At 37.1% G+C, this 72,089-nt stretch overlaps 1 protein-coding gene and 1 pseudogene across 1 annotated transcript; both read right to left on the minus strand.

Annotated features, from left to right (window-relative positions):
- Positions 1 to 6,754: 6,754 nt before the first annotated feature.
- LOC134367628 (large ribosomal subunit protein uL23-like) lies at positions 6,755 to 7,217 on the minus strand (annotated as a pseudogene).
- An 18,449-nt stretch (positions 7,218 to 25,666) lies between these two features.
- CUL4B (cullin 4B) lies at positions 25,667 to 56,566 on the minus strand. Its single transcript, XM_063083116.1, has 21 exons — positions 56,465 to 56,566; positions 55,194 to 55,730; positions 53,175 to 53,290; positions 45,324 to 45,427; positions 44,744 to 44,813; positions 43,870 to 43,943; positions 42,900 to 43,062; positions 42,663 to 42,752; positions 42,096 to 42,178; positions 41,408 to 41,475; positions 39,504 to 39,622; positions 38,700 to 38,892; positions 37,438 to 37,542; positions 36,769 to 36,879; positions 36,089 to 36,174; positions 34,871 to 34,978; positions 33,771 to 33,884; positions 32,927 to 33,032; positions 31,615 to 31,787; positions 29,765 to 29,917; positions 25,667 to 27,845 (listed from the first exon to the last, which is right to left on the minus strand). The coding sequence occupies exons 1-21, from the start codon at positions 56,490 to 56,492 to the stop codon at positions 27,750 to 27,752; spliced, it is 2,697 nt and encodes an 898-aa protein (XP_062939186.1). The 5' UTR covers positions 56,493 to 56,566; the 3' UTR covers positions 25,667 to 27,749.
- Between the last annotated feature and the right edge of the window lie 15,523 nt (positions 56,567 to 72,089).

A 72,089-nucleotide genomic window follows, 5' to 3' on the forward strand; every position in this document is an offset into this window, starting at 1 on the left:
CTTTCCATTTCTGAGAAAAATGTCTTTGGAATTTTGATGGGGATTGCATTGAATTTGTATATCACTTTGGGTAGTATGGACATTTTCACTATGTTGATTATTCCAATCCAAGAGCATGGGATATCTTTCCATCTTCTTGTATCCTCTCTAATTTCTCTCATCAGTTGTCTGTAGTTCTCATTATAGAGATTTTTCACCTCCTTGGTTAACTCAATTCCTAAGTATTTTATTTATTTGGTGGCTATTGTAAATGGGCAGGCTTTCTTGATTTCTCGTTCTGCATGTTCACTATTGGAGAAAAGAAATGCTACTGATTTTTGTGTGTTGATTTTGTATCCTGCTACTGTGCTGAAATCATTTATCAATTCCAGCAGTTTTTTTGTAGAGGTTTTAGGCTGTTCGATATATAGGATCATGTCATCTGCAAACAGGGACAGTTTGACTTCATCTTTTCCAATCTGGATGCCCTTTATTTCCTTCTCTTCTCTGATTGCTCTGGCTAGTACTTCCAACACTATGTTGAATAGGAGTGGTGAGAGTGGGCATCCACTAGTCTAGTTCCTGTTCTTAAAGGAAAAGCTTTCAGCTCTTCCCCATTCAGGATGATATTGGCAGTGGGTTAGGCATATATGGCTTTAATTATGTTGGGATACTTTCCCTCTATACCTAACTTATAGAGGGTCTTTGTCATGAATGAGTGCTGAACTTTATCAAATGCTTTTTCAGCATCTATAGAGATGATCATATGGGCCTTGTGTTTGACTTTAGTAATATGGTGTATCACATTTATTGATTTGCATATGTTGAACCAACCTTGCATCCCTGAGATAAATCCCACTTGATCGTGATGAATAATTTTACATATGTGTTGCTGTATTCTGTTTGCTAGTATTTTAGTGAGGATTTTTGCATCTATATTCATCAAGGATATCGGCCTGTAGTTTTCTTTTTTGGTTATATCTTTACCTGGTTTTGGTATCAGGATGATGTTTGCTTCATAGAATGAGTTTGGGAGATTTGCGTCGGTTTCAATCTTTTGGAATAGTTTGTAAAGAATCGGTGTCAATTCCTCTTTGAATGTTTGGGAAAATTCTGCTGTGAATCCATCTGGTCCTGGGCTTTTCTTTGTTGGGAGCCTTCTGATAACAGCTTCAATCTCCTTTATTGTTATTGGTCTGTTCAAATTTTCTACATCTTCAGGGTTCAGTTTTGCGAGCTTGTGTGTGTCCACAAATTTATCAATTTCCTCCAGATTTTCAAATTTGTTGGCTTATAGTTGTTTATAGTAGTCTCGAATGATTCCTTGTATTTCAGATGAATCAGCTTTAATATCGCCTTTTTCATTTATAATTTCTGTTATTTGAGTCTTCTCTCTTCTTTTTTTTTGTTAGCCATGCTAATAGTTTGTCTATTTTATTTATCTTTTCAAAAAAACAATTTTTTGATTCATTGATCTTTTGAATTGTTTTTTGGTTTTCAATTTCATTCAGTTCTGCTCTGATCTTAATGATTTCTTTCCGTCTGCTAACTTTAGGTTTGGATTGTTCTTGTTTTTCTAGTTCTTTAAGATGAAGTGTTAGGTTGTTCACTTGCCATCTTTCCATTCTTCTGAGGTGAGCATTTAATGGAATAAATTTCCCCCTCAATACTGCTTTTGCAGTATCCCACAGGTTTTGGTATGATGTATCATTGTTTTCATTAGTTTCAATAAATTTTTTGATTTCCTGCTTGATTTCTTCTTGGACCCATATGTCATTAAGTAGAATGCTGTTTAATTTCCATGTGTTTGTATAGTTTCCAGAGTTTCGTTTGTTATTAATTTCTAGTTTTAATCCATTGTGGTCTGAGAAGATACATGGGATAATTCCAATTTTTTTGAATTTATCAAGACTTGATTTGTGACCTAATATGTGATCTATCCTGGAGAATGATCCATGTGCTGATGAGAAGAATGAATATTCTGAGGTTGTTGGGTGGAATGTTCTGTAGATATCTGCCAATTCCAATTGGTCTAGAGTCTTGTTTAGATCTTGTGTTTCTCTACTGATTCTTTGCCTAGATGATCTGTCTAATATTGACAGTGGGGTGTTCAGGTCCCCTGCTATTATGGTATTAGTGTCTATTTCCTTTTTTAGGTCCAATAGATTTTGTTTTATAAATCTGGCTGCTCCAACATTGGGTGCGCACATATTTATGATTATGTCTTCTTGATGGATCAGTCCTTTTATCATTAAGTAGTGTCCCTCATTGTCTCTTTTTATGGTTTTTAGTTTAAAGACTATTTTGTCAGATATAAGAATAGCTACTCCAGCTCATTTTTCTTTTCTGTTTGCATGGTAAATCTTTTTCCATCCTTTCACTCTTAGTCTGTGTGAATCTTTATGGGTGAGGTGGGTCTCTTGTAGGCAGCATATAGTTGGGTCCTCCTTTTTGATCCAGTCAACCAGTCTATGTCTTTTGATTGGGGAATTTAAGCCTTTTACATTAAGAGTTGTTATTGAAAGGTGTTGATTTATTCCTAGCATTTTATTGGTTGCTTGGTTGTCTTAGGTTTCTTTTGTTCCTTGCTTTCTGATTTACTGTTTGGTTTCTGTGTTCATTGGTTCCTTAGGTTGTAGATAGTGTTTTTGTTTGCTTGTTTTCCCTTCATGAATGCCATTTTTATTGTACTGGTGGGTATTGATTTTTCTTCGGTTTTCTATGGCAGTGGTATTTATTTTTCAGGAACCAAACCCAGTACTCCCTTGAGGATTTCTTGTAAGGGTGGTTGTGTGGTAGTGAACTCCCGCAGTTTTTGTTTGTCTGAGAAATATACTATTTGCCCTTCATTTCGGAAGGATAGCCTTGCAGGGTAGAGTATTCTTGGCTGGCAATCTTTGTCTTTTAGTATTTTGAAGGTATCATCCCATTCCTTTCTAGCTTTTAGGGTTTGTGATGAAAAGTCTGATGTTAGCCTGATTGGGGCTCCCTTATAGGTGATTTGACGCTTCTCTCTTGCAGCTTTTAAGATTCTCTCTTTGTATCTGAGTTTTACCAATTTGACTATAACATGTCTTGGAGAAGGCCTTTTTGGGTTGAATACATTTGAAGATCGTTGAGCTTCCTGGATCTGAAAATCTGTGATTTTTCCTATACCTGGGAAGTTTTCTGCCACTATTTTGTTGAATATATTTTCAATGGAATCTCCATTTTCCTCCCCTTCTGGAATACCCATGACTCGGATATTTGATCGCTTAAGGTTGTCCGATATCTTTCTCAGATTTTCTTCAATGTCCTTGATTCTTTTTTCTTCCTTTGGTCTGCTTGTGTTATTTCAAACAGCCCATCTTCAAGTTCAGAGGTTCTCTCTTCAACTTCGACAAGCCTGCTGGTTAAACTCTCCATTGTGTTTTTTATTTCGCTGAATAACTTCTTCGGTTCAGCAAGTTTTGCTACATTTTTTTTCAGGACATTGATTTCCTTGTACATTTCCTCTTTCAGATCCTGTATACTTTTCCTCATTTCATCATGATGTCTAGCTGAGTTTTCTTGTATCTCATTCAGTTTCCTTAGAATTATCACTCGAAATTCCTTGTCAGTCATTACAAGAGCTTCTTGTTCTATAGGATCTAGAGTTTGAGATTTATTAACTTTTGGTGGTGTACTTTCTTGATTTTGTGTATTTCTGGTATCTTTTTTTTGATGTTTATTCATTGTGGCAGGGGGTTTCACAGTCCACTGGTTTGAGACTAATGACTAACTAGGATGTGGCTGTGGTTGCCAATTTCGTATGGCTCCCTCCGTGACTGCTCAGTTGGCCTCTAGTGCCTTGTGTATCTGGTTGCCTCGGGTCTTGGGCTTCTCCGGGGAGCTGCCTTTCTGGTCAGCTTGGACTCTGCTGGGCTGGTGGATCACGTACCACAGGGTGTATGATCTCTGTTGAGCTTTCACTTCCTGTGCAGGACTTCTCCCTGTTCCGAGTGCTCTGGCCCAGGCTGTTGGATCGTGCAGTAGTGACCCCACAGGGTGTGTGGTTTCTGTCAAGTCTCCGCCTCCCTGGCCGCACATCTCCCCACTCTGTGCGCACTGTGCTGGGCTGGGACATGTCTTCTGCCACCCTCGTCTATCAGCTGGGCCTTCAAGACCCTGCTCGGCACTGCCTCGCACAGGAAGTCTACCAGGTTTCTGGTAGGCACAGATGACCGGTCTCTCTGGGTGCCTTTGTAGCACTGTGTAGATCTTTCTCAGGACTTGTTCACCTTTGTATCCCCCCACCATAGACCGAATCTAGCGCCCACCTGCAGCCAGCTCTCCGGCAGGTTCAAGCGGACCTGGGAACTTTCCTACCATGCTATTCCCAACCAGAAATTGGTTAGGCGTTTTTCCGAACTGGTGGCCGCAGAGATGGTATCTGCCTCCCAGTAACAGGAAGTTTACTGGGGGCAGAGTCCAGGGTGTGTTGGAGTGACAGTCGGCCCGCCCATACTTCCTTACCCTCCTGACACTGGCCGGGGACGCCCCATGCCACCAGCCCTGGCAGAGAACCACGGAGGGAGTGGGAGGGGAGGCCGGCCCGCAGGCTCCGGAAAGCCCCGCGCCGGGCCAAGCAGGTGGGAAGGCTCAGTGAGGGGCTGAGCTGGGCCAGGCGGAGTTGCCGGCACCTGGGAAAATGGAGGCAGCCCCGGGGCGGTGAGTGAACTGGTGATGCAGGTGGTAGCTGGGTGGGCGTCAGCCCCCCGAACAGGGCTGGGCCAGGGGTCACTCACAGGGCTTTGCCAGGTCGGGCGCTCACTCTCTGCCTCTGGTTTGTCGCCTTCCCCCTTCTCGGCTGCTGCCGCCTCGGGCTGTTCAGTCGTGGCACGGCTCGGGCCCTCCCACGAATCTTCTTTAATGCCGGCCTGAAACCTCGAATCCTGAATAGGGCAGCTGGCCTCCTTCAGCATGGCCCCAGCCTCCGGGGTCCTGTCTGCATCCACAGCAGCCCTGGCGCCGTGTTCCCTGTTTCGAGACTCGCTTTTGCAGCTAAGAAACAGTTCTTTTCCTGCTCCACACTTCAAAGCTATTGCCTGTAAATAAGGCAGCCTCTCCTGCCGGGGGCAAAGTGGCAGTCAGCCCCCACGACCGGCCAGCAGCAGCAGTCCTCCCTTAAGAGATGGCAAGAGGAAGGTCCACAAGTTTCCTGGCTGCCTGAGGCCCATTGGCCGCCTTTTCCACTTCAGCTACTCCGCGCCAACCACCGCAGCCACCGCCATCTTGAAATGCTCTGTTTCTCATAATTCTGGAGGCTGAGAAGTCCAGGATCAAGGTGCCAACCACTTCAGTTCCTGGTAACGGTCCTGTTCTTTGCTTGTATATGGCCACCTTCTTGCTGTGTTATTACACGGCAGAGAGAGAGAGAACAAGCTCTGTGGTGTCTCTCATTATAAGGGCAATAATCCCCTCATGAGGACCCTACCCTCATTATCTCATCCAAACCTAATTATTTCCCAAAGGCCCCATTTCCAAATATCATCATATTGGAGATTAAGGCTCCAACATATAAGTTTTGAGGGACACAAAAAGTCAGTCAGTAACAATATTCAGGTGAGAAATCCACTTTCATTTGAATCGATGTTCTTCCATAGGCAATGTATTATTTCTTCCTGGATACTTTTGAGATTTTTCTTTTCCTTTAATTTTGAGAAGTGTAATTATGACGTATTTTGGTATGGAATTTTTTTTTCAATTTGTACTATATGGGATTCCCTCAGCCTCTCAAATCTGTAGGTTTGTGTCTTTGGCCAGATGTGGGACACTGTCAGCCATTATTTCTTCAACTATGATTTAGCCCCACTATTTCTTTTTTTAGCCTCTTATGATCTGAATGTTGGGTCTTTTCAAATTGTCCCACAGGTCTCAGAGAGTCTGTTCAATTTTTAAAAATCTGTTTTCTTTCTAGTGTTCAGATCGAGTAAATTCTATGGTTATATTCTTTTTTTTTTTTTTAAAGATGACCAGAAAAGGGATCTTAACCCTTGACTTCATGTTGCCAGCACCACGCTCACCCAGTGAGCTAACCAGCCATCCCCATATAGGATCTGAACCTGGGGCCTTGGTGTTCTCAGCACCACACTCTCCCGAGTGAGCCACAGGCCGGCCCTTCTATGGTTATATTCTAAAGTTCACTGACTGCATGCCTTTTCATCTCCACTCAAGCCAGTCCAGTGAGTTTTTTCTTTCTGATTTACTTTTCAGTTGTAAAGTTTCCATTTGGCTATTTTTTTCTTAATTACTATAGCTATATGGTAAATATTGACGTTGGGCAGGAATATCCTTTCATATATAAATGTCCTTAAACATTATAAAGTATTATGTCTTTAAATTTTAAAGAATTTTATTTACTTTTAATAAATCATACTGGATTTGTCCTCCTGTGCCCTTTGCACACCATCATTTTAGAGATTCATCTGTGTTGATACATATAGTACTAATTCATTTTAACTGTCATACACCATTGTAATTTATAAATGTATCACAATTCATGCATTCTCCGTTGAACACACATAACTTTTTTTTTTTTTTTTTTTTTTACTAATTTCAGATGACACAGAAATGAACATTCTTGTAGATTTCTCTTCATACATAGTGTGAAAATTCCTCTAGGATATATATCTATCTAAGACTATAATTGCTTGGCCATAAGATGTGGCCATCTTTGACTTTACAAAATATCATTATAGCCTTTCTTTTTAATGGTGAAAAAATGTATATTTAGAATTAACCAGCTGGGCTCAGTTTAAATGATCCCAATTTTGTTGGCAACATCCCAAGCATCATAATCAGGAGCCAGTCAAACATAGACCTTCTTCTCTCCATCAGACCTAGTCAGGGTGTTGACCTTGGCTACAACAATGTCATAGAGCTTCTTCACAGTGTGTTTGATCCGGTGCTTATTGGCCTTGGCATCCACAATGAACACAAGTGTGTTGCTGTCTCCTATCTTCTTCATGGCAGACTCAGTGGTCAGGAGGAACTTGATGATGGCATAGTGGTCAAGCTTGTTCCTTCTGGGGGCGCTCTTCCAAGGATATTTGGGTTGCCTCAGGAGCCGCAGTGTCTTGGGCTGCCGGAAGGTTGGTGCAGATCTTCTTTTTTTTGTGGCTTTGGACACTTTTCGGCACTGCCCTCTTCGCATTATAAGCCTTTGCTTCGGCTTTGGCTTTGGCAGGGGCAGGAGCTTCCTTCGCCTTTGGTGCCATCTTGTGGAAAGCTCACTACAGCTTTTCAAAGTAGTTGTGCCAATTTATATTCCTACCATGGATGAGTTTACATTGTTCGGTATCATTTATTTTTTTATTGAATCACAATTGATTATACATTTTGGGGGCGTTCAACATTGAGATAGATTGATCAAATCAATTTTACTAGCATATATATATTGTTACAAATCGTAATTATTCTTTATGCCCCTTGTCCAATCTCTCCCCATCCTCTACCTCCCCCCTCCCCCCTCTAATTACCCTAGCTTTCTTCTTTCCTTCTGAAAGAATAATGGTTACTCTGTTGATTTGTTACCTAGATGATCTGTCCTGTGCTGCAAGGTGTGATCAGGGCCCCGAACATTATTAGGGTCCATAGGAACCCTATTAGTGGTCTTGCTGTCTTGGGACCCATCAAGGCCCTCTTTTCCCCTGCCACCTCCAAGTAACTCCATCTGAAGGGCACAGCTGCCGCTTCTGCAGGCTGCTGCTTCATGGGCTCATCAGCTCCAGCCTTAAAGGGGCCACCACCTGAAACCCTCAGAGCAGTTTTTTCTTTCTCCCATCATGGTTTCTCCCACCTTCATGAACTCTGTAGGTCTCTCCTCCACTTCCCCTGAGCTCCAGCCTGCTCCTTATCATTTAGTGCTGAGGCTTTTCCAATTTTGCCAATCTGACGCAGGTGATATGCTACCTATTTTGTTTTGCATTTTCCTGATTAGTAATCAGCCATAAATTTTTGGCCATTTGGGTCTCCTCTTTTGTGAATTGCCTATTCATATTTGCTCATTTTTTAGTTACCTATGCTTTTCTTATTGACTTATGAACCTTATTTACATTTTCTGAATATTAATCCTGTGATGGTTATATGGCCTATGAATATCTTCTCCCTCTCTGTGAACTGCCTTTCTGATTTTATGGGGCCTTTTGATTAGTTATATGGTAACTATCTCTACCATATTATTTTTCTGCTTTGCATTAACTGTTTTTTTCATGTTTTTTCTTTTGGCAGCTGACCAGTACGGTAACTTTGCTTTTTCTAAGCCTCTTTTTCTTCCTTCTTTCCCTGACTATTCCACTGATCACAGTTTTCTGTTGCTTGTAACAGAACACCTAATGCTGGGTAATTTATAAAGAAATGAAATTTATTTCTTACAATTCTGGAGGCTGGGAAGTCAAAAGTCTGGGAGGCGCATCTGGTAAGGGCCTTCTTCCTGATGGGAACTTTCTGTAGAGTCTGGAGGCAGTGCGGGGCATCACATGATGAGTTGGGGAAAGAGTGTCCATGTGCTCTCTTCCTTTCTTTACAAAGCCACCGGTCAAATCCATTAATCCATGAATGAATTGAAGGCACAGCCCTCATGATCCAATCACCTCTTAAAAGGCCCCATCTTTTAAATACCATAGGTTACCCTCTTAAAACTATTACAATGGGGATTAAGTTTTAACATGAGTTTTATTTATTTTTTGTTCTTTTTTATTTATTGATTACTTTAATTTTTTATTGGTTGTGAATATTCATGGGATACAAAGCGGATTATTACCACTTGTGCCCAAGATGTGATGGCCCAATCCATACTGGCAGCATGCCCATCACCACAAATCGTGATTATACCCCATGTCGCCCACCCAATTATCCCTGACCTCCCTCCCCATCCCCCTTTCCCCCACTCCAGTTTGTATCCCTAGGTATGTTCTTTCCCTCTGCAAGTCCAACACGCCACTGCCGTCTTTCTTTCCTTCCTTCTTTTTCTCTTAGCTCCCACTTGAGTGAGTACATGAGGTATTTATACTTCTGTGCTTTACTTATTTCACTCAGTAAGTTTCTCCAAGCTCATCCATTTAACATGAGTTTTAGATAGAACAAACCTTCAAGCCATACCACCTTCTCTACTGGTCTGGATGTTACATGTTCTGTTTCTATTCTTTTAGGGTCACCCTTAAGATATTTTTAAAAATTTAATTACAGAGAACTGCATGGCTAGGGGTGGCCCTTCCCCTCTCTTTGGACCCAGAGGGGAGTGCCAGCTCGTGTGCCATGACCTGCACCAAGGGGAGCCCAGCAGGAGAACCACGTGTCTAGATGTGGCCTTTCCTCCCTCCTTTAATCCGAAGTGCAGCACCAGCCTGCAGGATCAGACCCACTGAGGTGAGGCCTGCAGCACCATGCAGTGCTAGAGGCTCATTCTAGGACTCCAGATCTGGAACAGGACCCAAGGTGGTTTAACATAACCAACAGCACACCCACAGTCAAGCAAGGACAATTCACCAGCACAGTAGCAACCAGGGCCATTCCACAGCCAACCTCAGTATAACAGAAGAAGCAAACCCTCTACCAAATTACCAAACATCAACAAAAAATATTAGAAATACAAACAAACAAGAAGAAATACACCGAAGGAATACAGGAATGCTCCAAAGTCAGACTCCATGGAACACGGAATCCTTGAAATGTCTGAAAAAGAATTCCGTGCAATGATCTTAAGAAAACTTGAAGAAATAAAGGAACACTTAATTAGAGAACACAATGAAACAAACAAACAAAAAATCCAAAATATGAAGAAGGAAATCTACAAAGAGATTAATACCTTAATAAAGAGTGTACCAGAACTTCTAGAAATGAAAGATTCACTCAGTGAAATAAAAGCACAACTGAGAGCTTTAGCAGCAGGGTAGAGCAAGCAGAAGAAAGAATTTCAGAGCCCGAAGATGGTCTTTTTGAAATAACTCAGGCAGACAAAACAGGAAAAAAGAATTAAAAATAAAGAGGAAAATCTAAGAGAGATAGCAGACAACTTCAAGCGCTCTAACATCCAAATCGTGGGTATTCCTGAAAGGGAGGAGAAAGGAAACGGTATTGACAACCTACTCAAGGAAATAGTAATAGGAAACTTCCCAGGTGAAGGACGAGACAGACCTTCAGATCCAGGAAGCTCAAAGGTCCCCAAACAGATTCAATCCAAAAAGATCCTCCTCAAGATACATTATACTTAAATTTTCAAAGCTCAAAAACAAATGGAGAATTCTACAAGCAGCATGAGAAAAGTGTCAGGTCACTTATAGTGGAGCCCCCATCAAACTAACAGCAGACTTCTCAACCAAAACCCTAGAGGCCACAAGAAAGTGGAATGATATAATCAAAATACTAAAAGAAAAATATTGCCAACCAAGAATTGTTTACCCGCCAAGGCTCTCCTTCAGAAATGAGGGAGAAATTGTGTATTTCCCAGACAAACAAAAGTTGTGGGAGTTCACCACCATACAACCAGCCCTGCAAGAAATTCTCAAGGGAGTCATTCATCTGGAATCTGAACAATGGTGACCACTATCACAAATACACAAGAAAGAGCAAAACACACCGTTAAAACAAAAATGCCAGCAAGAAAGAGAAAGAAGCTAAATCATCCCACCTTAAATTCCCAACTAACACAGAAGAAGAGAAATAAAAGGGGAAATAATGATCAAAAGATATTTAAACCATCTAAAGAAGCAGCAATTAAATGACAGGAATTAAGCAACACTTGTCAATAACTTCCCTAAATGTGAATGGACTAAACTCCCCATTCGAAAGACACAGACTGACTGACTGGATTAAAAAGCTAGACCCAAGTATATGCTGTCTTCAAGAGACCCACCTCACCTGTAGAGACACACACAGACTAAAAGTGAAGGGATGGAAAAAGATATACCAAGCAAATGGAAACACGAATCAAGCAGCAGTAGCTATTATTCTATTGGACAAAATAGACTTTAGTCTGAAAAACACAGAAAGAGACAAAGAGGGCCACTATATAACAATAAAGTGATCTACCTAGCTAGAATACATAACAATCATAAACATATATGCACCCAATACCGGAGCATCCAGATATATAAAGCAAACACTCTTAGACCTAAAGAAAGAAATAGGACTTAATACATTAATAGTGGGTGATCTGAACATCCCTCTCTCATTATAGGACAGATCTTCCAGGCAACAAGTCAACAAAGAGTCACAGGATTTAATCCACACCCTAGACCAACTGGACTTGGCAGATATATACAAAACATTTCACCCAACAACTAAAGAATACACTTTCTTCTCATCAGCTCATGTTACATTCTCCAGGATAGACCACATATTAGGTCAGCAAATTTTTAAAAACTGAAATCTTTCCAACTATCTTTTCAGACCACAGTGGACTAAAATTGGAAACTAACAATAAGCAAAACTCTGGAAGCTATACAAATACAAGGAAATTAAATAAGCTCCTGAATGACCTCCAGGTCCAAGAAGAAATTAAACAGGAAATCCAAAAGTTTCTAGAAACTAATGAAAGTAAAGATATATCATACCAAAACCTGTGGGATACTGCAGAAGCAGTACTAAGAGGCAATTTATTGCAATAAATGCTTATATCAAAAGAATGAATGGGCCAGCCAGTGGCTCACTTGGGAGAGTGTCATGCTGAGAACACCAAGGTCCTGGGTTTGGATCCTATATAGGGATGGTCGGTTACCTCACTGGCTGAGAGTGGTGCTGACAACACCAAGCCAAGGGTTGAAATCCCACTTACCAGTCATCTCTAAAAAAAAAAAAATGAAAATACTTTAAATAAATCACATAACAGTATGCCTCAAAGAACTTCAAAAACAACAAAAATCCAAACCTATAGGTAGTAGATGGAAAGAAATAATTAAGATCAGAACAGAACTAAATGAAATACAGACCCCCACAAAACAGAAAAGATAAAAAAAACAGAAGTTGGTTTTTTGAGAAGATCAGTAAAATAGACAAACCATTAGTTAGGTTAACGAAAAAAAAAAAAAAAAAAGATGGGAGAAGACCAAAATAACAAAAATCAGAATTGAAAAGGGAGACATTACAACCAATACCACAGAAATACCGAGAACCATTAGAGACTATTATAAACAACTGTATGAGGTACTAGCCAGAGCAATCAGGCAAGAGAAAGAAATAAATGGAATCCAGATTGGAAAAGATGAAGTCAAACTTTCTCTATGTGCAGATGACATGATACTATATATACAAAAACCTAAAGACTCTATCAAAAAAATCCTACAGCTGGTTAATAACTTCAGTAATGTTGCAGGATACAAAATAAATGCCCAAGAATCAGTAGCATTTATATACTCAAATAGTGAATTAACAGAAAGAGAAATAAAGTATGCCCATTTACAATTATCACCCCCAAAATAAGATACTTAGAGATCAATTTAAACAAGGAGGTGAAAGGCCTCTACAATGAGAAGTACAAACCACTTCTGAAAGAAATTAAAGACAACATGAAAATATGGAAATATATTGCATGCTCTTGGAATGGAAGAATTAACATTGTGAAAATGTGTATACTACTCAAAGCCATCTACAGATTCAATGCAATCTCATCAAAATACCAATGACATTCTTCACAGAAAAAACAATTTTAGCTTTCATGTGGAACAACAAAAGACCCCAAATAGCCAAAGCAATCCTGAGCAAATAAATAAATAAATAAATAAACAAATAAATAAATAAAATAAAGCTGGAGGCATAACACTACCTGACTTCAAATTAAACTACAAAGCTATTATAACCAAAACAGCACAGTATTGGTATAAATACACACATTCAGACCAGTGGAGTAGAATTGAGAACCTAGAAATCACCTCAGGCTTATAGCCATCTGATATTGGACAAATGCATCAAAAACCTACACTAGGGATAAGACTGCCTCTTCAACAAGTGGTGCTAGAAAAACTTGATATCAATATGCAAAAGAATGAACCTAGATATGTACCTCTCACCATACACTAAAATCAACTCTAAATGGATTTTTTTTTTTTTTTTTAAAGATGACCGGTAAGGGGATCTTAACCCTTGACTTGGTGTTGTCAGCACCACGCTCACCCGGCGAGTAAACCGGCCATCCCTACATGGGATCCGAACCTGCAGCCTTGGTGTTATCAGCACCGCACACTCCCGAGTGAGCCACAGGCAGGCCCAACTCTAAATGGATTAAAGACTTAAGTATAAGACCTGAAACTATAAAATTCCTAAGGGAAAATATAGGTGAAATGCTTTAGCAATTTGGTGTGGGCACAGCTTTTATGAACATGAGCCCAAAAGCACAAGCAGCAAAGAAAGAATAAACAAATGGGACTATATCAAACTAAAAAGCTTCTGCACAGCAATGGAGACAATCAACAGTAAAACGACAACATACAGAGTGGGAGAAAAGTTACTCTAACTATGCATCCAACAACGGATTAGTATCCAGAACATACATAGAGCTCAAGCAATTACACAGTTAGAAAAAGCAAATGACCCAATTAAAAAATGGGCAAAAGGGCCGGCCTGTGGCTTACTCGGGAGAGTGCGGTGCTGATAACACCAAGGCCATGAGTTTGGATCCCACATAGGGATGGCTGGTTAGCTCACTGGTTGAGCGTGGTGCTGACAACACCAAGTCAAGGGTTAAGATCCCCTTACTGGTCATCTTTAAAAAAAAAAAAGGGCAAAGGAGCTGAATAGACAATTTTCAAAAAAAGACATACTAATGGCCAACAGATACATGAAAAAATGCTCAACATCACTAGTCATCAAGGAAATGCAAATCAAACTACATTGAGATATCACCTCACCCCCATTAGACTGGCTATAATCAAAAAGATGGTGCATAACCTGCTGGAGACCAGCTCCAGTCGAGTTGTGGGTACCCGAAAAGGGAGAGGGAGGGTCGGCAAAAATAACAAACACAGACGGAGACCTCAATGCATCAATATGCACGTTCTCTCTCTGCGGGCTGTCAGCCTGTTGCAGCTGGAGCCCAGTAGAGCATGAGACAATGCCTTTTATTTAGATTTTTCTCTGCAGGGGGGTTTGGGGGTACTATTTTTATTGTATCAGCAAGCTTAAATCAATAGTCCAAAAAGCAGGGAGGAAACTTTTTTAGAGGTCAGCACATCTTACGTGATCAACTCGTGCTTCTTTTTCCTGGAATCAGGTTATCAGATTCAAACCATCCCTTCATTGTCTTGAAGTTATCTTGTGACCTTTTTCTGTTAGCAAGCTGTGGTTAATATCCACCCTTCTAACAGGGTGGGAGCCAAATGTAAAAAGAACAGTGGATATTTGAGCAGCATTATCATGCACATTTTAAGGTTATGCATTGGCTGTGGCCCTGTAATCTTGATCTAAATGTTAAAGTGTCCTTGTGCACAGCACCATCCCTCACAAAACTAGGTGTACTCTTTTATTTTTCTAAGATCTAGTTTTGCAGGTTTAATAATTTTACAGCATATATATTTATCCCAATACCTGATTTTTAATGATTTATTAAAACTGGACACCACCAAGTAAAGAGGGTTCTACACTTTCATTCCCATATACTTAATTTATCCCAATCATATAATTTCTCATTAATACCAACCATTCTCTTGCCACTAATATAATTTCCAGTAAATGATGTTTGCCAACTTACATTAGGCTGCAGCTCATATTTAGTCATGAGTGGTGCTTTTGGAATATATGTTGGTGTGGTCAATTTATCATAAGGGGATAATTTTAAATTGTCCAATTTACTCGGATCCTCTGTGGGAATGTTTAGTTCAATGACCGCATAATCATTTGTGTTATTTTTATAATCTTTTGGGAATTCAGAGAACTGCCACACTAACCAAAATATCAAAAGAGAGTAAAAGCAGTACCATGAAGCTGAGGCAGGCAGCCCTTCCGGTTGCAGCAAGTGCTCATAGCTGTGGCCCTGCCGACAGCTCTCCCTCCAGCGGTCCTGCCAACTCAGAGAGGGCAGCCTAAGCTGACTCCTTTAGGATCCTGCCATGGCATAGACCGTGCTAATAACCAATGCTGGCGAGGGTGTGGAGAGAAGGGAACACTCCTACACTGTTGGTGGGACTGTAAATTAGTACAACCACTATGGAAAACAGTATGGAGGTTTCTCAAACAACTACAGATAGATCTTCCATATGATCCAGGAATCCCTCTTCTGGGTATATACCCAGAGGCGTGGAAATCATCATGTCAAAGGGATACCTGCACTCCCATTTTCATTGCAGCTCTGTTTACAATAGCAAAGATATGGAACCAACCAAAATGTCCATTGATGGATGACTGGATAAGGAAACTCTGGTATATATACACCATGGAATACTATTCTGCCATTAAGAAGAACACGGATGAACCTGGAGAAACTTATGTTGAGTGAAATGTGGGAGCTAAGAGAGAAAGAAGGAAGGAAAGACCACAGTAGTGCGTTGTTCATACAGAGGGAGGGAGCATTCCTAGGGCTGCAGAGTGGACTGTGGGGGAAAGCGGGAGAGGGAAGGTGATTGGGGGATGATTGAGTGGGGGACATGGTGTACGAAAGTAATTTCTGGTAATGGGTATGCTGCCAGTAGTAATCTGGCCCTCATATCATAGGCACGAGGGGTGACAATTAGCTTTGTATCTCATGAATATGCATAATAAAAAATATAAATAAAAAAATTTAATTTCATACAGTAAAATTCATGTTTTTGGTGTACAGTTATGAACTTTGACAAATGCAGGGTTGTGTAACCACCACCACAGTTAAGATACAGAGCAGTTCCTTCTCCCCCTAGAATTCTCTCTTACTATCCCTTCGTAGTGAGCTCCTTACTCCACCCCAACCTCTGCTAATCATTTCTGTTTTCCACACCTAATTTTGCGGTTTGTGGAATGTAATGCAAATGGATTTTTACCATATGCAGTCTTTTGATCCCAGCTTCTTTCACTTAGCATAATGAATTGGAGATTTATTCCTGTTGTTGAATACAACAATAGTTTACTCCTTTATATTGCTCAGTAGTAGTATTTCATTGCATAGACGTATCATTGCTTACCCATTCATAGTTGAAGGACATTTGGGTTGTTTCAGGTTTTTGGCAATTAGAAATAAAACTACCATAAACATTTACATACAGGCGCTTTTGTGGATTTAAGGTTTTATGCCTCTTGGGTAAATAACTAGGAGTGGGATTTCTGGGTACCCTTTAATTTTTATATGCATACTTAGAGTCCAAAGTTAATATCTTTATTCCCCTTCTGAACAAAACAAAGACCTTATTACATTTTAGTGCCAAACTCCCCTTCCATCTTCCATGTTAGCTTTTCTAGTATTTTAGTGCCACTCTTATTTTCATCTTCCCCAACAAAATTAGTCACTTTTACTTTTAGTCAGTGTTTACTTAAATATGTGAACATGTTTCATCAATTACTTTGGTCACCATTTTTTCTGGCATCCCTCTCCTTTCTTCTAAAGACCACATTTTAATGACTTGCTTTGGAACAACAAATTAGAAATTAAATGCACAGAATGTTCTAGTGTTTTAATAGAACCTGATATCCCCAAAATACCCATTCTTGGATGATACAACCTGATGATCTGATTTATGTAGGAATTGTGTGTGCGTGTGTCTGTGTGGCTGGCAGGTACAGGGATCAAACCCTGGATCTTGGTGTTATCAGCACCACACTCTAACCAACTGAGCAAACCAGACAGCCCTATGTAGTAATTATATATATACTGTTCTGGAACAATCAACTTTTCCAGTTCTCTTCAAAATTGTGAAGGAAGTGACGTTCTATTTATTACTTCCTACATATAGGGTGAGGCGGATAATATTAGACTCCATGCATTTAAAGAGACTTGAGGCTTTCATGCTACTCTTGTCTTTGATTAAACCATTTGACCTGTTTATATCTAATTTCCTCTTAATGCAATCAAATGCAAAAACCATACTGATTAAGTAGAATACTCGAGATTCCTAAACATTTTATGAATTACAAAGTATATTAAGAATTTAATAGTTTTAAAAGATAAAGGGGAAAAGATTGCATAGTACCTTTCTGCCTCATAGTCAGAACTCCTTAATTCAAAGAAAAATTAGAAACAAACCTTTGAAAGATGCCAGCTCCATAGCCTGAACTGCTGCTCTTATTTAAGGACAGAAGGCTAGTTCATTATGTAGGTCTGATTCTAAGAAAACTTGCATTTGCTTCTCTCTTGTGATATCTTCTAAAAATCCAGCAAATTCCACCCTATACTTTTATGTACAATGTTAACCATTATAAAGAACTTTCTGACAACTAATTACCTTTTAAAAAATGCTTTCATCACAAGATATTCACACACCAATGACTTAAATAAATCAACAACCAAAAGAATAGATGTCTTTGTATGTAATGAAAATTTTGTCTGTGAAATGTTGAAAAAATAATTCTTTGACATATAGTAACCAACAAGAAACTAGGTTTATACACATAAGGGGTTTCTAATCAACACAAAACAGTTGAATACCTAACAGCAACTCACTCTGATATTTATATTACTTTCAACTTAATGCCTCATTAGCTATTTCAGACTGATTAGGAAACACGAAAAATATTTCATCTCTGTTAATGGGCACACAATGTACAAAGATGTAGTTTGTGACAATAACTACATAAGAGGAAGGGTGGAGCTATACAGGAACGGAGTTTTTGTATACCATTGAAGCTACGTCACTCTTAATTCATACCAGTTTGTTGTAAATTTAAGATGCCAATTGTAATCCCCAGGGCACTCACTAAGAAAATAACTAAAAGATATACAGAAAACAAAATGAAAAGAAAATCTAAACAGTATACTAAAAAAAAAAAATCAATTAAACATAATACAAAAGATTTACGTATCTTCACCTGGGTTTCTTTTATGTATATATGAGGTACACAAGCCTTTAAACTTGTTTTTCTCTTGTTAACTTGTCTTTTGTTATAGGGGTCCATCTCAACTAAGAACTACGAAGTGTAGACAGAAAATTATTTTTCCTCCCTTAGAATTTCTGGTGACAAGGATGGGATCTTTGGGGTACCCCACACACTCTGGAGCCTACTGATGGGATCCTGGGAAAATTGGCAGAAGCTGGTAAAGGGTAAGAATTCTTACCAAAGTCAGCTCTCTTGGGTCTCTATCTATAGGGCCCGGTTGAGAGAGGAAGGCAAAAACTTCCTGTCCCTTCCTTTCCAACTTCAGATTAGCAGGAGAAACATTTGTAAAAATTTATTCTTTAGATTATGAGTCAGGTTTGGGGGTACCCATTAGAACTGGCTACTTCCCTTCCAGAGACAGCTATTGCTTTCCTTTTTGTTTCATTTTGTGTCCTGAGAGCTTGTCTTGGCTTTCAGCCTGTCAGGGCACACTGGCTACCAGGCCCGCACATGCAGGCAGCCAACCAAAAGATTGGGGGCCCCTGAGATATATGGTCAGACAGAAATATGGGTTGCACCTCATTTGCATTTAATATCCTACCAACTGTTCCAGCTCTCAGGGGACTTCTCTAAGTTTTTATTTTGGCTATCTTTGGGAGCGACTCCAGATCTTAGGAGAGCTGTTATCTTTGCACTTTCTTTAGAGGTACCTCTTGTGTCTTGCATCCACAATTAAGCCATAAAGGGCTTATTGATTTAAGTCATAAAAGGCTTACTGGTTTTGGCTTAAAACCATACAAGGTATACAGATATACCTTTGGTTTAAAAGAAAAAGAGAAAAAAAAAAGCTCAGTACTGCAAGGAATATTCTTTTCTTTTTGATTTTGCTCCTCCCATGAGAACCTCCCAGTTGACTGAAACTACTTTCTTGGACCAGTGCAGACTGTATGTTCTGCCAACTTTGTCCACCTTGTTGCAAAGGTTTTGCAAATTTAATAATCTGAAACTTCATCGGCTTCTTTAGAAAACTTAAGATCTCCTAAAACTGGCTCCTCTAAGACCTCTTCCTTCCCCTTGCTTCTGCTCCTTTTTCCTTCTGCCACCTTCGATCTTCAATTCAGTTGCTTTGAATCCCTGATATGTTGCCCTCCAAACCCCTACCTCCTCCATCCCTGTCTAAACTTGCTAGATCTTTTTCCTTCCCACTCCAGCCCCTCAGTTACTTGAACTGTAGGCCTCCTGCTCTCAGGGGACTCAGGGATCCCCAGAAGCAACTATCTAATGCTGAAAAGAAAAAAAAGAAAAAGACTAGTTGGAAATAGATGATATTTTATCCACTCAGATGGGCTCTGGAAACATTCAGACAGCCACTGGTTATCACCTCAACCACTCACCTAAAATTTAATCCACAGTCGCCATAAAATTGACCTCTGGGGCTGGCTGGTTAGCTCACTTGGGAGAGCATGGTACAGACACCACCAAGGTCAAGGGTTCAGATGCCTATACTGGCCAGCTGCCAAAACAAAACAAAACAAAAAAGATTGACTTCTGATAATAGGCAAACATGACCCCAAACTCCTTCAAGAAGAGAACTTTCATCCTTTCTTTGTGCCCCGAAATGTAAATTTTATACTGTCTCCCCTATGGCCTGAGGGCTCTTTTAAAATGAGATGACTCTCATCAGAAATAAGTAAAAAAACCAAATAGATCCTGCTATTCTTTTACAAGCTACTGAATTTGTATTATTGTACCTGACACATGGCTAAAATTTTTAAATGAAAGCTGTGAGAGTTGTTTGGATCTGCATGTTTATGTATGTCTGTACACATATGTTATATATGTGATATTTTCCTACCTCCAGATGGTATTGCCAAAATTAATTTGTAAAAGAGCTCTATTTAATTGTCTTAGAGAAAAATAAACTTATGTAAATGAGATATTCTCTCAGAAAATATAGGAACTAACCTAAATGCTTTTCAAGTTCATGTGAGTTGTATAGTTTTTGGTAAATAAGAATAATGTTGGTTTAGTTTTTTTTAAAAAAGGAAGTGCCTTTTGAGTTGTCAGCATTAAATATAATGCACATACAACTTTTATTTTACCTGGGTTTACTAGTCAAATAAGCTTATGTTATCTCTCCTAGATGTTTAAGATTATAAAGTTATAAATTCAACCTAAGAACAAATTCATGTAGAAATGCAGTATTCATTACTTCAGGTATATTAAGCACAGCAATAAAACAAAAAATCCATGTATTTGGAAAAAACATACACAGAAGAAGTCAGTAATAAAGGTATTAAGGAACAAAAAGACATAAGATATATAGAAAACAAATAGCAAAGTGGCATAAGTCCTTCCTTATCAGAAATTATTTTAAATATAAAAAAATTAAACTCTTCAATTTCAAAAGGCAGAGACTGGCAGAATGTATTAAAAACATAGTCTAACCATAGACTGTCTACAAGAGACTTACCTTTAGATTCTAAAGCACAAGTAGGTTGAAAGAGAAAGGATGGAAAAAGACATTGCATGCAAACAGTTACCAAAAGAGACCTGGGTGGCTCTACTAACATCAGATAAAACAGACTTTTTAAAGTAAAAATTTATATTATTTGCAAGAGACCAAGAACAATAGTATATATTGATAGAAGGGTCAACCCATCTAAAAGGTATAATAATCATAATATATACACACCTAATAGAGTCCCAAAATATATGAAACAAAAATTGGCAGAATTAAACGAAGAAATATGCAGTTCTACAATAATAGTTGAAGACTTCAATGCCTTACTTTCAATAATGGATAGAACAACTAGACAGAAGAACAATAAGGAAACAGAGAACTTAAAAAAGACTACACACCTACTTGACTAAGCAGACATATATAAAACAGACTCTACCCAAAACAGCAGAATACAGAATTCTTCTCAAGTCTACATGGAACATTCTCTAGGATGGACCGTATGTTAGGCCACACCAGTCTCAATGAATTTAAAAAGAATGAAATCATACACTGTCTCTTCTCTGATCACAACGGAATGAAATTAGAAATAAATAACAAGGAAAAGTGGAAAATTCACAAAATGTGAAAACTAACACATTCTTAAACAACCAATGGGTCAAAAAAATTACAAGAGAAATTATGAAGTACCTGTACTTTGAGATGAATGAAAATGAAAACAACATACCAAAACTTACGGAATGTAGCAAAAACAGTGCTCAGAGGGAACAGCTGTGAATTACCTACACTAAAAAAGAAAGATCTCATTATCAGTGAGGTTACTTTCCACGCTAAGAACAAAAACAAATAAATAAAAAGAACAAGCTAAACCCAAAACTAGCAGAGGTAAGTAAATAATAAAGATTAGAGCAGATATAAAGGAAATAGACAATAGAAAAACAACAAAATCACAAGTAAGTTCTTTGTAAAGATCAACAAAATTGACAAACCTTTAGCTAGACTAAGAACAAAAAAGACTCAAATTACTAAAATCAGATATAAAAGTGGGACATTATTATTGACCTTACAGAAGTAAAAAGGATTATAAAAGACTACAACAAACACTTGTACAGCAACAAATTAGATAACCAAGATGAAACTGACAAATTCCTGAAATTACACAAACTACTGAAAATGACTCAAGAAGAAACAGAAAATCTGAAAAGACCTATAAGAGACTGAATTAATAATCAAAAACCTCCCGCAGAAGAAAAGCCCATATGGCTTCACTGGTGAATTCTATTAATATTTAAAGAAGAATGAACACCAATTCTTCTCAAAGTCTTCCAAAAACTAGAGGAAGAAACAGTCCTTAACTCATTCTGAGAGGCTAGTATATCCTGATACCAAAGCTGGACAAAGACACCACAAGAATACTACAGGCCAATATTCCTTGTGAATACAGATGCAAAAATCCTTAACAAAATACTAGCAAACTAAATCCGACAACGTATCAAAAGGATTACACACTGTGATCAAGTGGGATTTATGCCAAGAATGCAAAAGTGGTTCAATATATGAAAACAAATCAATGTAATACACATTAATAGAATGAAGGATAAACCCACATGATCATTTCAATTGATGCAGAAAAAGTATTTAACAAAATTCAATACCCTTTCATAATAAAAACACTCAGAAAACTAGGAGTAAAAGGAAACTTTCCCAATAGTCACAGCTAACATCAAACTCAATGGTGAAAGACTAAAAGCTTCTTCCCCCCAAAACCAGGAACAAGACAAGGATGCTCACTTTAGCCACTTTTATTCAACAATGTTTTGGAAGCTCTAGCCAGAGAAATTATGCAATTAAAACAAATAAAACACACCCAAATTGGAAAGGAAGAAGTAAACCATTTCTGTTTATAGATGGCAAAGATGCTACATATAGAAAATCCTTAAAAATCCATAAAAATATATTAGAGCTAATGAATCCAGCAAAAATGCTAGGTACAAGATCAATATGCAAAATCAGTTGTATACAGTTGTATACACTGGCAATGAACAATCTGAAAAGTAAACTAAAAAACAATTCCATGATTAATAGCATCAAAAATAAAATATTTAGAAATATATTTAAATAGGGAGACACAAGACTTGTAAACTGAAAAACATAAAACTTTATTGAAAAAAATTTTAGAAGAACAAAAAAATAGAAAAACATCTTTTGTTCATGGATTACAAGACTTAATATTGTTAATATGACAATATTCCTCAAAGCGATCTACAGATTCAATGCAATCCCTATCAAAATCCCAATGGCCTTTTTTGCAGAAATGGAAAAGTTGATCCTAAAATTCATATGGAAAATGGTAAGGGAACTGAATAGTTAAAACAATCTTGAAAAGGAAGAACAAAGAGTACTCACTTTCTGATTTCAAAATTAACCAAAAAGCTATAGTAATCAAAACAGTGTAGTACTAGGGCTGGCCCATAGCTCACTTAGGAGAGTGTGGTGCTGATGACACCAAGTCTGCGGGTTCGGATCTCTATATAGGGATAGCCGGTTTGCTCACTTAGGAGAGCGTGGTACTGACAACACTGAGTCAAGGGTTAAGATCCCTTTACCGGTCATCTTTAAAAAAACAAAAAAACAGTGTAGTGCTAACATAACAACCGATTGACATACAGATGAATGAAAACAAAATTTAGAGTCCAGAAATAAACCCACATAGCTATGGGCAATTGATTTTCGACAAGGGTGAAAAGACCGTTCAAGGGGGAACAAATAGTCTCTTTGACAAATGGTGCTGGAATAACTGGATATCCTCATGCAAAAAAGTAGAGTTGGACCCTTACCTCATACCATATATAAAAATTAACTCAAATGAGATCAAAGACTTAAATGTAAGAAATAAAACTCTTAACAAGAAAACATAGGGGTAAGCCATAATGAGCTTGGATTTGACAATGGTTTCTTAAATGTAACACCAAAAGCACAAGCAATAAAAGAAAAAATAGATTAACTGGACTTCATTAAAATTAAAAACTTTTCTACAAAAGACACTATTAAATGAATAAAAAAGACAACTCACAAAACTGGAGAAAATATTAACAAATCACTCTATCTGATAAGGGTCTAATATCCCGAATATATAAAGAACTCATATAACTCAACAACAAAAAGACAAACAACCAATTTAAAAAATAGCAAAAAGAATGTGAATAGACATTTCTCCAAAGAACATGTACAAATGGACAACAAATACATGAAAGGATGGTCAACATCATCAGCCATTAAAGGAAATGAAATTCAAAACCACAATGAACTACCACTTCACACCCACTAAGACGGCTGTAATAATTTTTAAAAAACCAAAACATGCACACAAAAAACACAAAACAAACCAGAAAACAGCAAGTATTGATGAGTGTGTGAAGAAACTGGAACCTTCATACAGTACTGGTGAGAATGTAAAATGGTGCAGATGCTGTGGAAAAATTGGTGGTTCTTTGTTAAGCATAGAATTACCATATAACCCAGCAAATTTACTCCTGGATATATCCCCCAAAGAATTTAAAACAGGGATTCAAACAAATATTTATACACAAATCTTCATAGCAGCACCATTCACAATAGCCCAAAGGTGGAAACAACCCAAATGTCCACCAACTGATGAACAAAATATAGTATATACATACTGTTATTCAGCCATAAAAAGGAATAAAATACTGATACATACAACAAAACGGATGAACTTTGAAAACATCATGTTAAGCGAAAGAAATCAGACACAAAAGGTCACATAATGATTCTACTAATATAAAATATCCAAAATAGGCAAATCCATAGAGACAGAAAGCAGATTACTGGTTTCCAGAGGCTGGGTGAAAGGGGTAATGGGGAGAGATTGTTTAATGGATTTCCTTTTGGATTGATGAAAATTTCTGGAACTATGTAATGGCAATGGTTGCAGAATATTGTGAATGTACTAAATGTCTGAATTGTATACTTTAAAATGGTTAGAATAGTAAATTTAGTGTTATATGTATTTTATCACAATAAAAAAAATTTAAAGAAAGTTTTAGAAGATCTTACTACAAGAAATAGAGGAAAAATGAGAATCTGGTTTTTTTTGTAGCTTGCAAAACAAGTCCTAACATGTCAACATAATACATTCTTATATTCTATATCAAATAAAAATGGTTCTACAAAAGAAAAGTTTTTGTTTTATCATGCTAGATATAACTTTTAAAGATTATTAAATATAAAAGTATATGAAGTGTCCATCCAAAAGAATAAATACCCTTTTTTTAATAGCAAGGGAAATAGAAAAATAATTGAACAAAGTGTTATATTCAAACCAAGTGTTTCCAGGTGAACAAATCTGTTCATTATTCAAATGTAAAGCAAGATTTTTTTGGAGGGAACTAAAAAATATTCATTAATGAAGTATTAGCAAGGACACCATTTTATAAAGCACAATTATACAAATTCCTATTAATCTTCCTCTTTTCTCTTTAATGAACATTTTGGCAAATTTTGTGTAAATGAGAACTTGTTTATAATGCACCTGCCATTCACAGAATTAAAGAGTGGTCATTAAAATAAACAAAAAAAATCAGCTAATTAAAAAAGATTTATGGATACTAACAAACTTCTCAAACCGTTAGACACAGATGCCTAAATAGAATAAACTAATTTCCTGAACTGTGCACCCACACTATGAATTTCAATAGACTCAGGAACTTTGTTCAAAAAACTTCAAGGAACATCTTACTGTGAGAGTATTTGGCCCAGAATTCCAAGTATTAACAGAAAAGGCAGATCAAGTGGCACTGAAATAAAAGTAGCTAATCTTTCATTCTCCCTGTAACTCAAATGCAGACTAGTTTCCTATTGACTTTATAAAACTCTTAGACTTTGAGGATTTGAATGAAACAATGTTTATAGTTGATTTTTCTAAAATAACATTTAAGAATTACACCTCTCCCCCCAACAACAACAAAAACAAAAAAGAATAAATACCTGCCTTCAGAAGAGGATTCCTGGGAATTTTACTCACCCTTTTTACCATACCCTCCCCCACACACCTATAGCATTATCACAAAACCACCACAAAAATAAAAAAAGAAATTTAAAAAATAAAATTGACAAATGTGAATTCATTAAAAGAAATCATTAGAAAGATTTTAAGACCTGTGGTTTTATAACTTTCTAACAAAATCTGAATTTTAAAGATCTTCTCCAGAAACTTTTTTTAAATAAAAGTTTTATTGGAGAAAAATAGAACCACCATGTACACAGGGAAAAGAGCACAAAAATTCAACTGATACAGAACAACTGAAAGTCACAGTTATCCATTGTAGTTTGCAATTACTTCTCAATTTCATAAACAGCTCCCCTCAACTTGTTTTTTAATAGTCTTGCTAATTTTTAAGCTGAAACAGCATCAAGTTCTTAAAAAACTAAGAGCCTCAGGGAAGGGACCCGCTTTCAAGATAATAAAGGTGACTTCAAAAGTCTCCTAACAGGGCCAACTCTACCCAAAAATTGCTTAAGAGTAACTATTGAGTCTTGTGCAATAGTCTACAGACCTCAGAAACCATCATGGATGAGTTAGAACACTGATATAGATGGTCCAGTATAGAGAAAGGGAAAACAAAAAGCTTCATTTCCTTGTCAGATGAGCTCGTGTAAGGAAAAGAGAGATGAGCTCAGAAAATCCAGGCAATGGCTGCACAAAAAGAATTAAAAAGTAATTCTAAATACCACATATAGTTAGACAACAGTGTGCAAGTTGATGCAATTAGAGAGAAACAGGCAACTTTTTAAAATAGCTGGCCACAGGTCTTTGAGAACTCAAGAAAACAATCAATAGTAGACACAAGAGCCAAAGGTCTGCTCAGTTGAAGGTTAGGACCTAAGTATTCCGAATGGAAACAGGCAAGGAAATATGCTGTTGCAAAAAGCATTAAAGTAGTTCTGATTTTTAAAATACAAAATTTTCTGTTTCTCCTCCATGATCAATTCTCTTCAAAGCTTCAAGGAAAAACAAATAAGGAAGCAAAACAAAAACAAAAAAACCACTGATGTTAAAGGGAAATTCATGAACAGTACTTTTGCCATTTTCTATGTATGAACAATCCTGGGACAGTCCCCTGAAAAGTAGGTATCCAGTGGCTATGAGAACTTAAAGCAATTTTGATTAGGAAGATGATCAGCATGAAACAGAATCTCAAATTCCCAAATAGGGGGATATATGTGGAAAACGAGGAAGGATCTTTATATCTAAGGTTTTAGGAAGTTAGAATGAGGATGATAGGAAAGCCTTATTTATCAACGAGTTGGGATGCTTCCAAAAACACTTTGGTAGAGAAAATAGGAATGCTAAATCCTAGGACTGTAACAACCTACAATTGGTCCAAGTTAAAGACAAAAGTGTCCAAACAACATTTAAAGTCTAAAGTACGTTGAATACTAGTTGACGAATTTTTGCTCCTGTAGTAATTTACAAAACACATTTTGGTCTCTTCTGCAATTTTCATATTGTATTCATTTTTAGTACAAAGAAAGAGTTGGATTTTTCTCTCCTATGATGTTCCTCTAGTACAACTGATCAGCAATTTTCTATTTTAGCTAATTTTATAAGTACCTGTTAATCAGCACAGTAAGCTTGGGACTAAGCCATATACACACACATCCCATATTCATAAATGGAAAATTTTAGGATGTGAATATATAAGATATTACATAAGCAACTGCCCCCCTACTTGAAAACTTATTTCCAAATAAGTTTTTTTTTTTTTTAAAAAAACATCCCTATCCCTTTCAGTGTAACAGAATATTACCTAGTAAAATAGCAATGGCTATGACAACTTATTTTTCTTTTCATGGGAAATCACAAAACAGGGGAACAACCAAGTCAAGGGTGGTTTTTCTATTTGATAAATACATCCAGAACTCTGTACAGTAAATAAAGTTTGCATGCAGTTTAAGTATCTTTAAATGACATTTTAAGCAAATAAACCTTTTGCTTCATAATTAATGGTGTATAAGAACCCCTGCCCCCTTTCTAATAGCCACAGGGACCTCTTCTCCAGGTCCAAAGAGGAATCACGAAGACCAGGTACTTTCTTAAGAGTTTTCTGCACATCATACTAAATAACATGCAAAGAGTTCAACAACATTCTTCTTAAAGGTAAGTATTACTCTTTAAAATGGGCATGTTAACCACTGAGAAAAAGTCCACTCAACTATTGCCATTACACTGCTTCATTTGGTCATTGGTAGTATAAAAGAAGTCAAATAATACAGGATCAAAAGGTTAGTTTATCCACTGGCTACTGCATATGACAACAAATGCTCCAAGGCCAACATTCTATGCAATATAGTTGTACTGGTTTGGATTTTCTTTATCTCTTTCCATGTAGTCCCGGTCAATTAAGGATTCTATTCTCTTCTTAAGATCAGCAGGCTGTAAAAGAAGGCAAATTTTCAATGCAGAGCTCATAATCATTGGCTCAAGCCCACTTACTAATACTCCATTAAAAAAAAAGAACAGTTTTGGCTCACTGACTTAATGTATTTAATTAAAGCTCCTTAATTTTTTAAATTTTTATTTATTTAAATTTCTCTATTTTTTTTAGAGAAAAGTACAATACAAATAAATCAGGTTAAAAAATGTTTTTATACTATACATTTATTATACTGTCACACCCTTGCCATATTGGTATACAATACTTTCTATTATTGCCCTGTTTTAAAGAGGTCTTCCCAGAACCAGCTACCCTCTAAACTTATCATCACTTCACATGAGGAACACATTATAGTTTAGGAAAACAGAATACTCTTTAGTTTTGTCAATTTAATTTGAGGAGATAAGCACACCTTTACTTTAGGCAAAAGCTAGTTCTCTAAGTTAAGTTTCATTTTTAAAAATTAAATTTAAAAATCTATTGAGGAAATCACTATTTAAAAGAATACTACAGCCTCATAAATAAAGTTACCGTCTCATAATTCAGATCTTTGTTATTTCAGGTTTAATGTAAGATTTAACTGTTATCTACTATAAGTGATTTGGATTTCTGAATCTTACTTGTGGTTTAGAAATCAAGAAAGTTTGTAGCTTGTCTTCATGATTGCATTCTTAGCTCTTGGATGACAAAATTTCACAATATGTATTGTCTATCTAGCCTTTAAAAAGAATGTAATCTTGCTTGTTAATAGAGAGTTTTTCAGAATATGTAAAATGACTACTGATCAAGAAGGCAAAAAAAGGAAAGTAGTCTGATGGGGCAGCCAAAATTTTAGCCATAATTTTATCTAGTAATCCCAAAATTTGAAAATCAAATGACTTTGTCTTAATTACAGTGAAAGACCTAGAATATTAGCACAGTATCTATGAGAGTGATCCTCTAACTTCCCTAGCATCTCTCTGGATAGAGATGAAATGCATGTAGGCAAAGCATGAGGGTGAGAGTATGGTAATGAGGAGGCAGTATTAGGTTTGGAGAAGAGAAAAAGCCTACCTTATTAGAATAGCTACTGAGTGCTTATTATATGCCAGATCCATTACTAAGTTTTTGACATTCACGATCTCATTTAAGCCTCACAATAATCCTACAAGGTTAGTACTATTATTATCTCCATTTTACAAAAGAGGAAAACAAGCTGAACAAGGTGAAGTGATTTACCAAACTCCACAGCCTGTAAGAACCCTAATAGCCAGGAGTCTACCCAAACTATACCAAGTGTTTATCATGACAAGGGTTTGAGAACCTTCTAAAACTTAGAAAATAGTCCAGTACAACATCACACTAAGTATTATCTTTATTATTGGGCATCTACACTGGAACATGTCCATTTGATGACTGATTTCAGTTTACCAGAATTTCAGAATTCTGGTAAAATTTCAGTTTACCAGCATTCAGTTTACAATTTCAGTTTGATAGTGTCTATTAAAAACTATATACAGATTAATGATGACTAATTATCTATATACAGTTTTTAATAGACAATAATATAAACTAATCAAACAAGATTTAACTCAATCTGAAATAAACAAATCTGTCAAGTACCTAGGTACTTTGAGAAGAAGTAAATAAAACAACAAAGATGTTCAGAAGAAATAACTTGACAACTTTAAAGACTCATTTAACAGTTAAACTTTGAGATATAAGAGCTTTTATAAATTGTTTTTCCCTTTTATCATAGCTGCCCACATGAAACCACCAAGTTTTTTTTCGAAATCATACGCATGAGCATGGGAAATTGCAACTTTTGTCTCTCCAAATGGTCTTGAGATTTTAATCTGTTTGTAAAATTTGTGTCTGAAAATCTAATGTGTTCTCTTTTTATATAACAAGGTCAATGTGAAAACACAGAAGTACCTACCTTTACTGGAAACTTCAACTGGTTGTATACTTCTGAAACAAGGAGATTGTGGCTAAGTGTCTTTCTCATCTTCATAATTCGAACAATTGCAGCATCAATTTGATATTGTCTGTCTTGAAATACTCTTTCTGTAGTGCTTGCTTGTTCCTCAACCTGACAGAAAAGTTTTAAACTTGAGAACTGTACCTGAAGTGAAACTTGATTACTTACACAAACTGTACATTTTAGGGACATGACACTGTTATTGCTTTAAATGTACTGAATTCTCTAAATGGGCCCTTATAAATACAGATGACAGAAAAACAAACAAAATCCTATAAACATAACTCCTTTCTGTTCCGATTATATTGCCCTGTACCAATGAAGTAACACTGATACTAGCAAATAGAAAAACACCATCTTTAAATTAGTTTTCTAGGAGTAGAGATGTTTGACGTAATTTACCATTTTCTTTTACTCTGTTCTTGGTATCTTCTAAAGGTGCATGTCAGTTACAACGGGATGTTGACAAGATTTCTGTATGACAATAGCTTACCTGTAAGACTGACTCTGATCTCTGACTCAAAGCAAAACAGTTATTAGAATCTAACTCTTTGAAAATTAATTTTATTTTGCAATATATAAATCAGAAATGTATACCATTAGTGCTCACATTCCTTAAAGACTTACAAAAATTTAGGTGTTTAGGAGTCTATTTACCAAATCTTGTTAATCTTTAGTAACTAAACCAAAAAAAAAATAGTTTGGGCTTTTTACAGCAGTTTCTTTCTGGCACAGCATAGATGTCTTAAAAGTAAGGACACAGTAATCGTTTAAGGGATTATCGTGCCTTTGATGTGTATGTGAAAAAGACAAGAACTTGTTTGAAGATACTGACCCCTGTACCACATTAAAACTCTTTCTCAAGTATTGCATTAAACCTTGTTGGAATTGGAACCAACCAGTTCCAGGATGCTGCAGTTGGTTTCCTTAATAAAAGTTTCTTACACATTCCAATGACAGGGCTAGCTGGTTAACTCTATTGGTTAGAGTATGGAGTTATAACACCAAGATCAAGGGTTCAGATCCCCATACTGGCCAGGTGCCAAAAAACAAAATTCAAATAATAAAAACAAACATTCACCTTACTGCTAATCAAAGAAGAACTAACTAAATCATTCAGATTTTTCACCAAGCCAGCAAGTTTTAAAAAAGAAAATGTAATCTTTAGTGCTTGTGAGGGCACAGCAAGACAGGTACTCATATGCTGCTGGAGAGAATATGCACTGGTCCAGCCTTTCGGGAACACAATATGGCATTATGTACTAAAACTCTTAAAATGATCACGCCCTTTGACCACAAAAATCTACTTCCATGAATTTATCATAAGGGAAGAATCAGAGAGATTAAGATTTAGGTACAAAGATGTTTCTTGAAGTTTTATTATAACACCAAGAAGTCATGAATTTAATTGCCCAACAATGAACAGTGGTTGAATAAATTATAATAGCCATGTAAAAGAATATTGTGCAGCCACTTGTCATTTCTGAAAATATTTAATGGCATGGAAAAATCCTATAGATATTTTTTAATATCTATATAATATAATTCTATTAATATTCTATTGAATATTAACTGGGAAAAAGCAGGATATAAAACTATGTTGAATATCAACCCAATCATGTGCACTCCCCATAAAAAAAAAAACCCAAAATCAAATACTGAAATACATTTAGCTGGATATAGATAGGCACAGAGCACGATAATGGTAGTACCACTACCATTATGGGTATAAAATCTTCTTTATAAATTATTATAAACACGTATAATTACTGTGCATTATTAGGACTAGGAGAAAGCAATAGAAATACCGTTTCTTTCATCTGGATTTGATTGATCTTTATCCTGAAAAGTTTGTGTTTGAAATCATCATTACAAATGAACTTGTCACCGTCTTCGATATCTTTGCCCTTTGGATTTTTCGCCAGAACTCTAGCTTTGCCACAGGCTAATGACTGCAGAGTTCTCCTTAATTCTCCATCCTCTGAAGAAGAAACAGCAGTTTAGTTATTTGTTACTAGCCCATCAGCACGAACAGCCACACAACCTCAATCATCAGCATGAACAGCTAGCTACATTCAACCTCAATCTAGCTTCTACCCCATCCCTCTATTAAAACTGTTTCTTTTTTCCCCAAGGTTCTGACTTCCTCTTTGTCCTATCCAATGGCTTTTTTCCTAGTCATCTTCTAAAGGTGTCAATTATCATTCCATGTGGATAACTACCAAATCTTTTGAAATGACATTTCACTTCTCTCTAGTACCACGTTTAAAGGATACTTCCACCTGACTGTCTTACTATCAACTCTAGCAGGTCCAAAATTTTACTCATCATCTTCCCCATAAAACTGTGTTCTTGTCTCAATTGTTAGTGGTGAGAAACCCTGGAATCATCATCTTTAACTCTTCTGCCTCCTTCGCTTTCCCTGTATCTAGTAGTTGCTTCCTTAGAGGTGCCCCTTCTCCATTATCACTGGCCTCATTCTAGGCTAAGTCCCTTATCACTTTATGCTGAATGATCCCAATAGCTTCTGGATTGGAATCTCATCATCCTCCAAGTTGCCCTATATATTGACTCCAGGCAAGTTGTCCAAATAAGTTACTTCCATTACGTCACACATTTGAGACCCTAAAATGTAGGTTTCATTTGTTAGGTTTCTATCAGGCTCTCCATGATCAGGACCTACCCATCTCACCCATCTAATTTTGTAGCTCACTGTTCTATGCTCCAATTAAGCTCTTCATGATTCCTGCCCACACTGTACCCATTCCTACCTCCCAGCCTTTTCTCACAGTATTTCCCCTTGCTGCATATGCCTTCTCCCCGACCAAAACTTGAAGGCCCAGATTAAATTCCACTTTCTTCTTGAGGGCTTTCCCAGTCGTGTCAGTCCACAGTGATCTCTTGCTATGCTGAACTCCTAACACACTTCTAATCAGCACCACAGACCAGTATTTACTGGCTCTGAAATGATCTCAAGTGTCATTTCCCCCTTTCCCATGGTTATATTAAAAGTACTAAGGAGAGGGATTATTCCTTTGTATCCCCCAGAGCTCTTAACATAGTGGTGTGCACACAGCGGACACTTAATAATGCTTGCTAATCGACTGATTCAACACAAACCTATTCCGGTAGCCTGCTTGATCTCTTCTAAACTGAATTCCTCTCCCTCATTAAACATTAGCAGCACCAGTGTTTGAAAAAGAGAGACCTGGAGTTCTTTTTTACCCTGTCGGAGAAATAGCAGTGTTTAGCCGTCATTTTTTTAAAAACATGTGAAAAATGAATCAAATAATCTCTTATAGGAAAAACATTTTTCAATTAGTGGATTTAGAAACACAGATTAACATTATCCAGAAAAGCCACTTGAGGTGGTAATACAGTATGTTCACTGTAGGGTTTAGGTGTGATCCTACCTAAAATAGCAAGAAGGATTAGTTGACCTTTTAATAGGTCTTTTTTAAGCCTTATAATTAAAATAGAAAAACAAAGAAACAAAAATTAATATCTCAGCCCTATGTGTCATTACAGATATTCATCACAAGCAGCAAGAAATCACTATTTCAAATGCATTTTCTACTTGTTTGATTCAGATTAGTCATGAAAAGCTGCAGGAGTTTTTTTGAAATTAGATATGGGCACTGTTCCCCTTAACTCCCACTCTATTCTCTAGCTCCCAGCAACAGGAAGATTTCTGTCAAGAAGTCCCAGTGTGAATTCTGCATCCACAGGTGGGGAAAGAATGGAGGAAAGGGGTTATTGGTTTTAGTTTTGCAGAACAGCCAAATCAATTATGAAAAACACCACAATCTTAAAATATATATATAGTTGTGACAAGCTATTGCTATTGTCATGCAGATAATCTAGGATACATTTATAAAACAACAGCTTAAATCTTCACGTTCAGAGGAATAACCTCAATGTTAAAGATGAAGAAAATGACTACATTTTGGGAATATCCACTTACCTCTTTAAATTCTGCTTTTAGCACACAGTGTCCTAGAGTTGACTGCCACTGAAGTTTTCTGCCACTATGTTTACCTAGGTAAAATGTCTTGAAAATCTCCTGAAGTTTTACCATCTAAAATAAATAAAATAAGGCTTTATTAAAGCCCTGTATCCAATACCACATTTACCAATCATTACATTTACCTCATGTGTTATAACTTCTACAAGTTTTTTGTTTGTTTTTTGCAGCTGGCTGGTACACAGGGATTGAACCCTGGACCTTAGTGTTATCAGCACCACACACTAACCAACTGAGCCTACTGGCCAGCCCAATTTCTAAAAGGCTTAAATACTATCCAGCAGGCCCACCAATCACTTTGAAGTAAGGTAATGATTTCCCAATCACCAGATCTAATGGCATTTACGAGGCTTTATACTCTTTGATCTCTCTGCACCATTTAATCATCCCCTCTTTTGAAACATTCACCTCCAGTGGCTTTTGTGCCTCCCTACGATGCTGGTTCCTTTATCTCACTGTTGCTTCTGCATTGGTTTCCTTCACAGGTTCCTCTTCCTACCACTTGCCAAATATGAGCCTTTCCTAAAGTTCTACCTCTGCCCTTTTTTCTTCCTGTTCTCCATATTCTCCTTCTCAATGAGGAAGATCTACTCCCTGGGCTTCCATGATCATCTCCATGAAGGATTCTCAATATCCATCTCTCTGGCCTCAACCCCTTTTCCAGGATTTAGTCCTGAACTACACATTTTTCCAAGAGTTAGGATAGATTTACTCAAGCACCCATCATTCAGCAATCCCACTTCCAGGTGAAATATGAGCAAGAATTTTTGATAGCTAGGCAGAGTAATGGGTATAATCTGGGGAGATGAAAGAAGAGTCAGGGAAATTGACACTTAACCCAGAAGCTTGGCATCATTAGCTATGTGCTAAACTGGACTTGGAAATATAAGCACAAGAGTAAAATATTAAAACAGTTAGCATTTGGTATTTGTGTGTTTACTGACATAGCTTTTAAAAGGTATCCATTTTTAAACAACAAGCAAAATAGAAGTGTCATGACTTCTATGACTATAACTCAGGTCCTAAACAGTAACTCTTACCTCTGGCGGTAAATGGACTTCCATAGGCACATATGTTGGCCAGTAACCCATTGTCAGGATATTCACAGTTAATTCAATATTCCCAGGTACATTCTGATTCTGCATATACTATAAGGAGATCAACATACACACTGAGATCTTAAAATAAAAGTACATACATTTCATGTCATAATAACGACCCAATTAAGTAGTTCCCCATCATAAAATTACATGCAAATACTGACCATCTTTAAAATAAAAATAAAAGGCAACTATTAAGAGGACTTTAAATGAAGCCTAAAAGGGCACTAGAAAAGTACATAGATAGGTTAACATTTTGCTACAATGGCATACAGGGATCACATGACCTCATTATAGGCATTCAACTTAATTTCTCACATGCAGCTGGGCTATTATAGGATCTCTTCTCCATTCTTTCCCCCGATACCACCTGCAGTCCCCACCTTTGGAGACCCCTATGTGGCTTGAAACACCTTGCAGCAACCCCCATTCCTCACCCCACCAGCCAGCCCAAGTCTCCGATTTTTCACTTGCTCCACTGCCTGTTTGCAGGGGGTGACCTGAAGTGGGGAAGGAAGAAGAGGAGGAAAGGGCAAAGTAGATAAACCCCATTCTGCAGCTACTATAGGATCCATGATCCTACTGACCCTGATCTTTCTCTTGAGTCTTTCATTTTCATTTCCTGCCTTAGCAATATAAAGAAGTCACTATTAAAACCCCAAGAGAGAAAAATCTAACTTACTATCCCTATCACCTATGTTCTTAAACATTTCAAAACTACTTTCTACGTACATCTTCAAAACTATGGGTCTAGCTTTTCATTCCCACTGTCCCCAAAGGCTTTACACAACCACTTTATCCTCTCCTATCTTCCCATTGCAAGCTCTGAACATGCAAATCACGAAGCGATTAGATGCTAGGGAAAACCCTCTTCCAACTATCTAGCTACAGCTCTTCTTGTGCTGACTTCAGTTCAGTACATTTTATTTCTATTTTCGCAATATTTTTGGGTGCTTATTAAAACTGACTCCTAAAATGGGTCATATATACTTACATTTCATTGATGATTTTTTTTCTCTACTGTGAATATCATCTAATTGCTATAAAGTATTTACAACAAATACATTTCTATTTATCCTCTTCGTACAAACCAAAGCAAGGAGATAACTAAATATATTTAAGTTTGAGGAATTAAGTAAGGGTTTAACTCACTTTTACCTGTTTGAATTGAATCATGATGTCTTTAGAAAGTTCCATGTCTTTAAACATTCCTTCAAGTTTGCTGGTGAAAGCAGCTCCGCATTCTATTAAAGATGTTTGCACATTTATATTTTAAAGTGGTAAAAACAAAAAGTTTAAAATGGGAAACATGAAACGTAAAACTTACTTTACCATGAAATATGATCTATAACTATTCATTAGAATAAAAAGAAATCCTTACCCCAAAGTGTATGCCCCACTAATTCAGAGTAAAAATCTTTAATCCTGTAGTAACCTTATCTACTATTTAGGTATAAGATAAACGGGAAATTTTCATATAAATAATTTTTTTGTCGTTTTTTCGTGACCGGCACTCAGCCAGTGAGTGCACCGGTCAGTCCTATATAGGATCTGAACCCGCGGCAGGAGCGTCGCCACACTCCCAGCGCAGCACTCTACCAAGTGCGCCACGGGCTCGGCCCCATATAAATAATTTTTTACAAAATGCTTTATTTTTAAAAACGCACAACAGCTCTGGATATTTACAATAGGTTGGAAACCTCATGAGCTTGCTCAATTTATGTTTTTATCATACATACATACACTGATAAACAAAAGACGCAATTGACTGAAAGAGCAAAAATTAAGCTAACATCTTCTCTCAGAAGTCAAAGGAACAGAAAGAATGACAAACATACCATGTTTAAGTTTGGACAGCATTGATTTTTCAGCATCTACAGATGCACTTTTCCCAACTAACAGGCGCTTGGCTAAATCTTTCTTATAGAAGGCCTCAAAAACGTCCTTGCCTATGTTAAATAAAAAAATGTTAAAAGTCATAGTATTCCAAAAAAAAAATGTTCTGACAAAATTGCTTTAAAGTGTTAATAAGTCACACCATTACTCCAAGTTATTTTTCTTTACACATTTTATCCAAGTTCGTTAAATGTAAGAAAATTAGAGGTCCATTTTGTGCCAGATATTTCAAAAGTTCTTTAGCGTGAAGAATTAAGATTGCATTAACTGTTCTTCAGAAAAGCTTTAGTCCACTGATAGCTTTAGCACAAATATTCAAGAGATTAAAACAAGAAGCAAAAGTCAAGACTCTTAACAGTGAAAAAGTTAAAGCACAAGCCAAGTAACATTCCTCAAATATCCCCAATGAATTAAATACAGGGAATAAATACAATTTTAAATTTCTAACTCACAAATAAATACTCCCTCTAGGTTGAATATACTTTCTAGTTTCTCTGTTGAGTGCTTTGTTTTAAATGAAAATATTAACACCAAGGTCCAGGGTTCAATTCCTGTAACCAGCCAGTCACAAAATTAAAAAAAAAAAAAAAAAAAAAGTGATAAATACTTACCATAGATAAATCTAAATATAATCATAATTTTATCCAACATTTTCTCAAGTTCTTCATCTGTAGCTTCTTTGTTGCCTGCACGAAGCTTTGAATCTACATACTTGGCTAAAATAGGGAAAAAGTATGTTGTTTAATGACCATGGATATCCATCAGGTACTGGGTACTATACATACTTAAATAGGAGTAAAATATACTGAGTTTTTCAGTGCTTCAGCAATATATATGCATTTTTTAAAGTCTCCAAAGTCAGGGAGATTAAGTGACTTGTTCAGTGCCACAGAGCTAATAAACACCAGAGCCTGAACTCAAACCCAAGTCTTCTGACTCCAGATTAAATGAATTTTCCACTATACTGATGTTTATTAAAATAAAGTATGGGTACTCCATGGGAGAGGCTACATGTAGCCCTGTGTGGGGATAATCAAAGCCACTGAAAGACATGGAACATTGTGGGCTGGCTGGACAGCTCAACTGATTAGAGTGCCACCTTGTAAGACCCAGGTCAAGGGTTCAGATCCCTGTAACGGCCAGCAGCCAAAACACAAACAAAAAAAGACATGAGGTATCTTCTGGAGTGTCCATTTTACATTGATGATAAGCAATCTTAAATATTACTATTCTATCAAAATAAACCAGATACATTACAGAGTAGAAGGCAAAATTAGCAAAACTTTTAGGGATAAATAGTAGAGATTTCAACAAAATTTCATCCTTTTGGCAGAGGACCCTAGACCTTCTCAGGGTACCCCCTCCTCTGACATTAAAGGGTATTTGGAGGGAAAAACCCAAGAAGAACTGCAGTATATACCACACCCTTAAACTAATGGGCCCAGATTATTAGGTTTATTTTCATCCTGGACTTTCTTCTTTCTCAATGGCAACTGTAATTTTGTGCTGCCCTTTCTTATAGCCCTAAGTGTGGGCCTCTAGAAATAACACCCTGCCCCATTTCTAAATCACTGTAGACTTGGAAAACAGATAACCAAGCCTATTATTAATAAAAGTAAGCAGGGTACAATATTGTTCCTTAGAATGAAAGCACATCCTGTTTGACATGTGAGCTTTGAGATGTTCTTTAGCTTGAAGGACTTTATTCCTTATATCTAGGTTCTTAAAAACACTTTTCAGACTAGATATTACCAGCTAAGCAACCCCAAATAAATGAGGTGTTAGTATATTACAACCTTGCCAAAATGTCAGATTGAGATTTTATGAATAAAAGATGAACATTAAGTAACTGGAAAAAGGACTAGAATAATACCTATAAGTTCAGCTGGTTTATTTGGTCTTTTGTTAATGAACGTTTCAAATGCTTCTTTCATGGCGTTGATAAATTTTTCATTCTTCAGAAAACAGATATCAATTATATGGTCAACCTTATCTTTAAAATCCAGCAATTCTTGAACCATGGTTTTATCTTTTTCAGGATTAATTACAATAGTGCTGCCAAAGGCCTAAAAACAAAAATTACCACTTTTTATTGGAATTGAATTATCTACAAAGAAAACAATCCCAAAATCTTATTTTAAATTGGCACATGAATTTACAGATCTTAAAAAATTAAAATAAAGCTATTTTTGAGGTGAAGTAAAGAAAAAATTAAGCAATAAAACATCCAGACTGATATCACTCATCTATAATCACAAAAAAATAAGGAATGACTACTAGGTATACAATATCATAATGATATTATTAGAAACTTCTGGATCTTTTCTGTATTTTGAAAGGTTAGCTTTGAATTTTTTGAAAATGGCAATCTGGCTTCAGCGTAAGATTGAAGGAAAGAAATTTTGGAGTCAAAGAGAATCCTTTCTTTTTCCACATTCACTGCTTTAAGTGTTGAAGCTAGAAATCATGTCAGACATCAATCAGGTTTTATTGCTGATTTGCCACAAAGCTATCATTCTCAGGTTGATTGTTCCCAAAATTCTCATTTTTAAAAAAAATTTCAAAATTCCCTTACTTTAAAAAAAATTAGATCTATCAAGAAATGCTTGCTCATACGTGCTCTGGGTGTGTAGTTATAAGCCATGAGAGAGAAAAATCACAGGTAAATTGTTAATACCTTGATGTATTCAATCCACTGCTGCAAGAGAACCTGAACTCCACCTCGAACTCTACTGAAGAGCTGATACAGTAGAGATAAATCTTGAATTCGGTTTTCATCAAGGAGGTTATTTAAACCTGAATTTTCAGACATTTTTACATTAAAATAGTAAACAAAAAAAGTAAACAAAATGTCAGGTATTTTAATAAAATTTAACTTAAAATTATGATTGTGATACTGGTCTGAACTATGACTAGTCTGTATGAGTTGTAATGTAGAGATTTCCTTTGAATTAAACCCAAATAAACAATCACCTTTCTGGGTGAAAACTAAATATAGGACTGGCTGGTTAGCTCACATGGTTAGAGCACAATGTTAAAGGTTCAGATCCTAATATGCGCCAGCCACCAAAAAAACAAAAACAAAAGCAAAAGCAAAACCAAAAAAACTAAATATAGCCATTTTAGTCACTATAAAAATAAAAACTGCTGACTGCATAATGACTTGTGCCATTAGTGTGGTAGATCAGATGTATAAACCAATTTATAAGAAGTGGTTTACATAAATACATGTTATAAACGCCTCATATATGCAGTAGCCATATTATATCTGGTATTAGTATACATAGCTATATTTCAGAGTATTGGATATAGCCTATGATATATCAAAAGCCATGCATAAATAGGTCAAATTTAAATGAGGTTCTATTGTACAGATGCTCCTCAACTTACAATGGGGTTATATCCCAGCAAACCAATCCTAGTTGAAAATACTGTAATCCAAAATGCATTTAATACACCTAACCTACCGAACATCATAGCTTAGCCATGCCTACCTTAATAAACATGTTCAGAACACTTACACTAGCCTACAGTTGGGCAAAATCATCTAACACAAAGCCTATTTTAAAATAAAGTGTTGAATATATCATGTAATTTATTGAACACTGTACTGAAAGTAAAAAACAGAATGGTTACATGGATACTCAAAGTTCGGTTTCTATTAAATGCATATTGCCTTCGCACCATCATAAGGTCAATATCCAAGCTGCACTATTTTAAATTGGGGACTGTATTTGATTTTCAGAATGAAATAATAGTGCTACTTCACTAAAATTCTAAATATATCAGTTTTATTCAAAACACTGTTGAAGAGAAAGGTTAAGATTTGCCTTTTTTTTGTGGCATTATCAAAGTAAAATTCAAGGTATACTCTAAGATCACTTGGGATTACAAGTGCTTGGTTTTATAGGCTACGAACAACAACAACAAAATACCACTTAGGGCTGGCCAGTTAACTCAGTCGATTTACAGCATGGTGGATAACACCAAGGTCCAGGGTTTGATCCCTTTTTTTCCTTAGATTTTTTTTTTTTTTTTAATTTGTTTTTGGGGTTTTTTGGCACCTGGCCGGTAACAGGGATCAAACCCTGGACCTTGGTGTTATCAACATCACACTCTAACCAACTGAGCTAACCAGGCAGCCCTTTGTTTGTAATATACTGTTTTTGGGGGGTGGGGGGTGGCTGGCTGGTACGGGGATCTGAACCCATGACCTTGGTGTTATAACACTGTGCTCTAATCAACTGAGCTAACCAACCAGCCCCAAAAAAACACTTTAGTGCAAAAAGGAGTGCCTTTCCTTACTGTAGTTTTACATATTAAGTCAAGAATTCCCAATTTCCACTGTTTCTTTACTGATATTGGTGGACCCCTCTCTTCTCAGTTCCTGTATCTTTCAGTTAAGGAGACTGGCACCTCCAGAAAAGTTTACTGTGATAAATAGGAGAAAAAGGTTGTGTCTATCCTCAGAAATGCGGCTGCACACTATTGAGCTTTTAAAAGGGCAATATTTAAAAATATTCCTATTTGTTTGCCACTACCATTTAAAAAGTAATCTCTTATTTTCAAATTGCCAATTACCTTTCTGAAGAATTGCTGTTAAGTGTTCACCTAGAAGTTGTTTTTCTACAGTAGCAATTAATGACTTCCTACAAGGAAAAAAAGTTTAGAATTATTGATATTTGACTTTCCTAAAAATTTAAAACCTCTCCTGGGGGAAAAAAAATCAAATCGCTCATTTTATGCTAATTTCGATATTCTTATCCTATGAATACATTTACTGGTGCTCAGAGTTACTCTACGCCTAGACAAAGGAAAGCATTGCATATTTCAGAATTTGACTTACATCCTGAAATAAATATCTCCACGGTCCTGCCGTGGTTGGCTGTTTCTACGTTTCTCTGCTTTTATTAAGAAGGTAAAGTTATCTACACTACTTATAGGAACCCCTTGGCTAATAATATTTAGGAAAAGTACAGAAAGTTTCTCCTATGGACGCCTACTGATTTTTAATCGGCCTTAAGATTTTAAAGATCATCTCAGCCTCTAATACTATTTTCCAATTACATCCTAAACACACACACAACCAGTAATCAAATCTTTGAATAAATCTAATTAACTAGGGAAAATAATAACTTGAAGTTTGCATTATGGAAACAAACTCTCAAATCCCACCTGAAAATAGTCACTAACATGTTTAGGATGCCTAAAGTGCCTTAAGTGCTCTAACAACAGTTTAAGACTATTTAGCTGAGCATATAATACTTACTGGGTGGTCTGATCTAAGTAAGTAATAAGTCTGTCTGCTTCTTCTTCTAGACGTTTGTTAACATGATGAAGATATTCAGGAACCTACAAAGATAGTTTTTTTTTATTATTGTTTTCCTCCCCATAACTCATTCAGAAAATGTCAAGTCCAAAAGATCCTGGGAGCAGCCCTGTCAAATGTGACAGGGTTGAATCATACGTAAAATTATAGGTAGAGTTTATGATCCAGAATTCTGGCCTTTAAGAAGAAAGAAAAGAAAGGAGCACCTAAGTGAGAGAAGAGCATCGCAACATTGGGAAGATAAATGCAAAGGGAAGCTTATGTTCTACAAAGTAAAGTCTACTGTAAAAGACAGTAGATTTGGGGCTGGCCCGTGGCTCACTCGGGAGAGTGTGGTGCTGATAACACCAAGGCCACAGGTTTGGATCCCATATAGGGATGGCCGGTTGCTCACTGGGTGAGCGTGGTGCTGACAACACCAAGTCAAGGGTTAAGATCCCCTTACCGGTCATCTTTAAAAAAAAAAAAAAAAAAGACAGTGGATTTATTAATTATGATTTTTTATACCTCTCTTTCTTGCATTAATTTTTGGCCTTCAGCTGCATAGAGCCGGTTAGTTTCTTCCAAAAATCGTTGTTCAAAAGAATCTTGATAAATCTGGGAGAGGGAACAAAGTAAAGGAGGTTCATTTATTCAATGTATATTTACTCAAAGTCCTCTACGTGAACAGCACATTGAATTGGTTTTTAAACATCAAACTAAGAATAGCAATCAGCTCTGTAGTAAGTGAAGTAGTTAACTTACTTGCAAATCAGAGAGCATGCTTAAAAGGCTTCGGAGTAAACTTCTATCAATTGCTTCACCATTCCTTTCCCTCTCAATCAAGAGAAGAATGCCATCAATTGTCTTATTCTGGACTTTCTGGTCACTTATAATATGAGCCCTAAATAACTCCAATCCCATGTCCCTAAAATAAAAACATATACAATCTAAATTAACTGATGACAGTATCACTTCTGAAGAGACTTGCTTAACTTCTTACACATGTTAATTAGGGCTCCAGGCTTTGAAGCAGCAATTGTAAAAGGATAAAATCCACACATTTAATTCTGAATAACATTATTAGATTAAAGAATAAAGGAAGTTCATTTTGTCTTTAATGAGAACTGAGGCTAAATTCCTGTCTTCCTGCATAACTAAGTTTTGTTGTATTACTTCCTCTGGCGGATTTCTTCCTTGGTCAAATCAAGAGACAAAATTAGTTCAATGACATAAAATAGTTTTCACTGTACTGGTAGTGAAAGCTTACTTGGTCATTTATCAACTGGCTTCAGTACTCAAAAATGAGTGTATTCTGATCATTGCTGTAGGCAGATGCCAGGCACATGGTGGAGGAAAGAGTTCATTAAATTGTACTATTCTATCTTCGTGTGTACACGAACTGTTCCATAATAATATTAAGTGGGTGAACTCTTGATGACCAGCAACAAAATGACTCACACTCACAGATAATCCAAAGCAAACTTTAATCCCCTTGGCTAATAAAAAACTTCTTTCATAAATCAATATATGCTCATGAAACGTTACCTATCTTCAATATTAGCATAGTCAAAATATAATTAAAAAGGTAAAACTGCTATAAATAAAAGTCTAGAAGCCAAATGTGAATTTTTAGGAGAACAGTCACAGTGTTGCTTACTCTCTTTCATTAGTGTAATTAAGATTTTGACTATGATTTGTAACAAATCTTTTCATATTTAGCTGGCATCCTTACCAAATGGAGGGTAGCATTGAATTCTGAAGAACATAAGTTCTATCCAGAAACAAAAAAATGCTCCTGATCATGATCTGCCAATAAAAAAAAAGAAAAAAAAAAAATCAAGCAATTTTAATATTTTGTAAAGTTGAAGTATTTATATTCTCAATAAAATAAGAATAAATTTGAAGGGTATCTGTATATACACTAGACTACTAGGATCAAACATGTCAATAAACACATCTACCTGAGAATATGCCCATACCATTTTCATTAAACTATTCTATTGTCTTAAATCTTGCTGTGGTTTGTAGAAAAGAGACACTTAGAATGGTCCTCTGACTTCTTTGCTATTTGAAAAGTAACTGAAAATAAAAGTAGGAAATCAAGAGGACATTCATACAATCTTCCTTAGCACAAGTGCTAGGTGGTAAAACTGCCTTAAATTGTACATGTGGGATTTACTTGGTGGGGAGGGATAGATTTTAAGATTTTAAACTTACAAAATATAAGGTAAGAATAACAGACTAGGGAGAATAGAAAAGGTTGTGATATGAACAAACTAAAATACAGGATTTCACATATTATCAAATAGTGGACAGGATGGCCATCAAGACTGACAGACAAAATGTAACTCTTTAATGAGATAAATACTTTTTTCATTAAGTGTAACACAAAAATAATCCTAAAATGCAAGCCATTCTGAAATGCTGGTTTATCTGTAACTTGCAGTTTTAAAATTGAAAACGCAACAAACATTAGTTTCCAATTCAGAAAAAGAACAGATATTGAGGCAGTTTCCCTACTGCAAAGCTTTTAAAACTAACATTCCTGTATTTGAAGACATTTAACTACAATGTTTAGCTGAAATGTAATACTTTTTCCTACTTACCATTTGTCTACAGTGGTTTTGCCAGCATCTATCGATCTTCTTTAGAAAAAGAACACTATCCAATGAATCCATGAAATATATGTTAAGGATATTTTAAAGTGCATAGTACAAGTAATATATGCAATGTAAGAGCACATTTGTCTTAAATATGGAATATCCTACATGCTAAACACTTAACTATAGAACAAAATGCTACTTCTTAAACTATAAAAAAAATTTAAATCCCACTAAAAAGCAACCTATAAAATCAAGGTTTAGACGTAAATGAACATCACGTTTTCAGTTTATGATTTCCCTTAGAAGATTATCTTCCCTCAAATGGAAACTTGTTGAAAAAAAGGGGGGGTAAATACATAAGGACATCTTACCTACACAAATACCGTATGTAGATTTGGACCCTAATTAAGCTGAAAAGTCAAAAAGTCTGTTTCTTCTTTCTCTAGAAATACAAAAAAAAAAAATAAACCCAAAATAACAAACCTATAAAACATAGGCATTCCACTTCAAGCTGGGTTAAATAGTGATGGTTAGGAAGAAGGAGAAGACAGAAATACAAGATTTTTTGTTTTTAAAAGGATATTCTCTGAACTGATGAATCTGTGCTTTGATGTGATCTTCACAAATCTGTCTCAACTGTTTGTACAAGTTTGCAGAAATCTTGTAAGAACAGAGATTTTCTACAGCCTGCAAGATTAAACACATACTTTCTTAAGGAGAAGATGAGGAAGGGAGGGTTTCTCAATTATTTACATCAAATTCTTATTATTTTGATATTTCTACCACATCAGCTTATTAAAAAGGGTTATTCATCCATTTAAGACACAAGGTAAAAGAAAATATATCAATGTGGGTGGTAAACTTTTTCATAACCAATATATTGTACCAAAAAAGAACAAATTAATATATTTATTATGGCTATACAGGTTTAAGGATGAAGGAAATCAAGCCAAGTTCTCCCCTGTGAAGATGTCCAATTTATAGCAACTGCTACATACAAAAGCTGTCTTGTTCTTAAAAATGTTAATCATTTTCACAAGCAGAACTCCATTTGGAGTTTAAAAGATAATTTCACCAATTGTTTATGTATCAGATGGGCCAGGCAGTCCTACAACAATTGAATCAGAATTTATTTATACTTTCTTGGGTTTTCCTGAAAGGAACAAAGCAGAAATTATTGCTGGCAGTTATTATAATGAGTATGATATAATTAAATCCCAAGGAATTTTCTCCAACATTTCAGTTTAAGAATAGTTAATAAATATAGGGGTTTTAAAATTTGCACCACTAAATAAATACTAATTACAAAAGATATGACTGCATTTTTACTTCATTCTAATAGTTGAATTAGTCTTTTATACTCAGATCCCAAAAGGAAAGGCTTTGGATTTCAGTGAATTTCTCCTCATGTGTATCAAGACTTTCAAATTTAAGGCCGGCCCATGGCTCACTCGGTAGAGTGCAGTGCTGATAACATCAAGGCCACAGGTTCGGATCGTATATAGGGATGGCCAGTTTGCTCACTGGCTGAGCGTGGTGCTGACAACACCAAGCCAAGGGTTGAGATCCCCTTACTGGTTATCTTTTAAAACAAACAAACAAACAAAAGATTTTCAAATTTAAAACAACAGGTGTGGTAAAACTCTTTAAGTGAACCCTGATATAATCTACAATTTCAACTAGTAATGACTTAATAACACCAGAATTCCTTTCTCACCACAACCTAAGGCAAAAATTCCATTAAAATGGACTCTAAGGGGACATTCAAGTTATGTTCGTTGGAGTGGAATTTCATAAATAGGTAGCTGAAAGTCACATTCCCAATAGGCAGGTCCAGTAAGTAAATTAGCAAACGAAAAGAAAGATCAAAGAGAACCACTTATACCATCAGAGGGAAGTCACTATACCTCACCAGGAAACAGCAGGCCAATTACATTCAGTAGCTTTGGAGGAACAAGAAGGCTGAGTCTTCACTTTCCATGTGACCCGGAGTTAGGCCACAAATGCCTAAGGGTATATTTGTTCATTACATGTGACTCTCTGTTCATATTGGTCCTCTATGAACTGTCCCCCTTCCTCCTTTAGCAGTCCTCTCATTACATCTCAGTCTCTCTTTTGAATGACTTATTTTCTTGGTATTTCTCATTTCCCTGCTTAGATTCTGTCATGACTTAGTGCGTACTTCAACTTCTCCACATTTCCCACTTCTAGTACCTCTCCAAGTCCTTTTATCCCACTTCCTTCTGCAGCATCCCTCTTTCTCCCATAAAACAGTTCTCAACACATCTATTTATCTTCTCACAGAAGATATCACGTACCTTACTATTCAGCTAGGTCCCCATTATTCCAATAAATTCTTAGTTGCCTCAGCTGCCAGTGATTTACATGGCACTCACACCAATCATACCACACTGACTTGTCACTGAGTCAATACTATTTATCTTTTTATGTGTATATCCTGTCTCCCTGACTCTCCTTAATGACAGAAAGAGATCACGCAGTCATGTATCTATAAGTTCCTTCATGCTTTTGTGGCTTTGAACCAGGGGACTATATTAAGTATTCAAAAAACTAAGGTATCTACAACAACTAGCAATGTGTCCTGAACACAGAAGGGGCTTCTAGCATAATGAGAAAACTGGCCAGAAAACATGTAATTACAACAGCATGATGCTATGATGGGTATAAGCAGAGAAAAGAGGCCCCTAATCCAGCTTTTTGGGAAGTGCAAGTCAGGAAAGCCTGGGCAGAGATAAAGAGGCGAAGTCCCAAAGACCCAGAAGGAAATTGATAAAGACTAGTGGGAATAGTGAAAAACAGAATTAAGCCGAGCTTTTTACACATTCAGCCTCACCTGTGTTTAGCTGGAGGGTAGTTTAAGAAGTCTAGGGCAAGAAAGGCAAAAAAGGCAGGAGCAAGCATCTAAGGTGAGTTTTGAAGGTCAAGTTTGAAGGGAACACTCTGCTTTTCTAATTTAGCCTCCACTGCTTCTTAACTATAGACCAAATCTAGTAATTTTCCTTCCTCAACAACTTTCCATCAAGCTCTTCATGTACTGTTATGGAGAAATCCCATAATAGGTATAAACAAAAGGCAAACAACAGAATAGTGTGGTACATGGTCTACTATCATTTATATAAAAAAGGGGGAAAATGAACAAAAACATACACAGTTGTTTTTACATACATTAAACATCTCTGGAAAGAAACCCCCCAAAAGTAATAACATTTGTCAAGAGGAGAACTAGCTGGGGGGTTGGAAGATGGAGTGGAAAAGAAACTTTTTACTACATGCTGTGTAAGACTTCTTGGGCTTTGAACCAGATGACTATATTAAGTATTGAAAAAACAAATACTTGCCTCCCCCAATAAAACCCTTTTTATCATTCCCACTACCACATATTTTAGCATGGCATTCAAGACCCATTCTTACCATTTTAGTCTCATATCTGATTATAACCTTCCACACATCCCATGAGCTAAACACTCTACTTTCCCCACTTTTGAGCAAGGTTTGTTTGGAGGAGTCGTGTGTGCCTAAAACAGTGGCCTCCAAAACCTTCCAACCCCAAACCACAGTAAGAAATATATTTTATGTTACAATCATTGTACATGAAATAAATTTATATGATTGAAACAAAATCTTCACGAAACTATACATCATTACTATGTGTGATGCACTCTAATAGTTCCTATTTTATTTCTTTTAGAAAAAATGCTGGTCACAAACTAATAAGTTACTTTCCTGAACCTACTAGAACATAAGTACCTTAGGGGCAAGGACTAAGTGACCTCTCTATCCCCAAGGAGTCTGTTCAGCTTTGCACACAGTAAGCAGTCACTGATTCAACAAGGAATGAGTGTTTAGTACTAGTATTAGTACTCTGCCTCCTCGTAGGTGCCGGGATAGAAACATAACAAAGTGAGATAAGCTTATTCCAGATCTTCAAAATATACTTTCAGAAATGTATTAATTATTTTACATTTCACTAAATAAATAAAACACTTTGGAAATCCCTGGCGTTTAATCTAGTTTAATTATTACTAAAATAACCTCTTGTCTCACAGGCACCTGTTTGAATTAAATAAATTCTAGATGTTTTACAAGTTCTTTAAATAAAACTATCTTGATACTTAAGCTCCCAGTCATTACTGGTAAATATGCTGCCTTAAATCCTTTGAAGATCGTCAAGTATAAAATACATCCTAGCAAGATTTTATCCTTTATTTTTCCAAATCCCAGCCCCTCCCCTCCAAAATCCACACCTCACATCAAAAACATGTTTTTTTGTGGAGGGGGGTGGGGGGGGAGACACTCCAAAGAAAATATAAACTTGTAGCAAATGTTTACTTAACAACAGCAGACAATAAAAAAAGCTACTGAATTCCCACCAGGGTGCTGAACTCTGGTCACTGACCTAATGGGTTGGTTCTTATTTTTTAAACTATGTTTAAAGACAGAAACGTACCACAAAACTTTTCAACAACTGATACAGCAATAAAATCTAAATTCTCTCTCTTTCTACATCTAGTGGAAATAGCTAAAACATCCTCCAAATATATCAAAAACTAAGACTTTGTAGAAAGGAAACCAATAATACAATGAAACCTAAATTACTTTTCTTTTTCAACCTAGTAAACAGGACTTAAATAAGACTGAAAATTATTAAGGACCAAGAATTTGTAATTGCACATTTTTTAAAATAACTGCTATTTTTAAAGTAGCAGTTAATTGGTACTGATTAACAATTCAGTAAAAAGAGAAATACTAACAGACTAAGCTTAAAAACATCAACAGTGTAACATCAGTTAAACAAAGTTACATAGAATCCAATAGCTAGTCATCAACACTGCTAAGAACCTAACTGCTTTCCTATAACCACTGACTGCTTAAGCAACCAGATTTTACAATATTAAATAACCTATACTGAGATATTTGCTTCCAGTCTTGTGTTCAACTACCCTATAAACGAGTCATTAACAGAATGGTTCATTATTTAAGATTTATTTCACAAAAAGCTAACCAGAGTTCTTGTTATTAATGATAGACAAAATTATTTTCATGAGAATTGAAGTATGGACTAGGTTTGCCTTCAAATATAACAGCTAGACATTTACACTAAGAATGTTACACTGTCACATATAAACTTCCAGCAGCTCCAAAAAAGATAGCTGATTTAAAAACAGTATGTAGCTACTCACACAAAGGCTGAGAACATGAGAAAAATAATCCCATTATTTAAAATATTACTTAGTAAAAAACACACAATAAAACCAAGATTCCAACTATAAGATATCACATGTGAAAACAGGACACATTCTTGAGAAGTGCAGAGGGATGCTGTTCCTAGAAAGTTCCTCTCTTTTTCTATTATTTTTTAAATTTTGCTAATGGTGTCTACTGAAGCATATTTGGAATGTAATCTATTTATCAGCCAGCTGTTCTGGCCTAGTGTGGATTTAGAATTTAAAAATGTGTGGCTTTACAGTACTAAAATAAAAAGTAATTTTAAAATAAAGTTTTCTTTTTTTAAAGACACAAATATTTATCATCACTGATGATACCAATGTATAGTAGGGGTTGTACTAAGTACTTTTTTGCAATATTTTATTTACAACTAAACAACCCGGCCATATAGGCAGTGTTACAGTGTTAGTCCTATTTGTGGTCAATCAAAAACAAGCAAGCAACAAACAAAAAAGCCAAAAAACCCCCAAAAAACCCAAACAAAACAAACCACTAACCACTGCCTCACTCTTACAGGATTTCAAGGTTGTCAAGGAAAGATAATTTTAAAACAGGTACAATTCTCATTTAAAATTACTTTAAAAAGACAATGTTTGCTTATCGTGAATGCACTCAGCGTGTTCTTTTCTAGAAATTAAAAACTTAGTAGGCAGTATATGCAACCCACACTAGCTTAAGCTTTAAAGCAAAATGGTTTTTCATGCAGAAAAAAGTTCTGGATAGATACATGCTAAAAAGTGTTTACTTCAGGGAGAAGAGGGTGGGATAAGGGTTTAGAGAACTTTTGCTCTGTATAACTACATATTCCTATATTGTTTCAATTTCAGGAAAGTAGTTTTTAATTACATTTTAATGAGTCAAAGATCAAATAAGCACCTGAACTCCAGATGATATGAAATAACTCTACCTCCTTTAATCTCCATTTTGAACATCTCAAAATAATCTTTCTGAGAATGATCCAAAGGAGCGTTTACAAAATTAAGGATAAAAAACAAAGTGCTAGAAACAAATGCTTTTGCATTTATTATCGCGGAAGCAGTAAGGTACTATGAAGAATGCACACAATGGTGAAAAGTTATAACACTTGAGCTTTTAGGCTAAAGAAATGCAACTGAACAAAAGCAGGTAAAACTTCTGAAGTACAAGAAAGAAAAAACAAAAAATGTAAGCTACAGGCTCTTGAAACAAAGATTTAACAGAATCAATATATCAAAAAATATTTTCAAATCAAAAGCTCTGGAAAACATTCAAAGTGAACAGGGTTTATTAACAACTATAATCAACATTTGTTATAAATATGAAATATATAAAGTAACACATTACTCGGGAGAGTGCGGTGCTGATAAAGTAACACATTATTGAAATTAAATATGCTGTATACCAGCATATCCAAATAATAACCATATATGTGCAAGAGCAAAAAAATTACCTGCATTGGTAACAATGAGTTTTCTCCTAAAGCAGAACAACTGACTTGCTTCAAACACTGCACTATGGTGGTACTTGAAGGGCTGTGGTGTATTAGTGAGGCAGCATGGTGGTGAAAGTGCACTGGACTACGAATTGAGCATCTCAGTTTGAGTCCCCCTACTCTGCCAATATACAACTCTGGGCAGGATATTTAACTTCTCTGAGACTGTCTCCTCATCAATAAAGTGGAGATAATAACTACCACCCTATCTACTTCAGAAAGGGTTTCTATGATATCTAAATGAGATAATATAAGATGAAGCTGCTTTGCTGGCTGTCACACACACTGTATGAAGATATTGGACCACGTGATGTCTCAAGGCCATTCTAACTCTTTAATTCCATAATCCTACTTTCATTATTGTACAACTCATGAGCCATATATACCAAAAGAACTAAATGAAGTGGGCTTATCCATAAGTAATAGCTTATTACTACTACTACCAGCTAATATTTACATAGCATTAAAATGCTTATAATATTACACAGCATTATAACTATGCGTTGTTGAACATTGTTCTGAGTGTTTTGCATGCACTGACACATTTAATTCTCATAGTAACAAAAAGTGGTGATCTCGATTGACATAATGAAAGTGAAAAAGTTTCTGGCTTATGAAAAAGTTTGACTAGTGATAACATCATCTTACATGACTATTTATATATCATAGTGCTTCAAGGTGTTTTTCACAAACATCTTATTTGATTCTTATAGGCAACCCTGTGAGGTAGACAGGACATATATTTTTCCCCTATTTTACAGGGAACACTAGAGCTGAGGGGGATTTAGTTCCTTGCCCAAGATTACAAGAATAATAGCAGTCAAAACTACATCCCAAACCTGTCTTCTGATTCCTAATCCAGGGTTCAGCCATCACCATACAACCTCTGCAAGTAAATATGAAAACTACATGATAAATTGAACCAACATAATTTCTTACAAGGTACTTATCAATCCAGATTCAAACTATGAAGTACTCTGAAGTATTTTCTTATACCAAACTGCTAGTGCTACAATAGAAAGTAACTTCATGAATTGGTTGTGTCAAAAACACAGTGGGGCGAAATCTCTTGGTAGCAAGAGTCTAATCAGTAATTGACCTTGACATTATATTTCAGTTAAACATTTCAAGTAAAGACCCTTTTGTTAAGCAAAAGAAACAAATCTGAACCTCAGACTAAGCTGCGGGGCTACAACCTGCTGCTCATTTCTGGGCTAAGGTGTGTCTTGTAGCCCAGGAAGTAAGACAAACATAAAAAGCAAGAAAAAGAAATGGCAAAAGGCTACTAATAGGAAGGGAAGGAGGTAGAATAAAGAATGTGAAGAATACCTGCATGTCTTGATGCCTTTCCTGTAGGTGGGTAACACAACTACGCAAGAATTATTACAACAGAATGACATGTCACTAGAAATTACCTTTGGGATCCATGCTATAGGATTCCATTATAGGTAAGACCTCTATTATATCAAGGTACACCTAACTATAATTCCTAATCAGAAGGGTCCAAGATAAGCCCAATTTATACCAGTATGACTGTAACCAAAGTTTACATGAGAATATGTGGTCTGATTATAAAATAGAGTAAATCAATTAATGGAGAAGTTGTAATCAGAAGGGAACCAAAAGTCTACTTAAGGACCCATTTCAGAAAGTAAAATCCATATCTTCCACCTCAATTTATGTTAAACGAATCTGGTTACCCACATAAATACATACCTGGTAGAGTTCTTCTAAATTGTACTTAATTGAAGTACTATTCTGAATAGCTTCAACTGCTTCTTTAAGTTTCTGCCATGTTTCATCTGTGTAGTTTTCTGGTAATTTAGGCTTATCTAGGTGATAAACAAAAAGTTGGTATCAGAATAATATGTAGGATATATAACTGAAGATCCATAAAATACAACAGCATTACTATTTTTTAGGATAAATTGTTATCTTTATCACTATTACTCCTAAAGTAACCACTGTATTTAAGTTTAGTATAAAGAATAAAATTTGAAATGCCAGAATACTGTTTAGGTTGTTTTGACTCCTTATAAACCTCTAAATCTTTCCAACAATGCCCTGAGGAAAACATTATTATCTCTATTTCATAACTGAGGAAACTGAGGCTGGAATTCACGTGGTAAGCTTGCCCAAGGTCACCATAACTAGTTGATGGCAAAGCTGGGATTCTAATACAGATCTGTTTGACCCCCCCCGGTTTACGCAGCATCTAAAGAAATGAAGATAAACATCTTCACTCAGGTTTTAAACATTTAGAAGCTGAGTGAAATTTTAAAAAATTAAAACATCCAAATGACTCCAGAACTTATGTAGCATTTTCAGAATGGAAAAACGCATCTTAATCAACGCTTTAATTTAAACTCTGTTGACCAGCAATGAGTGAAAAAAAAATTTTAATTAAAACATCCAAATGGTTTAATAATGTTTTTCCTTTAGGAGGGAGAGAAAAACAAAATCTCTGAAACCAATTTGCAAATGCAATCAGGATCATAGCTCATTTCTTAAAAAACCCTTGGCTATTAAATTGATATATCTTTAAGAGAAATAATGAACACATCAGCCAATTACAATTCTTATTCACTTCAGAAAGCTCTATTCTTAAATCAGAAATACAATACTCTTGAGAGTCTGGGGATAGGAGGGTAGTAATACAAAAAAGAAAGGGTTAAAAATAGACAACACCGTACCCTCTGCTTGAGACAAAATAAAGCACATTCCTGATTTCCATACTAATGTTGAAAAAACAGCACGGAGAACCTAATTTTCTCAATACTAATATTTAGCCACAAGGCACTTATCTGGTAAATATTACTAAAGTTCATTCATTCACTTCTCCATTTAAATAACATTTATCATCTATTACCCACCAGTTAAAGGTGTTGCAAAAGTCAGAAAAATAGAAATAACACTCAACAGATAAAAACTGATTTGGCTCTAATTCATTTTTAAAAATTGCTGATTTTATATTTGCATCAATGCATTCATAATACTCTCAATCACATATCTCATGCACAGTATGAGCAAATTTTCCTAAAAGCTGCAGGTCAATACTTTAAAACTCATTTTAGTGATTAAAAAAAATAGATATAGTAATCGTTCCTATCTTTAGACTAGTGGTACACAGAGTTACTACTTCTGTGTACAGACAATATTTTTCACTTTCAAACCCTGCCTTTGGAAATGCAGAGACCACAAATATTTTTCTCCAAACATTGCTTCCACGATGAGTTTCATGAAGATAGTACTCAACATTATAAATCTAATTATAAATCTTATTTGAGCATGAGAAAATCACCATTGCCACCTGCATTTTTAAGGAGTGGAGAATGTGGCCTACTGAAGCATAAAAATAAAAACCCCAGCAGTGCCAAGCCTCGCTATGCACCTGAAATAAATAAACCTCTTTAGAATACAAATCTCTCACCTGTAAAATCCGGATCAATCATACCGATTGTCAATATTAGAAGGAATAACAGATTAAATGAAATAGGTTAAGAAAGATCTCAAAATACTGCACAGAAACACCCGGTGTATGCTTCAGCACAAGGATACCATCCACCCCTGGAGAATGAACCCTCCACCAAAAATAGGACCTCCCCTCCACCTCATTGATTATGCATAAAACGTTAGGCCACCTCTATACTGTTTAATATATTAACATAAATAGAGCACGTGACCGCCCAAGTGTCAAATCCTTAGTAGGTGATTATGGATTTTGGCCTTGGTTACCTTTAAAGTTCTTGATCACTAACTTCTTAGCAGAGCCAGGCTTGCTGTTAGCAAAGCTAGAGACGGTGGTAGAAGATTTGGCTAGGCCGTTTGCATGATGAACCGAAGCCACAGAAGAGATTAATATACTCTTATTTTTAAGTTGCTGCTGCTGAGATGTTGCAGCAGTTGGTGAAGATGAGGAGGAGGAGGAGGAGGATTCCTCAGCCATCTTCGCATCAAACCCTACAAATTCCAGGGTGTCTTCAAAACGCAGCTTCTTCTGTATCGGTACGTGGCTGGAAGCAGCTACTGAAACCCCCAGGCAGAAGGACGAGGTTGAAGGGGATGCCGAATCTCTGGGTTGTAAAGGAGGGGAGGAAGAGATGGAATCAAAATCTTCTCTCTCGTTACTACTGTTACTGCTGTTGCTACTGCTGCTACTGTTTAACTTTCTCTTCTTGGCAGAGGTGGGCGGAGTGGTGCTGGTATTACCATCAGTGGCAGATCTGACCTCCTGAGCAGCAGCAGCAGCTGAAGGATTGGGGGAAGAAAAACCTGTTGGAAACATGAAAATAGCGGGGTCAACAGGCAGAGGAGCATCAAAAACCTACGTTTATATGCCTGCGTGTGTGTAGGAGAGGTGGAAATGCTAGAGGGGGAAGGGAAGAAAGAAGAGAGGAGAAACACAGAGGACGAGAAGAAAAGTGAAGGGGGGGCCTGCACCGGGGGAATGGGAGGTTTCGGAAGGCGGATAGGCTGACACCAGGAGTGAGCAGAACGAGGGGGGAGAGCGAACGAGGAGGCAGACAGGTAAACGGCCGTGCCGTCCCCCTCCCTTGCTTTTCGATCTCTCTCCCCCCCTTTCTGCAGGAGCGACTCAGTGAGTCTGTGAAGCTGCAGCTCCTCCTCCTTTTCTCCCTCTCACTGGGAGGGGAGATGCTGGGGTTAGGGGGAGGGGGAGGGAGAGAGAACCAGGGCTTGTTATTGTCAATAGCACAAGAGGCTAAAGATGGCGCCACTTCCGGTCACGCGGCGCCGAGGGAGGGGCGGCGTCTCTCTCCGGGAGCGGGAGGTGGAGAGAAGCACTGCAGCTGCCCGGGGGGCGAGGGAGCTGGTTAGTAGTGGGGCGGCGGGAAAGGGGCAGCTGGTGCGCCCCAGACGCTCGCGCTCGTTCCATCCCGCTCCCTCTCCCCTTCCCTGGCAGCACCCTCCTCCCCCTCCGGCTCACCGGTAACTCCCACCCCCTTCTTAACGGTCCCGCGGGAGGCTTCGCGCCGCAGCGCCCTTACCGGAAGTGACTGGGCAGACACTTTTCATAGCGCCCAGATCCCGAAGCCCCCAGGTCCGCAGGACGAGTACGGGGGGGGGGGGGGGGGGGGGGCGGAGGAGGTGGGGAGAGAAGTGGAAAGGGAGGAGGGGCGGGTCTCCGAGACACCTTCGGAGCTCCCGATTGGAGCTTTCTGAACGCCAGGCCGGCCAGCCGGCCGGCGGGGGTGGGGGGTGGCGGGCCAAGGAGCGGGAAGGAGCCTGAAGGGGAGGGAAGGTGGTGACGGAGAGGGGCGGGGTGAGCTAGCTGGGAAAAAAGAGGGGGAGGAGGAGAGAGGTAAGGAGCAAAAAGTAAGGAACGGGAGAATGGAAACTTTGAAAGAGATAAAGGAGTAAGGGGTTGCAAGGCGAGGGGAGTAACCCGAAATAGAGGAAAACATAATCATGCCATTATGCCTGCTGCTGGAGAGGAATGTTATGATGTCAAGATAGGAAAGAAAAAAAGCTTAGATAGGAAGAAAAGGAGTTTATTTTATTTGGTGGAGCTATAAATTGTTTTCTTTTACGTCAAGGTACCACAGGCCCAATATTGAATAGGGCCTGAGTTTTGATACCTTTCTCAGTAATGTAGTCGTAAATCCTTTTACCTTTCTACCAGGAGCATTTTCTAAGATGGCTCGCCAGAGTTAAGGGTGCATGCAAAGGCCAAGAAACAGGAAGGTAACTGACCCCCTACCCAGCACAATTCCCAGGACCACCTGCTACCCTCACCTATCAGTCATTAACTCAGTAATTTATACACCAAAGCTAAGACCCACTTCCTTCTTTTACCAAATCTCAGCTTATACACACTGTCTCAAAGGAGACACTTTAGGAGAACAGTATTGACAAAACAATATTTTCTACCAATTTGTTTCATAAGCCCAATTTTAAAGATGATTACTGAAAAGGAAAAAAAAAAAAAAAAAGCCCTCTGAATTTGGTTAAATCAGAAACAATAAATCTGGTAAATTCCCTGCTGGGAGTTTTTACTTAACCCTAGGGCACTCTCAGAAGAAGAGAACACAATTTCAAGTAAAACTAAGTTTGCCAACCTGCTGACCATTCTAACTGCAGAAACCATTCAACAAGCATGTATCCAACGACTTCATATGCCAGATACTATGTCAGGTCCCTGCCCTTGAGAAGCCAGTGGGGGAAGATAGTTTCAAAATTAATTTGCATAACAGTACTGTAACAAATGTACAAAGTGCTGGGGGAAGAGGCAAAACAAGAAATTTGGGGGAAATCTGGAATAGTTTCACAGAGATGATGTTTATCCTGGGTCTCAAAGTGGAAGTTGCCAAAAAGACAAGAAGGGAGAGGGTGAAAGGCATTCTGGGCAAAGGAAACAAGGGAAAAGCAAGGAGTTGTGAAAGGGCCTAGCCTGTTTATGGAAACATGGAAAATGCAGTGAGGCTGGAAAGTAGAATGTCTGGTGGGGAGTAAGGAAGATGAGGCTCAAAAGTGCCTAGCACAGCAAGCCAAGACTTTTGGAGTCTACCCTGTAGGCAATGGTAGACAGAGGTGAAACAATCACTGAGCAAGTTGGCTTTTATAAGCAGGGGAGTGACAGTATGGTGGGTGGGGTAAAGGCAGCTTGTATGGTTTAGTTTGTGATAAGTGAATAACAGGCCCACTTTTTCTGTGTGTGTTTAAAAGCCCCTGGTTAAAATGCACATCCTCCTGGAAAGGTACCACCTTGGGCATTATCAGCCAATAATATCCTTGTGCTGTTTGATGACAGCCTGCTGAGAGAAAGGTTCTAATGGAATTTAGGCCCTAGGGGCTTAGAGAAGGGAGACAGAGGCCCGAAAGGTGGCAGATGGAAGCAGTCCTGTTTTGAATATACTGTACAGTTTTTGCTGCCCAAAATGAGATAGTAAACTTTTAAGGCCACAGAAGGTGTCCTAAAACATTAAGCCTTCCTTTATTGTGTCTCACATTCATACAATGCTAAACAACTTTGTAAATGCAGAGTAAATACTTATTGAATATTTCATTGAATGAGAATAAAAATAATGCTGTATCCTTATAAGGGAGGATTAACTGGAAAAATTTTCAGGATTTAATGAATAAGTTTGCTCTAATTCATGTAATTAAATTCCTTAGAAGAGTGTATTGAAGTGCTAGCTATCTTAAAAATTACAAATATTAGTGCACCTGAAAGAGAATGGACATAAAGATAAGAGAAAGCTGCTTTTGCCAGACAAAGATAAACTTTTATGCTATCTTAAAAGATAGCTGAGTCCTGTTAATATTCAACTACATTCTAGTAATAATAGCTCACAATCTCATATGGTTATCTAAAACCTTCAGCCTTCTGAGTTACGTCTTAGTTCTGAAAGCACAGACCGTTGGCTCTTGAGCTCTGGATCACTTTGAATGACCCAGTAGGCTAATCTATTTAAGTTTTCAATGAAATATCCTTAAGTGAGTTTTGTGGAAAAAACAATTTTTTTTCTCTTAAGTAAGCAATAATAATCTTCCTTTTGACATTTTACAACCACATTTTATTCTGGGCCAGTTCAATCCTTGCATATTTAGCACATCTAATATGGATATGTAATTTAGTAATTTTTTGTTTAATAGTTAAATTTTGTGGCACAAACCAACTTAAATGTTACTATATGATGTGTGAGGACCAGAACTTTGTTTCTTCTTGGACCCTCAGACCAATCTAAAAAAAGAAAAACCTCCCATGTTGCTTTGTAAAACATCTTTTAGATCAAGAATTAACTAATTGGGGCTAGCTAAAACATAAGCAAATATTCTGTACACCCAAATGTTTGCCAACCAACGTGAAACACATTCTCAATATTAAAATACATGTTTCAAAGCTGAACTCACTGAAGCCACAATAATCAAGATGTGTAATATGGGATACCATACAATTATAGCCATTATCAGACTAAACCAGATCGGGCACTTAACACATATTCCATGTATAGAATCTTTCATCTCGTGAATTCAACTCGTACCTTAGAAACATTAATTAAACTTTACAGTGCTGTCAGATGAGGTGTAGTTATTAGTGGCCTTCTTTTAACCAAGCTATTTATAAAGGTAAATTTATGTATAAAGGAAGAAATACAAACTAAGACAGAGGACTAGTATTTCTAATGTTCATTCCCGTATTTCTGTAGGCATCTCCCTAAAAAGGCAGAGCGTAACCTGTTTTCCTTTTTTGATCACAGTGATTCCCCAGGGTGCTTGGTTTTAGGTCCTCTCCAGACATTTCATGGTAGAGTTGTGCCTCTGGATAGATACTCCAAAGGGTGGGATTTTCCTTAAAAATAGGAGAGACTGCTTGCTCAGCAAAATACCAAAGATGTTTTTGAAGCAAACATTGTTTAAGAATATGTCAAAAAAAAAAAAAAGGAGAACTGCTGGGTAAAAGGTGGTCCATTTTCTCTATCCACTTTTCTGAAGGACCATCTGTAAAGCATGAAAATACAGAGAAGGCAAACCAAGCAGTGCTGTGATACCAAAGATTATATCATAATAAGGACTTTGTTGTGCTGTCAACAATAATGGGCTGCTATGGGATGGCCGAGGAGGCTGAAGCTCAGGCAAAGATGATTTAACTACACAATGTGAATTCATCCATTTGCCATCCTGATGTTGCTTTATAAAGTAGCAAGGAACTTAATAACAAATACTGAACCTATGGTGCTAAGTAAATGTAAATAGATAACACAGATCTCATATTTTTAACAAAATCGTATATCTTCTGTGTAAAATTATCTCATCACCTCAAGACTTACTGACTTGGCACGTCAACCATTCTCCCCTTAGCTCAGAGATTTCATCTGTCATACTGGTGAACCATCTGGAAAGCATATTTAAAGACCAAAAGTTAAGGACAGGCCATTTTCCCTGGGGGTTGGGCGTGGAGAACCAGACCAGCCACAGATTACTTTTCCCTTTGGTGTTGCCAAACACTTGCTTATTATGGAGTTGCTGAGCCTATTTTTAAACCTTCTGTTCACTTTATCAATGACTCTTGCAGTCCCTGCACCCCCAACCTGCTCTAACGTTTGATCTTCTAATGACATTCAGCTTTTCTTTTTCTCACAAAGCAAACTTAGGTTTAAATCAACGGTTCCCAACTCTGCAAAACAGAATCACCTGGGGAAATTTTTAAAAAAAATCTTTGCCCAGGTCCAAACCTAATCCAATTCAATCAGAATCTCTGTGAGTACCACTTCCACTATCAGTATTTTAAAGAGGCTCTCCAGGTGATTCTACATATCTCCAAGGTTGAGAGACCATAGTCCTATGCCTTGTGATTTGAATGAAGCTGATAAGCCCTAGCACTCCCTTTAATGCCTAAAATCTCACTATTTATTCACTCCTTGGTATAAAACATTGCCCTCTTCTCCAGGAATCCTTTTATCAAACGCAAATTAGCCAAGGAGACTTAGTTCCTAACCCTTTAAGGTGAGTGTCTCTTGGGGGGAAAAGGCTAATACAAAAGTTATAAGTGTCTGGAGGTAAACAGAACTAGGAGAAGCCTCTACAATGGGGGGTGGGGAAAGGTAATGTTACCAACAAGGAAAGAAAGATTTCTGAGAGTACATTTTGCTGACTTCACGGTATTGCCTACGGCAAATCTTGATTTGTAATTACTGCATATTTAAGATCTAGTCAGCTTATCTCAGCTGTCAAAATCAAGTGAAAAGAAAATTTTTAAAAATTTTTATAAGCAAAGGACAGACTTTGGGAATGTAGATTTAGAGCTACCCATAAATGCCCAACTTCTGAATTATCACTCACCATATAGAAGTTTCTATTACCAAGTCATCTATTTTTCCTGATTCTACTAAGTGTCCTTTATTCCCACAATAGCATTATTTCTCTTGCCAATTCATTTGGTCATTCAACAAAAATGTATTAAGCAACTTCTCTCAGCAAGGCATGGTACTAGATGCCATAAGGGAATACAGAACTAATACAAAATTTCATTTGTAGTTGATGTTACAGTTTTTCAAAGCACTTTCACACACAACCTTATTTTACCCTTATAAACCACACTGTGAGATAGGTCAGGTACCATCCCCATTTTATAGATGAGAAACAAGCTCACCAAAGGTTAAAATTACTTGCCAAAGTCACAAAGCACACAGACTTAAACCCAGTTCTTTACTAACTTCAAATGCCTCCCATAGTTTACAATGTAGTAAGGAAACATGCCACAAAATAGTCTCAAGTAGTAGACATGTTAGGAAAAGATGTTCAGAGCTCCACTCACCAGGAGAAAAAAAATGAGGAATAATAAAATAACTCCTTTATTGAGATGAGCCAAATCACAGTGCCCAAAGGGAGACCAAGCTGGAATGCAGTTCAGGCCATCATCAAGTAGGTAGGACAGAGTAGCAAGCAATGCACATTTAAGGAAACAGTGGCAATTTGGTTCTAGAAAATCAGTCGATTCCCTGGCTGGACACTTAGCCAGTGGCTGATCTTCACAGGAGATAGAAATCAGCTCCTTCTCCTGGCCAAATCCAGACAAACACTGAGCAAAGCTTGCCTGAGTACCCGTTATGATCCAGTCATTGAGTATACAAAGACAACCCTTGCCTTCAAACAGTTCTCAGTTAGCCTAGTGGGTGTGGCAGACAACTACAGGACAGATTGATAAAGGCTGCTATGAAAACAGAGGAGGGATACTTGCCTAGCCTAGGAGGGTGGGGTGGGGTGGAGTGGAGGAAATGGGGGAGGGGTGGTTAAGAATAGCTTCCAGAGGAAAAAATCCCTGAAGCTGAGTGGGAATTAGTCAGGCAAGGGGAGTGAAAGGGAGCAGGGGACACAAAGAATGAAGAATAGGGACCACATTTAAATCCTGAAGGTGAGCGCCGGCCGGTGGCTCACTTAGGAGAGTATGGTGCTGATAACATCAAGGCCATGGGTTCAGATCCCTATATAGGGATGGCCGTTTAGCTCATTTGGAGAGTGTGGTGCTAACACCAAGTCAAGGGTTAAGATCACCTTACCAGTCATCTTTTAAAATAAATAAATTAATAAATCCTGAAGGTGAGAGACTATAAGGCATATTCAGAAAACTGCAAGGAGACTAGTTATTAGGGCATAGCTTCAGTCCTAACCAGAATCTATGGAGAGGTAAGGAGGGCTGGTCAGTAAGGGAAACAGAACCCTTGTCCTTATTTTTTTTTTTTAAAAAGATGACCGGTAAGGTCATCTTGTCCTTGTTTTTACAAGGCCATGCTCTAACCAACTGAGCTAACCAGCCAGCCCCCTGGAGGGGAATCAAGGCAGCATCCCAGTTTCAAATCTGGTACAGCAATTTCTAGCCCTCTTAGTACTAAGTCTTACTCCTATACCCTACTTGCTGTTGGAGCTGTGGCTAATAATTCCTGTCTTAAGTGACACAGTTTCAGTCAGGAATTGGGCTTACAGGTTGGGTTCATCCTTATATATAGGAGTTAAGAATCACAAAAGGAGGGGGAATGAGACATGGGAAATAAGACAAGGGTGGACTTGATAATACAGCCACAGTACTGGGCAATACTACAGGAATTCAAATGAACTAGAGCAGGGTTTGGGAAACTATGGCCTTGTGGACAAAACCCAGCGCTTTGCCTGTTTTTGTAAATAAAGTTTTATTGGAACATTGCCATACTCATTCGTCTACATATTTTCTGTGGCTTCTTTTGTGCTAAAACAACAGAGTTCAGAGTTGTGACAGAGACATATGGCCCACAGAGCCTAAAATGTTTCCTACCTGGTCCTTTACAGAAAAAAAAAAAAAAAAAAATTCCCGATCCTTGCACTTTAATATACTAAGTGCTAAAAATGGAGATTTGGAGAATGTTTAGTTGTAGTGCAATAGACAGAGTGGTTTAAAACATGCTAAGGATTTTCTATTCCGAGTCTGAATCCTCTTTTTTTCAGGGGCGGCTGGCTTATACATGGATCACACCCTGGACCAATTGGCACCAATGCTTCAACCAACTGAGCTAAACAGCCAGCCCTCTGCATCACCTTTTATACACACTTCAAAGGATGGCAAGAGAATATTCTTTGATAGAAGAATGGCTAACTGAAATGTGGTATAGTCACACAATGAAATACAACAATGAAAAATGAATTACTGCTACATGCATAAGTCTCAGAAAAAATGTTATATGAAAAAAGCAAATCACAGAAGAATACATATGATTTCATAACATTTTTAAAAAACATTTTAGAACATTTTAAAGCTCAAAAATAAGAAAACATAAATATATAATTTGGTAAAACTATTAAAATATAGAAGGGAAATAATAACCATAAGATCTAGGATAGGGGATTGCTCTAGGGGAAGTGTGTGTGGGGGGGGGCGGAATGTGGGGAAGAATTTAGGTAGATTAAAAAGCACTGGTAATGTCCTATTTCTTAAGCTGATAATGGTTCATGGATACTTGTTTTATTATTATCCATAAATTACACATCATATATATTTTGTGTATATTAAAATTACATAATAAAAAGTTTTTAAAAATTTAAAGACAGCAAATGGTAACCTGTTGAAGGCTAGAACATGGCGATTTGGAAAAAGAATAACTGGCAAAGATGGCAAATGACAACTAGGACTGATTTTTGCAACATTTAAGCATATCTATGGATGTCCTGAAATTACTCGGGGGCAAGGGGAAGCACCCTCCAACCTTGTTTAAGAATGTACTTTCCATGGTCCACAAGATGGAGGCTTAGAATTGCTGTAATTTGTATATTAATCATATAAATCTGAACTTAATTTGTAGGATCAGGATGGTGAGATCTGGAGATCGATGGGTTACTTGAAAAAGGGAACAGTGTATGCAAAGACACAAAGCCATGAGAAAGATCATGGCCCATTTAAGCAAACCTAAGTATTATCATGCTGTGCGACTGATGTGCAGTAGGCCTGTGGGAGAAAGGTGGGAGATGAAGACGGAGAGGCAGGCAGGGTTCAGACAATGGTGAGCATTGTATGCCATGCTCCAGAGTTTGGATTCTAGCTGATAGGTCATAGATAACCACTGAAGGGCTTCAAACAGGGAAGGAAATAATATGATCAGATTTACATTTACAAATGTCCAGGTCTCAACAACCTTCAACTACAAAACAGACGAGGTGCCATCTCTCTTAGCTCCCTGTTTCCCAACTAAACCCACTCCCCAAAGGTAACTTCAATTAACAGTTTGCTAATTAAATAACTTTTTCTATGCATTTACCAACATGCAGAGATTTTGCTTTAAAAAAAAAAAAGATCATACTATATGAATTCTTCTGTCACTTTATCTATCGTTTGCTTAATATTACATCATGTATGTCATTCCTTCTTAGTATACATAGATCTACCTCACTATTTTTAAGGGCAGCATAGTATATTAAATATGAATGCACATATTCTTATCACTTTAAAAAAAAATCTATCACACTTTATTGTTGTTTCTTTTTCCCCTTTCCTTACTTTTGCTGGACTGACTGAATTACTTTTGGTCCTTTTTTCAACTATTGGTGTTTGGGAAGTTTTACACACTATGTATTTACATACTATTAACGGTTACCTTTCGGTTTATTTACTTATACAAATGGTATGCAAACGCATTCTTATAACAAAAAAAATCAAACAGGATAGAAGAATATAGGATAAAAAGTGGATGTGTCCCTTTGCTATTAAGGTTGGTGTATCACTTTCCTCAGTGTTTATATACATACATACTTGTACTATACATACAGGAAGCTTTGGTATTTTTTTCAAAAAATGGTATCATACATATAGCTCTGCAATTTGCTTTTTTCACTTAATATTTATTGGAGCTCTTTCCACGACAGTACATAGAGATCTACCTCATTCCTTTTAAGTGCTGCATACTATTTCATAGTAAAGATATACCACATTTTATTTAACTGTTCCCCTATTTTTGGACATTTGGTTATTTCCAATTTTTGCAACTACAAACATGCTACAATGAACATCCTGTAACATAGATCTTTGTGCATATATAAAAAGTATTTCTGAGGATATAGTTGAAGAAATAGAATTAGGTCATGGGGAAGGTATATTTAAAATTTTGGTAGACTGCCATATTATCTTTCAGAAATGTTGTGCCAATACATCATCCCACCTTCTGAGTGACAGTTGATTGCCCCAAACCCTTAGTAATACTAAATTTGTTCAAACTTTAAAGTTTTTGCCAAAATATTACATGAATTCATTCTCACTGTAAAACAACAACAAAGTAAAAACAGAAGTACCACTTGACCACCATTCCCTGGTCCTAATTCTCTTTGGAGAAAATTATTTACACCTTGCTATTACCTTTTCATTAATTGTTTCATTATGTTTGATCTTCTTAGGAATAATTTCTTAATAATTTACTCAAGCTTCCTAGACATATTGTTAACAATTATTTAGTCTTAACTCTAAATTTTACTGATTCATTTACTTACCATTGTTTCCTGAGGTGGCCCCTTCATCATTCTCATTTCCTGATCCAGATGCATGTGACATCCTGTCTCTTGGAATTATGTTAGAAAATAGAGAATTACCTCCTCCAGAAGTCCTTTCCCATATCTATATGTGTCATGGATTCATTGATTCTGGTTTCTCAACCAATTTTATGCTAATTTATTCTGTATCTTCAAGAAAATCCTCAAAATTTTGGTCTACAGATCACACTCTCCCCTGTTGTCCCTTGCAATTATGGTGCTATTCTTAAATTTTAAAATCTCTTTTTAAGCTAATTTGGGGGAGGAAAACACATTTGTTCAGACTAATATTTTAAATCGAAGTCTGACATGTCCTTTTAAATTACAATGGCTTGAGCCCCGACTGGCTTGAATGCTAAAATATAGGCTCCCATCAATGTGTCCTCCAGCTATTTCTGCAGATTCTCCAAAATACTATCTCACATGTAACTTGAACCAGGTCACTAATGTTCTTCTACTCCTGCCTCCTTAGTGAGCTGCAGTGCTATGATGGTTGAGGGCCCTCCTTTTGATCACGCTTCGCTGGGTGGAGTTTTCTTCGCAGATAACTACAGCTATAACATACTTTTCTCTAAATTCTCCACATCACAGGTGAGTAAAGGCCATAGCTTTTTTTTTTAACATACCTCTTCCAAACGTTTGGAAATAACGAAACTTAGTACAACATTGAGAATAACTTAAAATGGTCTAAAAACGTGGCTTTCCTTAGTCTTGAGTCTCAAAACAAAGCCAACGGTCACTAAGTTCCTAAACGGCACCCTCTCCCTGTTTCAGTCTCAAAAGGGACCTTCACTAGGAGATCAAAAACAATTGTTGCTGTGTTCCATCGAACGTTGGATCTCTCACACTTGGAAGGCTGGGAAGACATGCTAGCAACTCGCTGCTCTTTGCCTAGTTACGTTCTGCAGGCTAGGTAGGCTGGATTTCCTGCGTCTCTAACGGCTTTCAAGATGATTGATAGCAGATCTGACCAATCCCTGCAGGGAAAACCCCACTCAACTAACAGGGGCCTAGTTGGCGCCAAAAGGGAAGAAACCGAAACTCAAAACGATCCGGTAGTGATATATTTCCCAAAGCCTGCATTATTCTGCCTTTAATAATACCACCTTTAGGACATCAAGAGGTAAGCCAAGGTTTTCTGTGCCAGGACTAAACTAATATGGTTGGGGAGGGGTGGCCTCATTACCACAGGTGGTACTGACTCACCCCAGGCGTGGAGGGGAAGAGTCATCAGTCTCCCCAAGTGGTCTTCACTGAGGGAGATGGAGTGTGGGGGGATGGGGAAAGGTGGGGGATGGAAGATGGGGGAGGGAGCCTTGTTATAGCCTTCCAAGGGAGGAAGTCTAGGCACCCCTCTTGGGCCTTGCTCTTGTGGGTGATGGTGGGGCCACAGTTTTTGTTGCGGCGTTTGGTTAGAGTAGATCAGCTATCTAAAATTTTCTTTTTTTTTCTTTCTTTTTTTTTTTTTTAAAGATGACCGGTCAGGGGATCTTAACCCTTGACTTGGTGGTGTCAGCACCATGCTCAGCCAGTGAGCAAACCGGCCATCCCTGTATGGGATCCGAACCCGCGGCCTTGGTGTTATCAGCACCACACTCTCCCGAGTGAGCCACAGGTCGGCCCTAAAATTTTCTATATTGCTAGATTGTTCCTTTCCTGATCCATTGTGTAGACAGAAAAGTTTTGTTGGGGCTTTGTGCCTGTTGGTGTTTCACACATACCTTTTCCCACTGATGTGAATGGGATATATATATATTTTGTTTGTTTGTTTGTTTGTTTGTTTTTTGTCTTTTGTCTTTTTCGTGACCGGCACTCAGCCAGTGAGTGCACCGGCCATTCCCATATAGGATCCGAACCCGTGGTGGGAGGTCGTCACGCTCCCAGCGCCGCACTCTCCAGAGTGCGCCACGGGCTCGGCCCGGGATATATATTTTTTGTTTCTTTTTCTGTTATTGCTAGAATAAGAGAAAGCTATCGAAATATAATAATAATAATTATATATATATATATTTTTTTCTTTTTTTCTTTTTTTTTGCTGCTGGCCAGTGCAGGAATCAAACTCTGGACCTTGGTGTTATCAGCACCACATTCTAAGCAACTGAGCTAACCGGCCAGCCCAATAATAGAATACTAATTGTAAAATCCAGGAGGTGGGCATATTGGTGTTCCTGGTAAAATTGTTTATATTTTAAAATTTTTTATTGAAACATCATTTTTTATTGATCGTACATATTCATGAGGCACAGATTTGTATTTCAATGAACGTGTACAATGTGTGTTGATCTATTCAGAGTAATTAGCCTATTCATCATTGCAAAACCTAATTTCTTTGTGATGTGCATATCTGATCCCTCTTCTAGTTGTTTGGTTACATGCAGTAAGACATTATTGATTACCGATTTCTGGGTCGGCTGTACACCAATAGTGTTTATTTTTCCTATCTTGCTGTACTGTTGTATCCATTGATCAGCCTTTCACTACCCTCCTCCCTCCCTCCCCTTTCCCACCTCTAGTAACCATAGATCTCTCTCCTTTTAACAGATCGATTTATTATTTATTTGTTTCTATTTGCTTGTTTTATTTTGTTCTCATTCTTTTTAGCTCCCACATATGAGTGAGAACAGAACATGCAGTATTTCTATTTCTGTGCCTGGCTTATTTCACTTAATGTAATTTTCTCTAACCTCATCATGTTGCTACAAATGGCAGATCTCATTCATTTTTATGGCTGAGTAGTATTCCATAGTGTATATGTACCACATTTTCTTTATCCAGTCATCTGTCGATGGACATTTAGGTTGGTTCCATATCTTGGCTATTGTGAACATAGCTGCAATTAACATGGGGGTGCAGGTATCCCTTCCACACAATGATTTCCATTCCTTTGGGTATACACCTAGTAGTGGGATTCCTGGATCATAGGGTAGTTCTATCTGTAGTTGTTTGAGAAATGTCCATACAGTTTTCCATAATGGCTATACTAATTTACAATCCTACCAACAATGTATAAGGGTTCCCCTATCTCTACATCCTTGCCAGCATTTGTTATTTTCTGTCATTTTGATAACAGCTAGTCTAACTGGGATGAGACTGTATCTCAATGTGGTTTTGATTTGCAATTTCCTGACGATGAGCATTTGTTCAAAAACTGTTGGCCTTTTGTATGTGTTCTTTTGAGAAATGTACATTGAGCTCCCTTGCCCATTTTTAAATTGAGTTATTTAGTTTTTTACTATTGAGTTGTTTGAGTTCCATGTCTATTCTGGAAATTATCCCCTTGTCAGATACATAGTTTACAAATATTTTCTCCCATTCTGTAGGTTGTCTTTTCACTCTGTTGATTATTTCCTTTGCTGTGCAGAAGCTTTTAAGTTTGATATAATCTCATTTGCTTATTTTTACTTTTGTTGCTTGTGCTTTTGAGGTCTTATTCATAAAATCTTTGCCTAGTCCTGTGTCCCTGGAGCATTTCCCCTTTGTTTTCCTCTAGAAGTTTTCTAGCTTCAGGTCTTATATTTAAGTCTTTAATCCATTTTGAGTTGATTTTTGTACATGGTGAGAGATAGAGGTCTAGTTTCGTTCTTCTACACATGGATATCCAGTTTTCCCAGCACCAGTTATTGAAGAGGCTGTCCTTTCCCCAAGGTATGTTTTTAGAACCTTTATCAAAGATCAATTGCCTGTAAGTATATGGATTTATTTCTGGGCTTTCCATTTGTCCAAGTGTCTGGTTTTATGCCAGTACCATGCTGTTTTGGTTACTATGGCTTTGCAGTATAATTTGAAGTCAGGTAGTCTGATGCCTCCTGCTTTACTCTTTTTGTTCAGGATTGCTTTGGCTATTTGGGGGTCTTTTGTTGTTCCATATGAGTGTTAGGATTAGATTGCTTCTTTTTTTTTTTTTTAAAGATGACCGGTAAGGAGATCTTAACCCTTGACTTGGTGTTGTCAGCACCACACTCAGCCAGTGAGCGAACCGGCCATCCGTATATGGGAACCGAACCCGGGGCCTTGGTGTTATCAGCACCGCACTCTACGGAGTGAGCCACGGGCCGGCCCGAGATTGCTTCTTTTATTTCTGTGAATAATGTCATTGGTAATTTGATAGGGATTGTGTTGAATCTGTAGATCACTTTGGGTAGTATGGTCATTTTCACAACATTAATTCTTCCAATCCATGAGCATGGAATATCTTTCCATTTTTTCACATCCTCTTTAATTTCTTTCATCAGTGTTTTGTAGTTTTCATTGTAGAGAGAACTTTTACCTCCTTGGTTAGATTTATTCCTAAGTATTTTATTTTTTGGAAGGTATTGTAAATGGGATTGCTTTCTTGATTTCATTTTCTGCCAGTTCATTTTGATGTATAGAAACGTTATGACTTTTGTATGTTGATTTTATATCGTGCAACTTTGCTGAATTTGTTTGTCAGATCTAAGAGTTTTTTGTGGAGTATTTAAGTTTTTCTATGTATAAGATCATGTTGGGCTGGCCAGTTAACTCAGTTGGTTAGAGTGTAGCCTTATAACACCAAGGTCACAGGTTCAGATCTCCACACTGGCAAGCTGCCAAAAAGAAGAAGAAGAACAACAACAACAACAACAACAACAAGTGCTTATGGGCTGGCTGGTTAGTTCAGTTGTTTAGAGCACAGCATTATAATACCAAGGTCAAGGGTTCTGATCCCCCTACTTCCAACCACCGAAGTATAAACAAGCAAGATCATGTCATCTGCAAACAGGGACAATTTGACTTCCTCTTTTCCAATTTGGATGCCCTTTATTCCTTTCTTTGCCTAATTGCTCTGGTTACAACTTCCAGTACTATGTTAAAAGCGAGTGGTGAGAGTAGGAATCCTTGTCTTGTTCCTATTCTTTGAGGAAAAGCTTTGAGCTTTTCCCCCGTTTGGGATGATGATAGCTGTGGGTTTGTCATATATGGCTTTTATTTGTTGAGATACTTTCCTTCTATACCTAATTTGTTGAAAATTTTTATCATAAAGCAATGTTGAATTTTATCAAATGCTTTTTCTACATCTATTGACATGATCATATGGTTTTTATCTTTCATTTTGTTGATGTAGTGTATCACATTTATTGTTTTGCATATGTTGAACCACCCTTGCATCCCTGGTGTGAATCCCACTTGATCATGGTGTATAATCTTTTTGATGTGCTGTTGGATTCCGTTTGCTACCACTTGGTTGAGAATTTTTGCATCTAAGTTCATCATGGATATTGGCTTGTAGTTTTCCATTTTTGTTGTGTCTTTGTCTGGTTTTGGTATCAGGGTGGAGCTGGCCTCATAGAGAGTTTAGGAGAATACTCTCTGCTTTGAAATTTTGGAATAGTTTAAGAAGAATTGGTATTAAATCTTCTTTAAAAGTTTGGTAGAATTCAGTGGTGAAACTAACCAGTCCTGGGCTCTTCTTTGTTAGGAGACTGTTGCTTACTAATTCAATCTCGTTGCTTGTTATTGGTCTGTTCATGTTTTCTGTTTCTTCTTGGTTCAGTCTTGGTAGGGTATATGTGTCTAGAAACTTATTCTTTTCCTCTAGATTTTCAAATTTGTTGGCATATAGTTGTTCATAATAGTCTGTAATGATTCTTTATATTTCTGTGAAATTAGTTATAATGCCTCCTTTTTCATTTCTGATTTTTGACATTTGGGTCTTTTCTTGGTTAGTCTAGCTGTTTGTCAATTTTTTTCATCTTCTCGAGAAAACAACTTTGTTTCATCAATCATTTGTATCATTTTCTTGGTCTCTATTTCATTTAGTTCTGCTCTGATCTTTATTATATCTTTCAATCTACTAATTTTGAGATAGGATTATTCTTGCTTTTCTAGTTCCTTGAGGTGTAATATTAGGTTCTTTATTTGGGATCTTTGAACTTTTTTGATGTAAGCACTTGTTGCAATATTCTTCCCTCTTAGTTCTGCTTTTGCAGTATCCCATAGGTTTTGGTAAATTCTGCTTGTATTTTCATTTGTTTCAAGGAATCTTTTGATTTCCTGACGTGTTTCTTCTTTGACCCATTAGTCATTCAGGAGCAGGTTGTTTAATTTTGATGTATTTGTATAATTTTTGAAGTTTTGTTTGTTGTGAATTTCTAGTTTTATTCCATCGTG

This window comes from Cynocephalus volans, chromosome X (genome assembly GCF_027409185.1).
Source record: "Cynocephalus volans isolate mCynVol1 chromosome X, mCynVol1.pri, whole genome shotgun sequence".
In the NCBI taxonomy this organism is placed as follows: domain Eukaryota; kingdom Metazoa; phylum Chordata; class Mammalia; order Dermoptera; family Cynocephalidae; genus Cynocephalus; species Cynocephalus volans.

Excerpts from the sequence above, each read along its gene's own strand:
- CUL4B (XM_063083116.1), bottom strand. The coding sequence starts at position 56,492 with ATGAAAAGTGTCTGCCCAGTCACTTCCG. Across the intron at positions 43,944-44,743 it reads AAAACCACTGTAGACAAATG|ATCATGATCAGGAGCATTTT; the intron begins GTAAGTAGGAAA and ends TTTTATTGGCAG. Across the intron at positions 39,623-41,407 it reads AACAGCAATTCTTCAGAAAG|GTTTAAATAACCTCCTTGAT; the intron begins GTAATTGGCAAT and ends CTGAAAATTCAG.